At 41.0% G+C, this 69,423-nt stretch overlaps 4 protein-coding genes and 7 long non-coding RNA genes across 13 annotated transcripts; 8 read left to right on the forward strand and 3 right to left on the reverse strand.

Moving 5' to 3' along the window:
• Nucleotides 1–443: 443 nt before the first annotated feature.
• On the reverse strand, nt 444–4,737 carry hepacama (hepatic and glial cell adhesion molecule a). 2 transcript variants are annotated; one of them, XM_072463089.1, is made up of 8 exons: nt 4,446–4,735; nt 2,898–3,245; nt 2,273–2,554; nt 1,763–1,853; nt 1,304–1,371; nt 1,161–1,231; nt 1,010–1,078; nt 444–914 (listed from the first exon to the last, which is right to left on the reverse strand). In XM_072463089.1, exons 1-8 carry the CDS (start codon nt 4,543–4,545, stop codon nt 606–608), a joined length of 1,338 nt encoding a protein of 445 aa, XP_072319190.1. In that variant the 5' UTR covers nt 4,546–4,735; the 3' UTR covers nt 444–605. The 2 variants fall into 2 exon arrangements, with proteins under 2 accessions (XP_072319190.1, XP_072319199.1); XM_072463098.1 differs by lacking the exon at nt 1,010–1,078 and having other exon boundaries at nt 4,446–4,737.
• Nucleotides 4,738–14,375: 9,638 nt separating this feature from the next.
• On the reverse strand, nt 14,376–14,771 carry LOC140370932 (uncharacterized). Its single transcript, XR_011928416.1, has 3 exons — nt 14,728–14,771; nt 14,590–14,640; nt 14,376–14,482 (listed from the first exon to the last, which is right to left on the reverse strand). It is a non-coding gene; the product is annotated as an uncharacterized lncRNA (long non-coding RNA).
• Nucleotides 14,772–15,077: 306 nt separating this feature from the next.
• On the reverse strand, nt 15,078–15,995 carry LOC140370941 (uncharacterized). The gene is made up of 4 exons (XR_011928417.1): nt 15,930–15,995; nt 15,500–15,799; nt 15,376–15,420; nt 15,078–15,302 (listed from the first exon to the last, which is right to left on the reverse strand). It is a non-coding gene; the product is annotated as an uncharacterized lncRNA (long non-coding RNA).
• Nucleotides 15,996–17,928: 1,933 nt separating this feature from the next.
• On the forward strand, nt 17,929–19,325 carry LOC140370947 (uncharacterized). The gene is made up of 3 exons (XR_011928418.1): nt 17,929–18,025; nt 18,925–19,116; nt 19,218–19,325. It is a non-coding gene; the product is annotated as an uncharacterized lncRNA (long non-coding RNA).
• A 3,009-nt stretch (nt 19,326–22,334) lies between these two features.
• On the forward strand, nt 22,335–23,955 carry LOC140370953 (uncharacterized). Its single transcript, XR_011928419.1, has 6 exons — nt 22,335–22,455; nt 22,534–22,716; nt 22,811–23,005; nt 23,087–23,476; nt 23,562–23,696; nt 23,806–23,955. It is a non-coding gene; the product is annotated as an uncharacterized lncRNA (long non-coding RNA).
• A 5,220-nt stretch (nt 23,956–29,175) lies between these two features.
• Nucleotides 29,176–29,770, forward strand: LOC140377641 (uncharacterized). The gene is made up of 3 exons (XR_011930118.1): nt 29,176–29,263; nt 29,332–29,476; nt 29,567–29,770. It is a non-coding gene; the product is annotated as an uncharacterized lncRNA (long non-coding RNA).
• A 4,620-nt stretch (nt 29,771–34,390) lies between these two features.
• On the forward strand, nt 34,391–35,162 carry LOC140377627 (uncharacterized). Its single transcript, XR_011930114.1, has 3 exons — nt 34,391–34,562; nt 34,680–34,898; nt 35,014–35,162. It is a non-coding gene; the product is annotated as an uncharacterized lncRNA (long non-coding RNA).
• A 233-nt stretch (nt 35,163–35,395) lies between these two features.
• LOC140377633 (uncharacterized) lies at nt 35,396–36,708 on the forward strand. The gene is made up of 3 exons (XR_011930115.1): nt 35,396–35,527; nt 35,857–36,072; nt 36,535–36,708. It is a non-coding gene; the product is annotated as an uncharacterized lncRNA (long non-coding RNA).
• A 1,071-nt stretch (nt 36,709–37,779) lies between these two features.
• Nucleotides 37,780–39,536, forward strand: LOC140369515 (uncharacterized). Its single transcript, XM_072456885.1, has 7 exons — nt 37,780–37,914; nt 37,988–38,209; nt 38,290–38,469; nt 38,545–38,736; nt 38,894–39,043; nt 39,120–39,223; nt 39,330–39,536. Exons 2-7 carry the CDS (start codon nt 38,191–38,193, stop codon nt 39,534–39,536), a joined length of 852 nt encoding a protein of 283 aa, XP_072312986.1. The 5' UTR covers nt 37,780–37,914; nt 37,988–38,190.
• Nucleotides 39,537–39,680: 144 nt separating this feature from the next.
• Nucleotides 39,681–48,848, forward strand: LOC140377605 (uncharacterized). The gene is made up of 31 exons (XM_072463075.1): nt 39,681–39,892; nt 40,024–40,170; nt 40,318–40,476; nt 40,551–40,702; nt 40,790–40,958; nt 41,063–41,171; nt 41,471–41,601; nt 41,680–41,805; nt 41,948–42,127; nt 42,309–42,533; nt 42,626–42,752; nt 42,867–43,066; nt 43,158–43,370; nt 43,448–43,593; nt 43,862–43,989; nt 44,068–44,212; nt 44,495–44,627; nt 44,692–44,847; nt 44,942–45,068; nt 45,137–45,348; nt 45,418–45,580; nt 45,656–45,741; nt 46,215–46,375; nt 46,468–46,582; nt 46,664–46,824; nt 46,902–46,947; nt 47,014–47,539; nt 47,684–47,778; nt 47,861–47,964; nt 48,053–48,132; nt 48,767–48,848. The coding sequence occupies exons 4-27, from the start codon at nt 40,562–40,564 to the stop codon at nt 47,220–47,222; spliced, it is 3,609 nt and encodes a 1,202-aa protein (XP_072319176.1). The 5' UTR covers nt 39,681–39,892; nt 40,024–40,170; nt 40,318–40,476; nt 40,551–40,561; the 3' UTR covers nt 47,223–47,539; nt 47,684–47,778; nt 47,861–47,964; nt 48,053–48,132; nt 48,767–48,848.
• A 5,742-nt stretch (nt 48,849–54,590) lies between these two features.
• scn3b (sodium channel, voltage-gated, type III, beta) lies at nt 54,591–62,305 on the forward strand. Of its 2 annotated transcripts, XM_072463127.1 has the most exons (6): nt 54,591–54,820; nt 55,816–55,982; nt 56,059–56,287; nt 58,787–58,925; nt 60,501–60,569; nt 61,522–62,305. In XM_072463127.1, the coding sequence occupies exons 1-5, from the start codon at nt 54,778–54,780 to the stop codon at nt 60,562–60,564; spliced, it is 642 nt and encodes a 213-aa protein (XP_072319228.1). In that variant the 5' UTR covers nt 54,591–54,777; the 3' UTR covers nt 60,565–60,569; nt 61,522–62,305. The 2 variants fall into 2 exon arrangements, with proteins under 2 accessions (XP_072319228.1, XP_072319236.1); XM_072463135.1 differs by lacking the exon at nt 60,501–60,569.
• Nucleotides 62,306–69,423: the final 7,118 nt, after the last annotated feature.

Consider the following 69,423-nt stretch of genomic DNA (forward strand, 5'->3'; position numbering starts at 1 on the left):
TTACTTGCTAAAAGATAGAAAACAGCCAGGCTTGGCCTCTCAGACGCTACTAGTTTGTCAAAGATTAGTAAGAAAGATATTGACACCTTGTGGTTAGGATAAGAAGTGCATACTATTGCGCAGATCGAGCACAATTGAGAGATGAAAGTCTGTATAATAATCACTGTGTACTTCATTATACTAAACTGAATATTATAGCCTGTAGGGGTGTCCAAACTATGGTACTACAGTACTTTATACAGCAAATTGAATATTCTTCCACTTAAATCTAAATACCAAACATACAAAATAAATATTCCAAGCATGAGTAAAGGTGATTCTTAAAAGCTATATCGATTGCACCCATCTACAAAGTTTACTATATTCAGCCCTCCACTTCAAATATGTTTTAACCCTCAGTGAAAAAACGTTTAAATGCTTTAAATAAGTGGAAACATTGAAATAGTTGGTGGTCAATGTAATGTTATTTATTCAAACACTACAAATATACAGTGCATAGAGAATAGATGAAAAATATACCATATTACTTGTGGACAGAACCCAAACAAATTTCTAAATAGTGCATAATATCTAATAAACTATACATCTTTTGTGTACATCTATGGTCATTGCTGTAGAGCACTGTGTGACAGCTCATAGTGCCCTGGGCCCTCAGGCTCCACCGGCAGCATGCTGGTGGGGATGCCCACAGGAGGCCGGCCTTTTCTGATTGGACAAAAGCCACGCTGGGGCGAGCCAGGTGAGTGAGGGGGCAGTGGTTGTGCCAAGGGAGAGGGGCTGCGTGGGAACCGGCGGGGAGGGGTCCATATGGGCCCACTTCTGTTGGAGGGAGGTAGCACTGGAACAACTGTAGCAGGGAGACCTTCTGATTGGCCAACATCCCCAGGACGCTCTTCTAAGCACTCCAGAGGTTCCTGCAATTGTTCACAAACATGCATTGTCTCTGTGCCAGACAGTGTCATGTGACAAAAGCAATGAAGAAACCTGTGTAGTAATAAACATAGCTTACATCTTCTGTTAGAACACATAAAGGCTTCGGACTCCTTCGCCCAAGTGTGCTTGGTTTAGGTATAACGTCCTATAGATACGAAGGATTTAGATAATGCACATTTAGGAATCATTTGAATCACTAAAAGAAAACAAAACCCAGAGTCACTTACGTCTTCACTGAGCACATATAAAGGCATGGGACTCCTTCTGCCAAGGGTGCTGGGCTTAGGCACTATGTCAACTGAAAATGGAATGCTTGAGAAAATGTGTCGTTTCTGTTGATAAGTGTTAATACTGTAATGTTAATACTCACCATCGTGACCAATTTCACTCTGCTCCACATAGATAGGAGCTCTTTGGGGGACGGGTCGATGCTTCTTTCTGAAACAAATAAATATACTGAGTGTGAGTGAGTGACATATATGAAATATTCGTGGCCTCTTGGAAGATTAGACTTTATACTTTTACTGGTTAAATAAAGGTCAAACATTAAAGTGACTAATCAATTTACTCATGTATTTGTATTTATTTATATGTCCAGTTACATAATGCCTAAGGGCAAAGAAGCTCATTCCAGGTTATAGATATGAAAGCTAATTTCCATCTGCCTTTTGTCATTTTCATCCAGCACTTTCAATTTAAGTTCACAAAACTGATGAGATAGTAAAGTGAACTACTTAAGATTCTATTCATGTAGCCAGGCGCTACCTCACAGAAAACCAGAAAGAGGGTGAATAAGAAGGGTGTGTGGAGAGAATAGACTGTTTTTTACTTGGATGGCTTCCAGCAGGCGCACACTGTCACCAGGGTGATTAGGAGGAATATACCTCCAGTGGACAGAATGATGTATAGCGAGCTTCGTCCTACACCAGAGGGAAAAAGAAAAGAAAAAAGAAGAAAGGAAATAGAGAACAAGGAGAATTGTGTGTTAATAACAAGGTTTTCAGAGCTCATATTGATTTTATATGTTCAGAAATCACTTTGCATAGGTTTACTTTCACAAATCCTAATGGAACACCATAGTAGCTCTCAAATCTTTCAAGTGTGCTTGCTCCAACTCCAAGCTTTCTGTTCTCTGGTCTAGTAAAGCGATACTGAATTCAAGATTATTTGGTTCTGCTGAAGAAAACCCTCCTTTTTTAAAATTAGCTCTCTCTTTAACAGATGCACATTCTGTCTCTGACATGTAACAACAACTTGGAGCTGGCTTAGATGGACTCTTCCATTGGATGTTGGATGCAGATGGGAGTGTGGTTTGCTGAATGGGTTGCATGTCCCTTACTATAGACTGTGAGCTTGACAGGAGTGCTCTTCATGCTGCTGATGAGGTTCTCCACTGTGCAGATGTACACATCATCATCTGACATGAGGACGCGAGAGATGGTCAGCACCTTCTGGTCATGTGACAGTATCAGTCGAGAGTCATTGGCCAACTCTTTGCCCCCTTTGACCCAGCCGTAGATGGGCTTTGTGCCATTATCGTGAGAACAGTGAAGGTGAAAGTACTCGCTGTACTCCAGCACAGAAGAAGCCATCATCTGGATGTAAGGTCTGGACACTGGAACTGACGACACAGGATGGAAAAGTGTGGTTACCTCAAGATGTTTTCATTTATTACAAAAAAAAAAAAATACTGACAACACATTCATTTTCTGTATAATTTGCAATTGTATGTAATAGTTTTGTGGCAGTTCTAGCGCTGTACCATTGAAGCATAGGTTATGGGCAGTATTTCTAGATGCTGTGTTATATAAGCATAATAGGTTTATTGCTGAAAGTAATGTTAAATTACTCATTCTTGAATGTTTTCCCAAACTAAACTGCATTACTTGAACTATGGGGTTATTGCGCTGATGGCCCCACACCCCCTCAGTGCTTGATTACTCATAGGTGTATAAATGCAGTACCATCCACAGTGAGCTGAATGTAGTGCTCCCCAGTGAACGTGTCGTCTGTGATGGATATCTCCACCTCGTAGGTGCCTTCGTCAGACAGCTGCAGGTTATGGAGTAGCAGAGAGCCATTCTCATACACTCGGATACGGTTTCTGTACTCTGGCCTCAGGTTTCCAATTATGTCAGTGCCAATAGACTGGACAACCGTGATGGGCTTCTCCTTGTCTCTTTTTAGCTGCCACTTTATAACAGGTTTGTCGTTGCTGCTGCTGGAGTAGCTGACGGACAGCAGGGCCTCTCTGCCCACTGTGCCTCTCACTACCTGAGACTGGCTGGTCACATTCACACTGGACACCTCGCCTGCAAACACATAACAAGAACAAGCAGGTTTATGGAAAACGGGACTCAGATACTGTACATAAGGACTTGACAACATATATTTTGAATTCTGTTTAAACTTGTTTTTTTACATACAGTATCTAATTACATATTTACAAGATATAAATAATTCCCCACGTATTGGTTTATCCTGTAAAGGTAAATCGAGGAAAGGGTTCATTTGACTTTCCTTGTATATTTGCTCTTCAGTTGCACCAGCGTGAGCCGACAAACTTACTCCACTTTACCAAACTTTCTCCAGTTTCTCAAGTTAAAGTGAACTACTGTAATTTGCTAAGTGTGATTTGTGGTCCTTCACCTCCTACTGTTCGCCTATTGGTAAAGTGAATTGGACTTCATGTCATTCTTTTTACCGAGCTTGTCTTGGAAACCAAACTCAGCAAAGCTATTATGTTCACAGAGGCGTTCCTATAAATCAGTGTGGCCGGACACATGGAGGCCAAAACACTGGGCCGGAGTCGGGATCCTACTGTTTGCAGGAATGTAGTAGAAAGTACAACACAGGACGGAGGGAGAGACTCTGCTCACTATTCTCTGCAGAGAGGCAGTTTAGCACGGCATCGCCTCGTCACTATGGCAACCATTTGGTCCGCCTGACCAGGGTTGTCAAGGCAATGAGACAAAGGGCATGATTGTTGGAGCTACTTTCCTCTGCTGAAAAGAGGGAGAGGGAGAAAGAGGGAGAAAGTGTGTGTGTGTGTGTGTGTGTGTGAGTGTGTGTGTGTGTGTGTGTGTGTGTGTGAGTGAGAGAGGTCTTTGTCACTGGTGAAGTTGGGGATAGACACAGAACCCAGTGATTCCACAAAAACAGCTTCCAACTGTTTTTCAAAAAATCACACTTGCGAAACTAAAACATTTGTTTTCTGTAACTTTTTATCAAATTCTTCATCTAACTCTTCACCCGCCCTTGTGCACTTTTAATGAGCACTCCAAGCTCAAATGAAGTAGTTGGGCATACCTATTGTGAAGCAGTGCCCCCTAAATAATCTATTATGTTGCTACTTGTGGGAAGATAATCTCTGCGGCCAGTAACAAAACAGATTTAACTTCACACTTTTAAACTCCACAAGACACCAAAACCATGACAAAATGATATAGATAAGTGATTATTACAGTATTGCGTTAAAATATCTGAATTCAGCTGCTATATTCAATTCTTACCTGACAGAAGAAGCAGGAACAGACCCAGCAGTGTCAGAAATGCAGCTATGTCCGTGAGGGTTTCTGTGGCTGTGGAGGTGGTCTTCCTCTTCACCTTCATCTTGTGTCCCAGGCAGAGTCCCTTCCCCTCTTAGTGAACATGGTTTATCCACCTCGGGCACGTTCCTCCGGCCACTGCCTGCTCTGGCCTCTGCTTAGCCACACTGAGCCCCACTCTGAAGCTCACTCAGCAGCACCCCAGTCACAGCAGCCAACTGTGTGTGCACTGTGTGTGGACCCCTGTCCCACTCATGTTTGCCATAACTTTGCCCACAAGCTTGTACTCTAGTTTGTATTTGTTTGTCTCTTTATGTGGAAAATTTGAATTGGTGAGCTTATTCATGTTACATTCTCAGTGATAGTCTACTTGTTTTTTAAATTTATGTTTTGTTTGTTTTTGAAGTGACTTTAAAGCACATTTAAATGAACTCACATCCATTGAGTGTTCCAAATACCTCTACAGCTTAATTACCTATGCTCCAATTACTGCAAGGGAAAGACTAATGGGATGGATGTAGTGTTATTTAAAAAGCATGCAGTAGGTGGCGTAGAAGCCTTGTCACCAGTGTATGTTCTTTTGTTTCAGAAGTCCCGGTAATCCGTGGGCATGTTCTAAATTATGTTATTTTACTTTTTACATTGGAGCAATTAGAGGCCTAAATACTGTGACATAATGAAGTTATGTATAGTTGTATTATGTCTCAAAGTATAGTGCCAGTCAAAGTAGAGTTATTGACAAGTAAAGCCTGGCTTTGTTTTAAATATTGAAGCCGCTCTGTTTTGACCAGTGAGACTTAATGTGTCATGCCACCCACTTGGATAAATCAGTCTTTTGTTTTGGAATTTATTAAAAGCATGTTTTGCTGATTACAAAGAAAGACTTTCACTGCAGAGGCGGAAAATTCAGCGAGCCTTAACAAAGAGAGCAGGAGCAGGCAGCTGCTGTCTGTCACTGCACCCACCACTGTGAAGCTGACCATCAAAGACTCGCCCTCTCACCTCTGCCCCGGGTAAAAGCGCTGGCATCCTCTTCCTCTCATCTCCCAGCTCTCTATAATCAGGGGGACACTTTTCAGTCAATGGAAGAAGAAAGTGGGGGCTCAAAGGGGCCTTGTGGCTGGATATGACTCACACAGAAACATGACCTTGTGGAAAAGGCATAATAATGAGGTATTTGCAGAAAATTTAAAATCATTGATCATTATCACTTCCCAATGAGAATGCAGGGGGTCCCAACGAGAATGCAGGGGGTCCCCAGAGCATTGTCTGTTCATAGGGTCAGTCATCAAACCTTTTTACTGCTCCAAATAAATGGGAAAAAGTCCCACCCTTATAGGAATAGAAAACACTCCAAATACTGTATCTGAAATAAAATGTGTGTTATGAATCATCTTTATCATGTGATGCATTAAAGAAGGGCACAATGAGGCCTTGGAAGCCCGAAAGGCTCTAGAGCAGGAGTGTCTAAACCTTTTTTCACAGAAGGCCGCATATTGAAACTTATACTGAGCAGAGGGCCACAAACAACAACTTGACAATGTCGAATTTGAAAGTGAATCCTTCAAAATTTTGCATTGTTTCGATGAGCTTCCACACCTTTAATAATACTTGGAACATTAATAATAGGTTGTTATAACATCCAAATGCTTGAATTACTACTTTTTGTTGTTTGGACCAACTTAGCAGGAAGCCGGAGCGCCAACAAAAATGTACTGAGGACCGTATTTGACCCCCGGGCCGTAGTTTGGACCTGCCTGCTCTAGAGCATTTAGGGGGGTCTTCAAGGAACCGCTGACTTAGAAAAATAGAAACCACTCCAATGTAATGAACTGCACTCCTGCTGTTCTGTCCATCATATGCATATATAATTATTACAAAAAGGGAGGATAATCATCTTCATGTTAAAATTGTCTTAAAATGAAAATAATTAAACTTATCAGGCATAATTCCCTCAAGCGACATGAACTAAAGCGTAAGACATTTTTGGTTTAGAGTTACTGTTCTCCTTCACATTCTGAAATGTATTTTCAGCTCCAGGTCGGTGTGTGCTATGTTTGGAGCTGTGCAGGAACTTATTGATTGTTCACCCACAATTATCAAAGAGACAGGAGTTTGTGGCCACGGCCCTTCTGGGACTGAGTAGGAGAAAAGAGAATCTCAAAACCTACCGGGGGATGTTGAGGAGGAGGAATGTCAGCGCGGAGAAGAAACGGCGCTGCGGTGAGAAGAGACCACAGTGGCACGATGCAGCCGGCAGGGTGTGTGCACCTGCAGAGATGTGTGTTTGTGTGTGACAGTCACATATTCACGAGTAGTTTCCTGTATGAATTTGAAACCGTGTGCACCGTCTGAGTGAGTGCACGGTGCACGGTGCATGGCTCAGATGTGCGTGGGTGAGCTGAGTGGGAGCGCTGGAAGACTGAAGACGCTCAAGCCATAAAGTAAGCAAGACTGGCTCAGCAAATGAAGAGAAGGCCATTTTGGCAGCGCTATTTTGTTAAGTGATGACTTTACAAAACTAGAAAAACACATTCAAGTCTGTCATGTTTGTTTATGTGCAAAATAATGATGGATTTATTTGTAATTTAAAAATAAGTTGTCTGTCTATCCGTTTATCCATCTATCAGGGCTCGGATACGGCACCAAAAAAAAGAGAATAATGATTACTTTCCTCATATTGATCTCGATTCCTGCGAACATTTTACAATAAATAAATAAATATGATTTTCAGTAGTGATTTCATGAACAGAAAGACTGAACACATCTCTGAACACAAAATACAAACGTAAAGAGGTGGTTGACATTTGAGGTGTATTTATTATTGTGTAATGCCATGATTCTACAGCCAACTTCAGCAAGGTATAATTCATTTGACTTTGCAAGCTCTGCAAATTCTAGCAATGCAACTGATACACCCGATTTAACATAAATCAAACAAGGCAAACCCATCAACACAACATTAGCAGGGTATATATAACCTATGTCTAGTAGTAGAGTTATAAAGTATGAAATGTTACTGGGACTGAAATGACGGCATGCTTACTGCTCTGGAAGATCTGATTTATAGAAAAATGCCTGAAGAGAATTGATGAAAAGGTAATCAATGCATATGATACATACATATGATCTAAAACTTTGATTAGACATAACATTTTGACATAATGATAAGCAGGTTAAATACCCAAATGACAGGTCCAAATACAAGCAGCAGCGAAAACCCCCCAAAACAAAACAAGAACCAACTAATACAAGCCACAAATTACAACTTGTTCAATGTTGATGCACAAAAGGTCTACACACAGATGGTCCGACCCATCCAAAAAAAGCCCTGTTTAGCATTTAGAGGACATTCATTTTCACATTCACAGATCAGCTAAAAACTAGCACACTACCAGAAGTTTCACAAGTACATGCAGTGAGTTGTGAATTCCGGGTCAAAGAAATCCCTAATGATAAGAGTGTTGAAGAAGCAGAGGAGTGGTAAAGTTCACAAAATGCACCCTCGAAAACTGTTCTACAGCTAATTTGAGTTGAAAACAAATGAATCCTTGGAACGAGGGTGTAAGGGTATGTGTCTGAAAGCCAGCCCAGCAGGCTTACGTCATGGGTCATCTCTCTCTACCTTGTGTTCTCTCTCTTCTTCAGCCAGGTCAGTTCTGGAGGGTCACTGCTCTGGCACAGATGTGTCGTTGCTTCCTACTGGCCTCGATCCTCCTGTCTCTAAAAAAAGAAAGACCGACTGTGAGGCTGTGATGTGTTCACAGCCTCACAGATTAACCACTCATGTGGGTGGAAAAGTTTATGATATTATCTTATTAAATAGGATGTAATTTACTTTAAAAACATCTCCTTATCTCTGTTATGTCTCATTTTTGGAAAAAAAAGGGGTCTACCCCAGTGGGAGGTGCTTGAGCTGTTGGGTTTGTATCCAACAGCTCCATTAATTCTGCCTGGCCTCTTTGAGGCATCTACTGTGCCTGATGCACCTGGAGTTATAAATACCTTTCCTACAAAGGAACTGCAACTGGGTTAAGGAAAAAGTCTGTTATGTAGATTCCTTTTGTCACCCACATCCCTAAAACAGACCTACCCATTTTTCATGAAAAAGGCTATCTACTCTTACAGTGAAGCAACTTACGTTCATTATAAGCCAATAGTCCTGTTTAGTGGAATATGGCGGAGATGTTCTCTTTTTAGTGAAAAAGTGATTGCTAAGTTGCATGTTTTCCAATGGGACCTGTGTCGGTCTGGGGTGGAACAGAAGAGATTTAAAGAACCCTGTCTTGGAAACAAGAAAAAGGGTTTTGAAGTGAAAAATGACAAACAACATAAATACACAACAATTTTAAATAAAAACTAAGGGCAACAAATCCTCAACAACAGTACGTATGTAGCAAATGTCAAACTCGAACATTAACTTGTACAATGTTTGCACAAATCTACTTAACTATTACTAACTGTTACAACTTCATTACAATTAGATTCATCTCTAATCCTTTAAACAGTACTTCTTAACTTTTTCCAGTTCCAACGCCCATAATAACAACCGTTGGCATTTGCAACCCCCAAACACACAAAAATACTACCCACAAAAAAAAGTACTGTAGCCTTATTTATACTTACTTTTCTCTACACATTGGCCTTCTCAGAATGTACAGTCTTCTCTACTCATTACATTGACTATACACTTACTTACCCAGTGCCAGTCTGTAGTTACCACACTGTTACGTCCTTATAGTCTCTACCCATGATCTTACCCCACTGACCTGTGCCCCCCCGGCAGCCGTTGGGCACATCCCCAGAACTACTCACCTCCTCCCCCTCTGTTTTATCCTCAGGCTTCATCTTCTTGCGGGTCATGTGGCCACGGAAACCCGCCTGGATCTTAGCAGCTGCCCTGTTGGCCTCGGGGTCATCTAACGGGATGTCCATGATGTCCTCCTCCTCCTGGGGCCGGCTGCACTCTTCCTGCTGTCCAAGTGCAAAGGGCAAAAACATGAGCAGATGTTCCATGTCAACTGTCGATATAGATCAAATGTAATATGCTCTCGTAATTGTTATAAAATATACATAGATATACATACTTATTATTACAATCAACTCAAGTTAATTTAGGGAAGCAATGTATAGGAGACTGTCCCAAAGGAAAAAACAGGGTGGGGCGGAAAATAACGACTGGCTTTATTAAGAATTCACAAAAACCTAAACACACATAAGTAGCATTATTCATCAGCTATTCAAGTGCGTTTAAATCATTTCATGCAAAAACCAGTTCACAAAAAGGCAACAAAACAAGTCTCTCCTGAAGCCCTCCCAGTGGTGGAGTGTGCCCACCCACCTGTTCAGCAGCCATCACCTGTCTGACTGCTCTCACAACCAGCCTTCTATTAGTTAGGACAACACTTCAGAGGACTGCAAAGAGGCTTGATCAAAAATATTGAGAGCTAATGCCTCTATTCCATCACAAACATAACATACATTCTACAGAGGAATAAACAAGGATTTACACTCAGTTACACACTTCTATTTACAGACAAACAGCTTGCATAAAGTTGACCCGAGGCTGTACTTACAATATGACAGTCCATGTCTTACTCGAGGGATGACTTCAGACTGTAAAAGTGAACGGCCGATCTGCCTTTGAGACTATTCTAGAGCAGATTCCTCCTCTGTATCGTGCAGATGCCAACTGCCCTTACTAACAATCACTGTATGTTCAGTAACAGCCGCTCACACACAAAGTGAGAGGGAGAGAGCTGGAGCGAAATGAGAGAGGGACATAGAGGAGAAGAGGAGAGAGAGGGTGGGACCTCCTACAAACATGACAGCATGTGTTCTGTCTTTTCAGCCTCATTAAGGTTATTGGTTTACTGTCATCACATTACTCTAACTGACCTTTATCATTTCATAAACATGACTTAGCTGAGGGAAGCGCAATGCTATAATCTAAGAACTATTAGTGCTAAAACAGATGATATACATACAAAAACTATGTAAGGCATATGGTCATGAAACAATCGCAGACTTTCAAATTCCACTATAGCGTGAAGATAAAGCTGTGTTAGAGTGTTTTACATGGAAGGCGTTAAAACTGTAGAAGCAGAGTGAGCTATCAGCACTCTCCATCCCTCAGATCCCAGCTGGTACGGCCGCCCACACACCTCTGCCAGCTTCAGACACAGGGAGAGAGACACAAACATCCATTTATCTGTCTCTGACATTAACACCCTCCTAATGGTTTTATCAGCCATCCAAATGATGCTCTGAAAAATGGTTTGTGTCTCGGCTAATTTCACTAAGAGCTCACTACATCTACATTTGTATGGACCATTTCAACTTGTTAACTTCATCGAACACATATCAGTTTGAATGTTTGCAAGAATGTTTTTCTTTTATTATTGTAGTTGTAGTGGTAGTTTTGGAGAATTGGTGTGCAACATAATATTAGAGATTGATAGTTTCATAAATGATGCTTATGCTGCAGTTTGGTTGAATCTTACTTTCCAGAACGACCGACAGAACATTTTCAGTTTTGCAGCCGCTCTCAAAACGCTTTAAAAGCAAGTGCGTTACAGACAAAGATGGTGCCTAGCAACTATCAGCATCACTGACTGCTATTAATTCCATGACGACATGAAGAGAAAGCAGGATGGAGAAGAGTTACCATGGTAACATTGTTAGGACTTCTTCCTACACGGCCTCCCTGCTGCATGTTCGCTCTTGGCAAATTGGGTCTAACTTTTAAAGAGCGTTCCGTGCTGCGCAGTGGTCGAGTGGTTAAGGCTGCAGCACATATACCAAACTCCATGTGTCCGACAATTTACTGCATGTCCCTCCCCTCTCGCTCATTTTCTGTTCTCACTAAGCTGTCCCGTCTAATAAAGCCTCAGGGGCAAAAATTAAAAAAAAAAGTGTTCAAAATTGTTGATGTTTTTTGGGCTGGCCTTGTGCGGTTGCTTGGAAACATAATACATAGTAAAATATTCACCTGCATTAACCGTTTATACTCGTGGGCCTGGAGAACGACTCAATCAAAGTTTCCCAGACAAATGTAACGTCGGCTTCATGGACGTGCACGCGCTGTTGAAAACGGGTTGCAAATAGAAAAGCACTTACTGTGTAAAGAAAAAGAATGGAAGAGCGCAGACCTGTTTCGTCCTTGAAGAATGTATTTATAACCCCGCCTGCCAGAAATGGGAGCGTGACTGTGGCCTAACGTGACACTTTTCCCCCTAACTATGTGGACATCTCGCCAGCTCTCGCTAAAATATAGACATGACTTTCAGCAAGTAATGGTACATCTAGAAACATAAAGAAGACAGGAGAAGTTGAGAAAACTTTTAGCAATTCAAATAGTTTACCTCGTCATTTGTCTCTGGATCTGGCATGTCCTGTTGCTCTTCTTGCAGACCGGTGTCCTCTTTGTCTGTCCACTCCTCAAGATCTAGGTTTACATTGTCTTCATCATGTGCTGAATGGCCTTCTTCAACTTCACGATCCGATAACCCTTCATCCACAAGTTCCTCCGCCTCAGACTGCTGGTCTTGGGATAAGGTGAAATATTTTTCCAGAGTTTCTTCCTGATATTGATCGTCCTCCTCGGATAAATCACCGTCACCTTGCTCTACGATTTCGCCGTGTCCTTCCAAGAGTTTCACATTCGAATCGGTGAGTTGTTGCGTTAAATCACCGGCGGCGTCGTCGTCAACCGACTTCCGGAGCTCTCGTTCTCGACGATCTCCCGTTTCACCGTCTTCTGTGACTGCCGTCGCGTCTTCGGTTGCGTGAGGCTTTTCAAAGTTGTCCGTCACGCTTGAGTTTTCCTCATCGTCGACATTATTAGAGTCTTCGTCGAGTAGATTCTCTGCTTTGGACCGATGTTCCGTGTCTGTAACGTCAACGCTTTCCTCCTCAGAACGATCACGATTTGAAACTTTCCCTTCATCGTCGTCGTCTTCCTGCTCATTTGTTATAGTCGCAGTCATTTCCACGATTTCTTTATTCATTCTCAGCTCATTATTCACATTCTGCTGGTTCTCTGGAACATCTTCGAAACTAATCTCGACTAAAGACTTGTCGTCGCTACTCTCCTCATTGTCATCAGATGCGGTCCCGCCCTTTGCATCGTTACCTGCCTGGTCTTCTTGTTCATTTGTCATTTCCATTTGTGAAACTGGGGACTGTGCTCTCATGTCACCGGACTCGGATCCTACTTTTTGCTCCGGCTCTTCCTCCACTGCCGTTTCATCTTCTGAATATGTTGTACATATATTTACATCTCCTGCTTCGTCCTCCCGATCGTCATCTTCACCTCCAGCGTCCGACTCGCTTGCATTTTCAGTCGCCCCCGACAACTCTTCCTCGTGTCCTTCTGACTCAGAGTCGTTCTGGTTTGAAGCTGCGCCGTTATTAATCTCATGTGATTGACCCGGGGCCTTTGTGGAGGCTGTTGTGTCTGGACTTGCAATCGGAGGCCCTTCGGCAGACTCCGCTCGAGCTGGAGCGGGAGACCGTTTCTCTTCTTCGCTCGTGGTTAAGCGTTTGGTGTTTGGTTCTTCTGACTGTCCGGAATCATCTTCAGCCGCGGAGTCCTCTGTGTGTTTGCTAAAAGTGTGACAGTGAATAAATATAATGGACAGTAGATTTAAAAAAAAAATCTTTCTATATCCTCTGTGTACATATATAATAACTCTATCCAGATACGTGTCTGCATACAGTTAAATGGCTACTGATGTTTATACATTTAGAAAATACTTAATTATTTCCCCATTTAATATTTATGCTTCCTTGTACAGTGAAATGGTTTAGGGTGCAGTGCGAAACTCACTTAGAAACAGTCGTCCTTGATGCACGGTTTGAGGTCTGTGGGAGGAAAAAAGTTATTATCATTATAAATTAACAACTCAAACGTGCCAAACCTACCTCAAATGAGTGATTGTTGTAATATCGATCTTCTAATTTGGCAGCCCATTCAATAGGGTCTGTGCCGTTTTCTATAAACAGATTTGGTTATTTTATTTCAACTTTATTTTGTCCCAATTAGACTTAGATATGTCTTACCTTCTCTCTGTTTAAGCAAAGTCTCAAAATATTCCGTGGCATATTTTGGAATATCTTTGGGCTGGTCTCGAAGAATTTCTCTTGTTAAATCTTCCAGTAAAGCTCCGAAACCACGAGGAACTCTCAGGTGCGTGTTGGAGATGGGCATCGCCATGGTGACGGGAGGAGTGGACTTTATAGCGTCCGAAGCTAAATGTTTCTAACCTAAAGTTTTCCTCCTTGAGTTGTTGTAGTTTGTAGATTTATTCTAACTTCTGTGGCTGTTTTATTTCTGCTCTAACACAAGCGTTTGGTTAGTTACAAGTTTTTCCCCCTAAACGACAAAACCATATGCCGGACGTAATGTTGTTGTAGCCGTTACCAGGCAACAGTCTCTACGGAAAGTGACCGAGCTCAAATGTATCAAAAGGCGAATGAGTTTTATGGCTCCATATCTATTATATAAGTCCATGGATGAAAAATACAGTTCCATTGTTAATGCATGGAAGGAGATGCTGCTCTTTTAAAGACAAAACAATCATTACTTTGGGGGAAGAAGACACAATAATTTATTTCAGGAAATATTTGCAGCTCAAGCTCAGGTCCTATGTCTACATAACATTACAAACATTACAAACTCTTTTAAGAGTACGTGATCACGGCGTAGTCTGAGCTCGTGCTCATCTTCCGACTGACGTCACGTGGCTGAGGCACGTGCAGCATGTCCGCTGAGCGCGCGCCTTGCAGGTGAGCACGAGGATGACCGCCCCACCACTGCAATGGAGACACGGGATAAGTAATAAAGTCAAGGAGTTGTTTAAATACGAGTTTGTATGTTACACGTACCTCATGGCGATCAGCAGCATTACAGTAAAGAGCTTGTGACACGTCAGGTGTGCTCGCGCCTCGCACGCTTATGATGATGTCAGCATAGGGCACTTCCGGGTCGCCTTCACTTTCTGTGCAAACGTCATAGTTTTTCATAGATCTAAAACCATCAATGCATTAGCCCCGGGCCCACGGGGCCCCACACAGAGCACCACTATGGCTGGAGAGCAGACTGTACCTGCAGATGGAAGCCTCAGCATCACTCTTTCACTTTGTTTGGAAGTTTGCTCTGGAAATTATTTAATTAAGAAAATAAAAATGATTGAATGAGGATAATGATGATGATCATTTTAAATGTTTTAAAATTGGTTCTCACCATTGTTTAATGGCAGGGTTGTATTGGAAGCCTTAGATGAACTGTTGAAACATTTTTCTTATAATTAATCTTTTAATATCTTAAAAAAATACAATGTGTATACAAATATGTACACACACACGCACACACACACACACACACACACACACACACACACACACACACACACACACACACACACACACACACACACACATACACACACACACACATTATATAAACTCACTTAGACATGATGACCGGGGGCTGGTGAGCTACATTTTTTAAAGCAAATAAGTATTGTTAGAGCAGATAACCAATAAAGACAAATAATGTAACAAACATTGTTGTCACCTTTACCATTAAAGCTTCTTCTTAGAGTGAGGCACAGGTAAACCGCCAAAGCTGCAAGGGATAATGCCACCATAACGACGACTACTGCTAAAACTCTAATTCCCTCTTTCATCTCAGGCTTATCTTTGGTATCTAAACAACAAAAGATGTTAGGTCAACCTGAAAATTGTATGTTGTTGGAACTTTTAGACATTCTGACATACCAATTGCACTTGAAGTGTTGGACTCAGGTTGTAGAGTGACTAATTGGATACATTGCACAAATCATAATGAAGCCCTTTTAAAAGATATGTATTTGGCCTTTTCTCTCCTTACCTTTTGTATTTTCCATTTTGTGTGTTACAGCATGGCTTGTTTGATCTGTAAATACATTAATAAATTATACCTCAACTTATAGGATCAATCTTTTAGATGTGTTGTAAATAGAATCAACAAACACCTTTGAGTTTTAGCAGCACAACACGCTCTGTCTTTGTCTGAATTGGTACGGCATCATGATGTTCAATCTCACAAATGTATTTTTTCAGATCTTTGCTGGAGACATTTTGCACTGGATTAGACACCGTGCAGAGTGTTTCTTGGTTAAGTACTGGTGGCAAACATCCAGTTCCTCCTTCAGAACTCCAACAACCACGAACAAACCCAGATGAACAATTGTAAGTGCAGTTCAATGTTATTGAATCTCCCATCTCAACCAAAACTGTGTCCGTCACCGTTTGGTTTTGACAGCTTACAAAATCTGCAAAAAACATTATTTAACAGCTTAAACAGTTGTATTTACATTACATTACAGTATTTACAGCGTATGCCCCCACTTATAATGACTATTTATATTATTAAATACGTAGATAACTAAACAACAAACTTACCATGAGATGCGCAAAGGCATATCATCAGTGTAAATGTTAAGAACCCCATTTCCCTCTCTCTCTGTCGCTAACTTTCAAAGTGTCTGTAACACAATGAGACACACGAGTGCACAGGTGACAGACAGATTGTGCTCATACAGGATGTGGTAATAATGTATTCGTTGATCTACAACTTACATTTCCATTTGTTGGAAAAAAAATTACATCCGTAAAACACAGTCTGGATTGAACTTAAAGTCATCTTCGTGAAGCTACAATTTTGCAATGGTTATAAAATATGAATTTTACTGTTTATTACTGAACAATCACTTCATAGATTGACTGCATGCACATTTTAATGCATAATGTTGGCTAGCAGTAGCACATATTCATGCATTATAAACATGTTAGGTAGAATTACAGAAGGTCCTTGTCCATCAGAGCTCTTGGGACTCTTGTTACGTGCTCTTGTTTCACTTGCACCGATAAGGGCCCTTTCACTTTCAGTAAATGAGTCATTCTGGACTAGAATAATGCTGTCTCAAAACTGTTTTAAGATGCTGTGTTTTTTACTTCTAACATATCGTGGCAACGCATCAGGTAAGAAACTTCCCATTCTTTGAAAGCATCTCTCTTAAACCAATCAGAATTTTAACTAACCAAGATCCCTTCTGCTTAGAATTAATGGAAGCGAGTGGAGAGCAGGCTGCTGATGAGGCGCTGTATCGGTGCCCAGAAGGAACATATTTCTCTGACCAGACTTGTTTAGAATGTCCATCTGGACATTTGTAAGTCAAGCATGTTTCGCAATAGGAAGTAGCTGTTAACAGTAAGTCATGAATTGATTTAATTTGTAGTTGTCTGGGTGATGTCTATGCCGCACAAAGGTGTCCAGTGGGAACATTCAACCTCTACACCGGGAAAAGTCAGAGCGAGGCCTGCAAAGTAAAGACATTTTCTGATAGAATTAATACTATTCATACTGGTATTTACTACTTCTTATATCTTAAACGTGTTGGTTTCTGCAGCCTTGCTTTCCAGGCCTGGTTAGCTCAGAAGATCGAGTGGATTGTAGGCTGTGTCCCTCAGGGTTCTCTTGTGATGCTGGCAGTGGGACATTGTCCCTGTGTCCCTCAGGTCAACACTCTCCAGAGGGCGTACTAGACTGTCTCTCCTGTCCAGTCGATTCTGTCTGTACCTCGGGATTTCCTTTCAGGGTAATGACTGAACTTCAGCATTTTTGTATCTCATTCTGTAAAATGTTATTACATGTGTGTCCCTGGGTAAGACACTTAACCTCCTCCATGAGTTCTTTGTAAAAACCTCCAAAATCCCTAAATACAACTTTTTTTTATGCGATAACCTTGAAAAAACAAAACAGATCGAAGCAATAAGAAAACATTGTAAAATTACTGTGTAAAAATACTCTTAAAATAGAAATGCCACAGGGAAAGAATGTCACACATGTTTTAATTCATATAAATGACTGTTTGTTTTCCTGAACTGCAGTGTGGCCCTGGATCAGAACCTAACTTCAATCACACACAATGCAATGATTGTCCACCAGGCCTCTACTCCTCAATGTGCACGATTAAGTGTATTCAATGTCCAACAGGTATATCACCAATAGATGAGAAATAACATTCATAATTCTATGTCTGTCATGTCGAATCACATTTGTGTGCTTCAGGTAGTTATTGTCCAGTGGGAGGAATGTCTCAGCCCCTTGCCTGTGCTCCAGGATGGACTTCAACTGCAGGTCAGATAAAATGTCATCTGTGTAATGACACCTCCGCAATGTGTCGGGGAACAACAGCTTCCCGTTGGAGCCAGTCTGTCCTCAGATCCAGTCCTCCCACCAACTGTAGACCAGGGACATTCAGAGATTCACAAGAGGAGACAGACTGTGTTTTGTGTCCGAAGGGTATTTACCATATATTATTCATACTATACTATTCATATACTGTATGCCATAGAACGGGTAATTTAGATGTTTAATGTGGCTCTACTTTCAGGTGTGTACTGTGTGGAAGGTGTAGCTCTGCCCTGTCCTGCAGGCACATATGGTGCTAAAGAAGGCCTTCAAAGAATCAAGGACTGTACAGTCTGTCCTGCAGGTACTCTTACCAAGTTTTCACACAATCACGTTGACAAACCTCTCCATTCCAAATGGACATTTGCAAAGCAGCTCACACGCAAAACTGAGTTTCTGTTTTGGTAAACACAATTTTTGCTCAGCAAAATCAAGTTCAAAGTAATAAATCTCTCTGGTTTCACCAAAACTTAAACATTGGTCAGGCGTTTTTATGTGCTGTTTCAGTCATTCGACACTGCAACTCAGAGGTCTCATCGTGCTCTCAGTGACCAAAGCTCCCACTGGTTTAGTGCAGTCTGCGATCAGGTTCACACTGAACACATGTGACTTTGCGTCTGGAGGTGTTTTTTGTTGAAAATATATAAATAATTAAAATAAATGTATACATTTAGATGTTATTTTATCAAGATATTTTGAGATGTTAGAAAGGCAAATACATCAACACTGCCTGACATATTTATTGTATGTACCGGTGCATGAACCACAGAGAGCCATTGGCTCCTCCGACCACCACCGTTCACACTCACACCACTTTCATTAAAGGATTTTTCTTTGTTTTTTATTTATTCATTAATTCATCAAGAGCCCCATTGTCTTCCACAAGGGGTTGCTATTCTTTCTGGGGTTCATTCAGCATAACTTTAAAATTAAAATAAATATATCTATTTTTTCATTAAGAATAAAACATTATACACAACCAAGGTATCATTTCAATTTCACATAAAGTCAGTGCTATTCAAGTACCTGCAGTAGCTTATTTTTTTCACCAAAACTGTAAACAAATGCTCAAAAAAAGAAAAAAACTAATGCTCTTGGACTTACAGTCCCCCCAGAACTCACAATAACATCACTCATTCAAAAAGCTTTATAATATGTCTTTACCTCTTTGATCTTTGTGACATCTAAACATAATTTCCCCAGGGTTTTACTGTCTAGAGGGCAGCTCACAGAGACCCTCCTCCCAATTCCTCTGCCCACAAGGCTATTATTGTGAAGAGGGCACAGCCACCCCACATGGGTCACCTTGCCCGGCAGGTACAGCAGGCGAGCAACTGGGACAGACAAGTAGAGCAGCCTGCAAAAGATGCAGGGAAGGACGCTTCTGTCCTGCTGGTAAGTATACAGGAAGAGGCAGTTCATTCAAACAAGTATGTAGCATAAATATATTATAAGTACAATTTAATGAACATTTAAATGTTTTCTGTGTTTCCCAGGCTCTTCGGGTCCTGGATTGCCCTGTGCACGAGGAAGATACTGCCCAGCTGGCGTCCTGGAGGAGGTCATTTGTCCTCATGGGACATTTACTCCTCATCAAGGAGCAATAAGTGAGAAACTACATACTAATTTAACACAGAAAAATCTTAAAACGAAGGCATGGTCTGCAAAAACGCATGTTAAGATGCAAAATATGTTATGAAATAATTTATTAGATTTGTTCTCCCAACTTTCCTTAGGTGTAAAAGACTGTCTCAAATGTCCTGCTGGTTTTTACTGTCCAGCGGGCATAAGCGACCCTGTCCCATGTCCATCAGGTACTTTTAACCCACTGGAGGGTCAAAATGAGCTAGCGGACTGTAGGGAATGCTATGCTGGAAAAGCCTGTACACAAGTAGCTCTGAGAGCCCCTGATGTGGATTGTATGCAAGGGTAAATTAATCCGATTTATAAACACTTACATTTGTTAAATGTTATATAAATATAATTGTCCCTTTTGTTCTTGCAGATATGTGTGTCCCCCTGGTTCTTCTAAGCCAAACTCCCAGACAAATGCCTGTCCTCCGGGAACACTAAGCAATCTCACTGACCTGACTGATCGTTCACAGTGTCAGCGCTGTCCAGCCAGATATGCCTGTCTTCGAGGTACTCTGCACAACAAAGAAGATATCATTCATTATTATATATTTGTTTAACAGTTTAATAATTTAATTCCTCACTATATTTAGTATGTAAATAAATGGACAAAAGAAATTTTTCCCCTTGATATTTTTTCTGCTGTTATGTCAGGCACTGGTGGTATCCAGAGACCTCCACTTTCATGCTTTGCTGGACATTACTGTCCCCCAGGGACTATGTTCCCCACACAGTATAAGTGCCCTGTGGGCACGTGGAGTGGACAGAGTGGATTAGAGTTTGAGGGCGAGTGTCAGCTGTGCCCACAGGGTTGGTACTGTCTGGCTGGATCTGGAGCTCCAACTGGCAGATGCAGCTCTGGACATTACTGTCCTGAGGGTATGCATATGGTTGACCAAAAACGTTATTCTTTCTACACTGAACAAAAATGTAAATGCAACGCTATTGTTGCATTTGCTCGAATTTTTCATGTGCTTGATTTAAATATGTTAAACTTTTTCTATATGCAGAGCGCAAAAGAAAAGTATCTCTCAAATATTGTTCACAAATTTATCAAAATCTTACTTATCAATTAATATTAAGATAAGATAAGATAAGATATTCCTTTATTGTCCCACATGGGGAAATTTAATTGGTGCAACGCAGGTAGATACAAAGGTAGATACAGAAGAACAGATCACTTATAGGAAGTAAGTAGTATCAATATTGATATTGATATCGTCTGATCTGAAGGTCGGTGGATCAAATCCCACTCTCGACATAAACATCCTTGATAGAGTGGTCAGATCCGCTGGCCCACAGGTTGGCGCTGTGATTGCAGCTGCCTTTGTTGAATACTGCCATTGTGTCCTTGGGCAAGACACTTAACCTGCCCCGTCCCCATTGGTGTGTACACTAGTGCATGAATGTGTGTGAAAAGGTTGAAAAGAGCTATATAAATGTCACAATTTTTAACATTGCACAGGTGTGCCTGAGACTGGCCTCAATAAAAGGTCACGCTGAAATGTTCGGTTTTACTTTATTGGAAGGGTCTGGCGTGTGACCACCAAAGTTGCTAGATATTGGCGGGAACTGGAACATGCTGTCGTATGCACCGATCCAGAGCATCCCAAACATGCTCAATGCACGACATGTCCACAGCGTGTTCCAGTTCCTGCCAATATCCAGCAATTTCAGCGGCCATTTTGGTGGTCACATCAGACAGATTTTTGGACCCCCCAGAACCCCGTAATAAATCAACACTGAACAAGTGGCCTTTTATTGTGGCCAGCCCAAGGCACACCTGTGCAATATTCATTTCGTCTCGTCAGCATCTTGATATGCCACACCTGTGAGGTGGGATGGATTATTAATATGAATATCAAGAGCTAAAACAAACTTTGACACGTTTATGAATAATATTTGAGAGATACTTTTCTTTCATATATAAGGAAAGGATTGCATATCTTAGAGCACAGTTCATGAAAAATGGGAGCTGAACAAAAGTGTTGCATTTATATTTTTGTTCTGAGTATTTGAAGCCTTTCATCATGAATGCAGTAACATTTTAAGTATTTGTTTGATTTAACACCAGGGACTGCATATGGTACGCAGTATGCATGCCCGGCTGGAACATACAGCATTCAAATGGGCAATAGACATAGAGATGACTGCCTGATCTGTCCTGAAGGCTTTTTCTGTCCAGAGGGCACCTCCAAACCGTCTCCCTGCCCACGGTGAAGAAAAATAAAATACAATAAAAAGAATAGGCATCTTCTGGAGCTCTTGTTTTGAAATGTATTTTGTATAATTAGTCTTCTATCTTTCTAGAGCTACCTTTCATTCACATAAAGGTGGTAAAAAACTGGATGACTGCTTAGTCTGTCCTGCTGGCTATTTTTGTCCTCACTCAGCCACCGTCAACCCCAGAGTGTGCGGAGTTGGCAGTTACTCTGTAAGTGTACTTACATACCCTCCATCTCACACTCATTTTGTGTTCAAATTAACTTACTTACTTACTTACTCTAACATACAGGATATGCACAGGCAAGACAAATTAGTTGTGTAGGTGGCCAATCAGCATCGAAAATATTCTCCAATAATAAATATGAAATCAATAGTATCATCTGGACCTGTCCTCTGTGTCCCTTCTTCATATTTACGGATATCTTTAACTTCAACTCTCTGAATCTTGTTTCATTTTGCCTTGTGTGTAGGATGAGGGCTCTGTGGAGTGCTCCGCTTGCCTCAGAGGCCACTATTGCAGTAATGAGACCACTAGTGAGGAGGCCATGTTGAAAGTCATGGTTTGTCCTCCGGGCTTCCTCTGCTCTCAAGGTTTGACCAGAGACCCGCAGCGTTCAGCCACGCTATGTCCTCGAGGCTTCTATTGCCCCGGAGGAGGGATTGTGAGTCAAACTCTACAAGTTATGTACAATTGAGAAGAAATGAATCAATTTGCAATAATCTTTTATTACATTTTAGGATCCCAACCCTATTCCTTGTCCAAATGGTACATACAGTACTTTTCCTGGACTGCGTGATGTAAGGGACTGTCAACAGTGTCCTGAAGGGAAATACTGCTACTCTTTACATCCACAAGAAGAGCCTATTACATCCCCTGTAAGTCAGTAATCAAATACAAGTGCAAATAATCTGAGTTGTGCAATTGTTTTATGGCAGTTGCTGGTATCTTTTCAGACAGGTCCTTGTCCCGATGGCCATTTTTGCCCTTCTGGAACTGGATACCCTTATACCTACCCCTGTCTACCTGGCCAATACAGAAATAATACACTAGGCCATGATGGAAAGATATGTGTTCTCTGTCCCGCCAGACATTACTGTGAAAGACAAGGAACTGGCACACCTTTGGTTTGTCCTCTGGTAAATATATTGCGTTACCATGAGCTGTGTTCAGTGTTCGTCTTTAATTGCTTTTAGAATATATTTCAATCACCCTTTGGTTTTCATGTTTTAGGGCTTTTTCTGCGCAGTGGGCACATCTTTTCCTGAGCCTTGTCCTGATGGGACCTACAGCTCCCGCTCAGCTCTCAGTGACAGGTCTGAGTGCTCCCCTTGTGGTGGAGGAGAGTTTTGCAATGGCGTGGGCCTCAAAGAACCCACAGGGCAATGTAAAGAGCGCTACTATTGTCAAGAAGGAGCCAAGTCTGCTGTAGGGGAAAACTACATTTACATTTATATTGTGAAGTTGTTAAAAAAAAAGGGAAAAAAAAGTTAATGCATTTTTTATTAGACTCCTGTGGATGGGACGACAGGAGGATTGTGTCCTGCTGGAAGTTACTGTCCTTTTGCAACATCAGCTCCCCTGCCGTGTCCCCCTGGCACCTACAGCAACAGCACAGGCCTTAGCAACCAAGAAGAATGTGCACACTGTCTACCAGGGTACTGTTATCATAATGTTATTCAAAAGGCAGTTTTCTGTATATATTCCTGACAGATTTGTTTCCTCTACAGTTACTATTGTTTGGGTTTTAATAACACTTCACCATCAGGCCCTTGTTACCCTGGACACTACTGCACTCATGGATCGACTTCACCTGTTCAGCATGAAGCGGAGGAGGGGCATTATACATTAGAAGGAGCTGCCAGGCCAGAACCATGTCCTCCTGGCACTTTTCAACCTGTATGTACAGTGAAGTGACAGAAAAGACCCTTAATAAATCTCTTTAAATTAATTCTGAATAATTTGTTTAATGACTCTTCCTCAGAGTCGAGGTGCACAGTCCTGTATGGAGTGTCCTGGTGGTAGATTGTGTAATCAGACAGGCATGTCACAGCCACTACTTTGTCCCACTGGTCACTATTGTCCTCCTGGATCCATTGTAGCTCGCCCTTGTCCTACAGTGAGTCTTCTATTTTTTATGTACTATTTATTTGTATATACATTAATAGCATCTCATCTGCAGGATTTTATAAGGTACAATATCGTTGCTTACTTTAATTATTATGTAGGGATTTTTCTCTGACCAGTCTGGGGGGGAAACATTAAAACATTGTCGGCCGTGTGACCCAGGCAAGTTCTGTGGTCGAGTTGGTCTTTCTAAACCTCAAGGGCTTTGTGCCTCTGGGCATTACTGCACCTCTGGAGCCTCCACTGCATTTCCAGTAAGGCAATTGAACATTCATCTTTTTAGCAGCAATGATTTAATATCAAACCACCTACTTGCAATTGAAGCAATAATGTTACAACAGAAATGCTACTTCCTTTTATTATAATGACATTGCTATGACTTATTCATAGGTAGCTGTGACCTCTGGTGGTGTGTGTCCTATGGGCTTCTTCTGCCCCAGAGGTACTAGACACCCTCGGCAGCACCCATGCTTGGCTGGGACCTGGAGTGACGCAGTTGGTGCTCAGAACCTATCCTCCTGCCGTCCCTGTCCCCCTGGCTCCTACTGTAATAGGACAGGTCTCAGTCAGCCCTCTGGAATGTGTCATGCAGGTACTAGAAAAGTTCTAAAAAGAGCATCACATACCAGATATAATAGAATCATATACAGTCTTTTTAAATATATTTATTTATGTATCTAATCTGGCTTGTTGTTACTATTTTAGGGTATTACTGTTTAGGTGGAGCAATACATCCTGGGCCAACAGACAGTGTAACAGGAGACATTTGTCCAGTTGGACACCATTGCCCCTTTGGTTCATCCTCGCCCCTCCTCTGCCCTGATGGGACCTTTTCCAATTCAACAGGTATAGCAAAGTCACTATGATATGCAATAAAATACATACTCATATAAAGAAGACGGACTGAGTTCTGTGATTCCATTCATGTCCTGATGAAGGAGCAGGAGAGTGTGATGACTGTCCTATGGGGACCTACTGCCTCTCAGGGGATGGGGTACAGCCCTGTCCTGCTGGACACTATTGTCTTGGAGGTGGTGTTGAAGGAATCCTGCCTTGCCCTCCCGGTACATACAATCCTCAGTTTGGCCTCAGCCAAGTAGAGCAGTGCCTCATTTGTCCAGCAGGTGAGAGCATTGTTTCATGGTCTTGATGTACGGGTCAGAAAATGTTGATAATAGCAGAATGAGGGATAGAATCTGACGTGTTTGTATTTAGACATACATGCAAAGTGAGAATAGTTTTATACAAGGTGTTTTTCTTGCAGGATTGTTTTGTGAAGAATGGGGTATTTTTGAACCCACTGGACCCTGTCAGGCTGGTTACTATTGCATAGCAGGTAGAATAAGTTCTATCCCGCATATAATTTGTGAAATTGATAATGAACAAAAGATCCAGGTCATGGTTATTTTCTCTAGGTGTGAATTTTCCAAATCCAGACGGTAACTTCAGCACAGGTGTGGGAGGAGCTTGTCCACAAGGACATTACTGCCCTGAAGGAACCAGTGTCCCCCTGCCCTGTCCTCCAGGGACCTACTCTAAGAGGTAAATAGTAGAAGTTTATATATTATTATGTACAAGCAAACCTTTCCTAAATATTTTTATGTGTGGTCATACAGTCTTCACCTGGCAGACCGCTCTAGTTGTAGTCCATGTCCGCCGGGTCATTTTTGTGGAAGTGGAGGTCTAACTCATCCATCAGGCTTTTGCAGGGCAGGATTCTACTGCCCGGGAGGTGACGCAGCACCAACAGGTCATTTATGTTCACAATGACTAACGTGCTTGTTTACATGTATAATTAACATTAAGACTGGAATTAGCGAAGGATCAATCAAGTAATTCGTAATGTGGCTAAGAATAAAATACTTGTATATGTTTTTTAGGTGATTTTTATTAATCATAAACTGATTACACTGTATTTAAAAATTTAAGCTGAACAAAGATCATATAAATCAGGCTTCCTTTGTACACGTCTTAAGTCTGGAGAGATTCAGGGCTGAACAAACAGGAGGAGGAGATATTTTCAGTATTTTTTCTTGAGCTGGTCCTCAGAGTCTGATTTTGTTTCAGGTTTAGACTAACTTCAGGACAAACCTATGTCCCACATGAATACATGTCTATTGCGTAAGAGAAGAGGAGATTTGATTATTAAGAGAACATTATAACAAGACTGATCACAGTAAGGACAATAAGGACTAATCTACATTTGGTACGACCCTATACGTAATTGTTTTGTAGGTTCAGAAGGAGGCCCCTGTCCAGAAGCTCATTTTTGCTCCGAAGGAAGTGCTAGTCCTGAACCCTGCCCAGCTGGAAGCTATTCCAACCTCACAGGCCGCTCCGTGTGCTCTCGCTGTCCAGCTGGTTACTACTGTCCAGAGAGAACAGCCAACTTCACACAGTTTCCCTGCCCACCAGGATTTTACTGCCCTGATGGTAAATTATTTTCACAAATATTTAGAAAGCACGAATGAATTTGTCACAAACCCAGACAAAACAAACAGGGCAGTTCTTATTATAAAACAGAACAATGCTTCTTTTGTGTCTCCAAAGGCACCAGACATGCTACCCAGTTCCCCTGTCCCCGTGGATACTACAATCCAGAGCCAATGACTCAGACTTTGGACAGTTGCTTGCCCTGCCCTCCAGGACACTACTGTGAGAAGGAGAGACTGACCAAAGTGTCTGGAAGATGCGAGGCTGGTCCGTGACACTCCCATTAACTGTCTTCTATGTTGGTTTAGTTCTCTGGAAAGAAGTACAAGTGAAATGTTGTCAGGAACATACTGGTAGTGCACAAATTGTAACTTACAGAGAAAACCGCAAGCTTTAAAGCTTTTGCACCAGCAAGACTATGTACAAGACATTGCTTTGCTCATATTTAATACATTTCATTGTGAATAGAGTTCTTTGTTTCAATACTTTCATTTCATCCTGCTATGGTGGCCGGCTTGAATTTAAACACTGTAAAAAATGATTACATCTTTATTCATTTTCCTTTCCTTCCACACAGGCTGGTTCTGTGTGTCGGCAGCTTGGACCTCACAGCCCTTTGATCTGGACAACTACACAAATGCCAACTGTCTATGTCCAGCCACTGCCACAGGAGGCCGCTGCCAGCCAGGCTTTTACTGCCCATTAGGAAGCTCTGAGCCTCTGCCCTGTCCGCCGGGATCATTCTGCAATATCTCAGGTATTCACAGCAGTTAATTGTGCTATAAACTATTACATACAAATGTATACTTGTAGCTGATGTGTTTGCATATTTATGGATGTGTCACATGTTTATAGATATGTGCTATGTTTATAATTGTTAGCAACCACCTCCAGTCTCTCTCTCTAAAACCCGTAACCAAGGTAAAAAATGTAGGAGTAATTATGGACTCAGACATGAATTTCAACCGCTACATCAACTCAATAACATCAGTAGCTTTCTTCCATCTAAAAAACATTGCCAAAATTAAAAACATAATGTCCCAACCAGACTTGGAGCGACTTATCCACGCATTTGTCTCCAGTAGACTAGACTACTGTAACGGCCTGCTCACTGGCCTTTCCAAACAAGCTGTAAAACAGCTGCAGTACATCCAGAACGCTGCTGCTCGGGTCCTGACCAGAACCAGGAAGTATGAGCACATTAGTCCTGTTCTCAGGTCTCTGGACTGGCTTCCTGCGGCTCAGAGAATAGACTTCAAAACAGCTCTAATTGTGTATAAGTCTCTCCATGGCATAACACCAAAATACATCTCAGACTTGTGTGTGTCATACGAACCACCTCGGACTCTAAGGACCTCAGGGACTGGCCTCCTGCTGGTTCCCAGAGCCAAAACCATACACGGAGAATCTGCGTTCCAGGTCTATGGGGCAAAGGTCTGGAATAGCCTCCCCGAAGTCGTGAGACAGGCCCCCACCCCGGCTGTGTTTAAATCCAAACTAAAAACTGTTTTGTTTAGCCGTGCCTATGACTGATTTTAACTGTTTTTTAATATTTTAAAATACTACTTTTATTCTTTACTTTACTCTGATGTACATTGTTTTTACGTTTTTATAAACTGCACTGTGTTTTTAATTTATTACTTGTTTTAAATTGTGTTTTAAACACTGTAAAGCACTTTGAATTGCAGTTTGTATGAATTGTGCTTTATAAATAAATTTGATTTGATAATAGGTTTGCCTTTACCAATGGGTCCTTGTTCCCCTGGGTATTACTGTTTGGGAGAAGCGGCAGAGGCAAAACCATTAGATGGAGAAACAGGCAATATTTGTCCACCTGGGACATACTGTGGTAGGTTTTTCTTCTTTCAGGTAGTGGTGGCGGCATAAACTAAATGTTATCTTAATGTAAATCTTTTTTATACAATAAGATATGCTACATCCACATAATGAAGTCTACTGAAGTGTAGTCTAGTTTATGTTCATATGTGCCGGTATGTATTCTCAGTTGAAGGATCTGGGCAGCCTGAGCTGTGCCCAAATGGGACTTTCTCCCCAATTCCAGGTCTAAGTGACAGACAGGACTGTCTGCCCTGTCCACGGGGCTCCTATTGCTCTGGGATGGGGTTAAGCGTTCCCACGGGACCATGCACTTCAGGTAAGCCTTTATGCAGTTATGTATTCTTGATTTCATCAGAGTAAATGTATATCTGTTTACATTTACTAAGTAGTAGATCATTTCAGCCATTGCATTGTCTCAAACCATAATTTTAGGTTACTGGTGTCCCCCCGGTCAGATTTTGGGTACTGCTCAGCCATGTCTTCTGGGTCACTTTTGTCCCCTGGGCAGTTCATTCCCCATGCCCTGCCCTGCAGGCACCTACCAGGATAAAGAAACACAAGCCTCTTGTATGGTTTGTAAGCCAGGTACTAGCTTCTATATTAATTCAATATTAATGCAAATGTAATGCAAATGTTTTGAAATATACAAACACGAGACATTAGATGAATATTTATGAAAAGAAGAAGTATTCATTTATGAATGTGTTTTCTTTTTCCAGGGTACTATTGTGTTGAGAGTTTTGGTTTTTCAAACACTTCTTGGCCACAACCTTGTCCTAAAGGACATTACTGCCCAGAAGGAACATCTTTGCCCAACCAGCACCCATGTCCTGTGGGCACTTTTAATCAAAGAAATCATGCAGACAGTCGGCTGAGCTGTATGCCATGTCCTCCAGGCCAATATTGTCCTTCTCTGGGACTAACTGAGCCAGCAGGTTTGAGAGACAAACCCATCTTATTATTGTCCTCGTTGAGAATGAGAAAGTGGAAACGGATTGTTTGTTCAAAAACAATGTCCCGATGACGACAATTGAATCTTTTTCTACACCTATTGAACTATTTGATTGTTTTAATAAGGACCAGCTATGTTAGAATATTTTTTCATTGTTTCTTTTAATTTAATTGATCATGCAGCATTTTGGAAATATGGTACACAAATAAAGTTGATTGAAATACCAACAGGTCCCTGTGAAGCTGGTTACTGGTGTAGAGAGGGTGCACCCTCTCCAACCCCTCAGGATAATCTCACAGGCTTCTTGTGTCCTCCTGGTCAATACTGTCTCTCAGGTATTGCATCTGAGTATGACTCTTTTCTTGTACATAGTCTAAAACTGAATAAAGCACTCATTTTGCAGGCACAACTTCACCCATGGCTTGCCCCGATGGAACCTGGTCCAACAGTTCTGGTTTGAGGAGCCAGACAGACTGTAAAATGTGCATAGCTGGGCATTACTGTGACGGTACAGGCCTGATTAAACCAACAGGACCATGTCGCGGGGGGTACAGTGCTTTATTTATTTAAATATTTATTAACACTGCAAAATATATTCCTATAACTACCGTGCATCAGAAAAATATTGTTTTGTACAGCTATTATTGTTCAGAGGGAGCAGTCACAGCCACCCCCACTGACGAAGTTACAGGAGGAGCATGTCCAGAGAGTTACTATTGCCCTGAAGGAAGCGTTCAGCCACTGCTCTGTTCTCCGGGAACATATGTATCCGTCACACAGGCCACACATTGCATGCCCTGTTTGCCTGGCTGGTACTGTGTCTCTGGGTCTCTTTATCTTTGTCCAGCAGGTGTGTAGTTGATGCATCAACATATTTTCAAGTAATTATAACAAGGAATACATTTTTATTGCAACTTGCAGGTTTTTACTGCCCAGAGGGTACCGGGCTGGACATGAAAGGCTGTCCAGAGGGAACTTACAGTCCTGACCTGGGCTACTGGTCCATCTCCCAGTGCAAGCAGTGTGATGGCGGCCATTACTGCGCTTCCATAAATGGGACTACTGTCACTGGACCATGTCAGGAAGGATACTACTGTTCATCTGGAAACACCTCTCCAAAACCAATCTCACAGCTTTCTGGTACAATTTGAACTATCATATAAAATGATCATAAATTGCAATACAGTACTTTGTTACTTTACACCACTCAACAGCAGAATTTTTGATGTCATGTTTCCATAGACAGCTTTGTTTTGTGTCTTTACCAGGACAGGGAGGTCCGTGTCCTGCTGGACATTATTGTCCTATGGCCACTGTCCATCCTTCACCCTGTCCACTTGGAACATTTTCAAACCTTACTAAATTAGTCTCTCAGGTTGGTAATTACTCATTGCTAAACTATTGTTAAATCCTTAAGATTTGTTCTTCAGTGATTAATTTTTATGAAATACTTTGTTTTACACCGAATGATTTATTTATGTTCTTTATCTCACACCCAACTTACACCGTACAGATAAGCCTCAGATTGTCAATTTCCCTCCCCGTTTCACTTATTGCTCTCTCAGGAGGATTGTCAGCTCTGTCTTCCTGGTCACTACTGTCATGCTGTGGGGCTCACTGCACCTACAGGGGAATGCTGGGAGGGTTTTTTTTGCCTGGAGGGAGCATATCGCCCCGACCCTATTCTGAAAGACAAACACGGAGGACCTTGCCCAAAAGGTCATCAATAAAATACATTTATTTTCTTAGAGTGAACCTTGTGGTTCTGTTGGAGTGTATTGTTAACATAAAAGAATGATTGCATTACATGTTTATTTCAAATACACAGCCATAAACAGCTGCTGTGTTGACTGTGAATACCAAACCAGTCCCTTGTGTGTTCTTTTTGTTCTACAAGTCTGTGTTTGTATGCGCATCAATGTCTTGAACCTTGTCTGCAAATAAGCAGGTTATTACTGCTCAGAGGGCTCAGCGGCTCCACAGCGGTGCCCCTTGGGAACTATCAGTGCAGTCGATGGTTTGCCCAGCTGCAGCATCTGCCCCCAGGGGTAAGCCTGTTTCCAAGAGCTACACCGTGAACCTTCCTTTGAGTAATTGTGTAGTCTTTGCTGTATACTCTTCTCACACATTTAATCTCAAATATGTTTATGAACCATTTTCCTCTGAGCTCTTGGTGGACTCATTATTGTGCTCTTTGTCTTCAGGTTTTATTGTCCCATCAGTAGTAATGGGAGTGAAAATGGAAGTTATGAGTGTCCCATGGGCCATTATTGCCCGTCGGGGACATGGTTCAAACATCAGTATCCATGTCCAGCTGGATTATTTAACCCACATTTTCGAATGGCAAAACCCCAAGACTGCTTGCCCTGCCCTCCAGGTTATATAAAATAATTTTAACATTTAAAAATGCATCCGATGCGAGTGTGAGTAATAACAAAAACATGATTGTTATGGTAAAAATACACCACCTTCTTATTTCACCAGGGTCATTCTGTGCCTTCCCAGGAAAGAGTAATGCATCAGGGTTATGTAGTGCTGGATACTATTGCCTTTCTGGAGCATGGTCACCCACCCCAACCGATGGAGGACAGACTGGTGACCGGTGTCCTGAAGGTCACTACTGTTCCCAGGGCTCCTCTGCACCGATACCTTGTCCTTCTGGATATTACAGCAACAGCACGGGGAATGCAGATATATCCAGCTGTCTGCCCTGCCTACCAGGTACTGTATGTTGTGTAAGTGTACAAGTATACCATGTTTATTATTTTTTGTTATTAATACATTTGCAAAGAATTCAAACAACCTTCTTCTGGGGTATTGTTTGTAGAATTTTGAGGCAAATAATAAATTGAATCCATTTTGGAATAAGGCGGAAACATAACAAAATGGGGGAAATGGGAAATGTGAATACTTTCCCAATATATAATTACCAGTATGTTACTTTTTGATAGTGCAGTAGGCTGCGCTAGTTATTTTCAAAAAACACACAATTGAGGTTTACCTTAGAATCAGCTGTTTTTGCTGACACGTTTTCAGATATTCTATGTATGTTTTTCAATGCATAGTTTCCTGTGTATCTATACATACAAACATTATAATCGTACAATAAAAAGTTGGATATATGTAGCATGCACCTCTACTTATTTATATATTTACTTATCCGAACTTAAATGTACACCTTGTTATAAGCTGTTTTGTTTTTGTAGGATTTCTTTGTGCCACTAGAGGGCTCTCTTTCCCTACCCAAGTCTGCCCCGCTGGCTCTTACTGTCCCAGAGTAGTTAACAGCAGTCTTCACTCTTCAGCACCCTGCTCCCCGGGAAATATGTGCCCCCCTGGATCTAAAGCACAGCTTCCCTGTTTGCCAGGCAGCTATCAGAGCTTACCTGGGCAGGTACATTTATTCAATATCAAACTTTTTGATCATGAAAAATGACCATATTTTGGCTTTTATAGGTTGAGTGTGTTGAATGCCCAGCTGGATTTTACTGTGCTGGTTCATTAGACAATGTCACTGGAAATGTGTCTGGAACGCAAACTCCTATGTTATGTCCCAGAGGATATTACTGTCCACCAGGTATAAGTGAAGTGTTAAGAGTGAGGTTATAATATATATATTGTCCTAATAAATAAACTAGTATGATATGCATTTTTTTTTTTTTTTCCTACAGGAACAAAGTCCGGTCTAGCAATGCCATGCCCGGTCGGATCCTTCAGCAACCAGATGGGTTTGTCCAATAAGTCGATGTGTGACCTCTGCCCTCCAGGGCGATACTGTAGCTCTTCTGGACTGTCTGCTCCTACTGGACTATGCTCACCTGGGTAATTTACATCCATTGTTCATTGGGTTAATTGAACTCCATTTTTTGTCTTCCCCACTGTCTTTCTCATCCATCATACCCTGCAGCCCTATCTTCATCCCATATATTCATCATTTCTCCCCATAGTTACATCTGTATCCAAGGCTCTGTTTCTGCCCAGCCTGAAGATGGCTTGACAGGAGGTCGGTGCTCTGCAGGGTCCTACTGCCCTCAGGGTACCAACTACATGGTCCCTTGCCCCACTGGAACTTTCAACTCCCAAGAGGGTGAGAAGATTACTCAAAGCTCTTTTAAAACCATGGTCCATGTATCGTATGAAAATGCTTTGCAGAACTATGCTTAATGAATGTAGATTAAAGTAGCTAAAACAAAATGTATAATTATTGTACTTTCAGGAGGAACTTCCTCTCAAGCATGTCAGCCATGTTTATCTGGCTATTACTGCGCTGAGGTTGGCTTGTCAGCTCCATCTGGACTTTGCCATGCAGGTTTTTACTGTAAAAAGGGATCTAGAACTGCAACACCTAGGGGTAATATTGATATTTGCGTTTTACTTTTATACAGTTTGTTTTTCAGACATTTTTTAATTACACTGCTCTTTTTGAAGAAAACTTATACTAAAACGTTTTTAAATTGTATAATTTGTGTTACAGGAAACAGCTCTTCTCCTTTACCACGCCCTGCTTCTCCAACTCTTGAGCAGATCTATAATGATTTATGTCCTGCAGGCCATTATTGTCCTAAAGGCAGTCAAAGGCCCATCCCATGTCCACCAGGTACTCAGAAGCACAGAGAACATTTTACTTAAGTGACATTGTTCCTATTGTTGCAATCGTGCCAAAAAGCCCCTGAGGTACAGTAAAGACCGTTCAAAGAAAATAAGAAGCCATATATCATTATGGTCAGCAAGCTAGTAATCATCTACAAGATGTTCACAATTGATTTCCATGTGTTTAGTGTGTGAGGGAAAGAAAGGAATAATGTCAAGGTTAATTTGATATATAATTTGTCTTCACACACACACACAGGAAGTTTCTCAATGAGGTCTGGAGCAGAGTCTGAGGTGGACTGTGAGACTTGTCACCCAGGATATTACTGTTCCTCCTGGGCACAGACTCGTGCTGACCCCCTCTGTCCTCCAGGGTGGTTCTGTCCACCAGGATCAGTATCTGGACATCAGCCAGGTACATCATCAAGGGTCAAGCTCTGGAGTGGGCCATGAAGTCTTTGTAATTTAACATGGTGTTATATTGTGATCTTTACACTTATTCTGTTTACTAGGAGATTTACATGAAGACTGGTCTATTTGGTTTATCTTTAGAGCTTTTAATCATATTACTGTTCTGGCGAAGGTGGCAATTATAGATATTGATATTACAGACACTAGAGAAGCATAGTTTTGTAAATAGCACATCAGTTTTTTGATTGTGTCTTAGAGTTCCTGTGTCCAGCTGGTCACGCTTGCCCGGCTGGTAGTGCCGCCCCCTCCATCTGTAGCCCTGGTCATTTTCAGTCTTCATCAGGACAGCCCATCTGTGACATTTGCCCAGCAGGTAATCTCAAATGAAGCAGAAACCACCTTGTGTATGCATTTATCCTAAACTAAGTGAAGCATGATATTATTATATTATGTATTGCACACCTTGCCCAGGTTCTTACTGTTTGGAAGGGTCAGTGGCACCATCTTCTTGTCCAGTGGGAACTGTCAGCCCATCAGCAGGGAGGAGATTCCTAAATGAGTGTCTGCCTTGTCCCCCAGGCTTCTTCTGTAACATCAGTGGTCTGTCAGAGCCATCTGGGCCCTGCAGCCCAGGTCTCACAAACCCCTACCTGAGACAGAAATAACGACTTTTCAAAAATGTCCTCTCCTTTTATTGATGTTCATACCTCATGGATATTGCAGTATTCTAATGTCAGATGTCTGTCACAGGACACTTTTGTTCCCGGGGATCTACTGAATCAGCTCCTGTACTTCAACCTTATGGAGATGTGTGTCCCATTGGACATTTTTGTCCCGAAGGTAGTGGGTCACCAAAGCCCTGTCGAAGTGGAAACTTTCTTTCAGAGCCTGGAGCTTCGTCCTCCTCTGAGTGCCTCCTCTGCCCTCCTGGGAAATACTGTCTAAGTCCTGGAGCCTCACAGCCAACGGGTTAGAAACTGCTAAATTAATTAGGACATTGATATATGACAGTTTAGAAAATGCAGTGCCTAATGGTGTTTTCCAATATAGTTAGGAGTAACTGCTAGTTCTTATGTGTGATTAGGTCTGTGCTCGCCTGGTTTCTTCTGTGTAAGTGGCTCTGATACCCCTGCACCAAGGGCAAACCCCTCCTTGTCCGGCTGTCTTCACCAAATACTACATCTTTATGCAAATTCAGATGACATATTGCAAATGTACAATCAGACTTTCACCAGTAACTCCAGTAGTTCAGGTATTGTGTATTATTTTCATTTGCTTTTTTAAAGATCCATGTGTTGATGGACTGACTATTCCATAAGTTTGCGATTGGCTCCTATTGACCTATTGATTCCATGGCTATGACAAAATTGTGATCAAAATTGTTTAAATAAAAATATTAAAAGAGTTCCTTTTCTTTTTTCCATGTAAAATATTACAGAGGTTTGTGCCCTCTTCTATTACAGCCAGAGACGACAGCTGGATTGAAGTAGTAGCAGACCCTGAGGCAGTTTTAGACAATATTGTGACTCACAGAGCACCATGTGTCAGGAGACCACATTATGCATGTACCAGCTACAAAGGAGACATATGTCCGGAGGGTAGGTAAATCCTCACACTGAACTTGTGCACTCAATCTGATACTTAGTTCATCCCCCAGGCTCAAGTGCTGTCTCCTTGTTCATGACATGGTAGTCCTACTTACTGTTATTGCTGTGACATATTACAGCCTTCATCAGATCTTTTCGCACTGTCCATCATTAGTGCCTCCCTTTATTAATGAGAATCATAAAACATGTACAGTGGGACATAAAAGTTCCAACATGAATGCTTCCAGAAGACTCATGGATTGAATCATTTGAATTAATCTGAACAAAAAATATAGTTGAATATCTACTCTTCTCAAAACAATTTTGTATCTATTTGACAGGATTCTTTTGTGCACTGGGGGCACCGTATCCTCTCCTGTGTCAGGCTGGATTTTACTGTAATCAAACCGGTCTAGATGCCCCAGCTGGACCCTGTGTTCCGGGTTTCCTCTGTCCTAAAGGTTCTATTGACACCTATGCTACTCCTTGCCCTGAAGGACACTATTGCCCTGTTGCCACCCCCATACCTCTGCCATGTCCAGTTGGAACAATTAAAGGTAATTATTTTTGGATTGTCAAATCTTAATCTATAGAAATGCAGCTTGTAGTAGGTTTAAATGAATGCAATTTTCATCAAGCCATGATGCTTCATCCATGAATCGAAATTGATATATTTAATACGGCAATTCACTTATTTTAGACCTATAATTGATTTTCCCCACATCAGGATTTTATGGAAACCCCGCTTTTTTGTTGAGTGTCTATGAATAATTGAATTCTAAAGGTTTTAAATTGTGTTATTGTTTTGTCTTGGGGCAGAATGTGAATCCTATACATATAATCCTATCCTATACAATTAATCATGTCTTATGGTAAAGTTACTACCTAAATCAAAAGGTATTTACTAAAAATTGTGTCAAATTAGTCCAGTAATAGATTACCCACTGCCTTGAGAGGGGCTGGACTGAAATATTTGTTTTCCAAAAGAAAAATACCTTCACTTCCCTGTGTCTTTTCAGACTTTAATGGTGGGGCCACAGTTGAGACGTGTCGACCATGTCCACCGGGTCATTACTGCCACTCAAGAGGTCAATCAGAACCAAGTGGCCTGTGTGCAGAAGGCCACTATTGTCCTGGAGGTCAAACATCACCATTGCCTCTGCAACATGTCTGTTCAGTGGGACATTTTTGTAAAATGGTCTGTATCACAAAAATGTTAGCATTTTCATGAATCCTGACCACTGTATTGCATCATTTTGTCTAATGCTACATAACAGACTTATTTGTTCTCGCATACATTCATTTTAATCTCCTCTGCAGGGGAGTTTCATAGAGTCTCCGTGCCCTCTAGGAAGCTATCAGTCCAGACAAGGGCAAGGCCGCTGTGAACCTTGCCCTGCCGGTTTTTATTGTCACGATCAAGGTAAAAACTAAATAATGGATAAATGGCTAAACATTTGGTGTGTGAAATCTCAATGTTCGAAACAGAGCTGTTTCTCTACCTCCCCAGAATCAATAATGTTTTTTATCTGCATTTTAGGAGTGATTTTCCCACACCTGTGTAAAAGAGGTTTTTATTGTCCAAATGGGTCAATAAATCCAAGTCCTTGCCCATCAGGGACCTATGGAAACATGTCGGGCCTCACAGAGGAAATACAGTGCTTACTTTGTGATCCTGGAATGTACTGCAAAGGAACTGGTAAACAAAAGATTCATTTTCAGTATTTTAGAATTTACTATCTGTGTTTATGTACATACTTTCAAGCAATATCATATTCATGTATAGGACAAATGAAATATTGTTATTGCTCCAAACTAGGAAGAACTGATCCCAGTGGTCCTTGTGCTGAAGGATTTGTTTGTAATAAGGGATCCTCTGAGCCATCACCAGCAGATGGCCTGATGGGAAAACCCTGTCCTCCTGGATTCTACTGCTCTGTTGGCACATCTACCCCACAACCCTGCCCAAAGGGAACATACAGGTTGACATGGAATGATGTTTCACCCTAAAATGCATTCACATGTTGATAGTTGTATTGTTCTATATAGTAACAAAGGTGGACTTGTGGAAGTATCTCAGTGTAAAAGCTGCATACCAGGCTTTTACTGTTCAGAGCGTGGTCTCTCCATTGTGTCGGGCCCTTGTTTGCCTGGTAAGGGTTTTATTTGAACTATCTTTGTGTCTTTTAGCCCTGTCTTTATTGTCTTTATGTTGGTGCCAGGCTTTTACTGTCTAGAGGGATCATCCACCGCTACTCCATCAGGTATTTCTGGGGATGTTTGTCCAGAAGGCCATTACTGTTTAGAAGGAAGTAGTGTGCCCATAGCATGTTCACCTGGCTCTTACCAGAATCTTACTGGTGGAGTAAGTAAAGATGATTGCAAGCCTTGCCCATTTGGTAAGTAAAATGTCCTTCATATAATTATGCAAAAGTATTATTTCCTTGTCCTAGCTCAGTCCTGTTTTCCCAGGCCAGTTTCAAGACCTCTTTGGCCAAAAAGAGTGTAGTCCTTGTCCTGCTGGCTTTCACTGTCAAGCCCTAAGTCCCAGTCCCTCTAGAGGGAGCTCAAATGGAGTTTCCAACCCAGAGCCATGTCCTGCTGGATACACATGCCCCAAAGAGAGTCCTGACAGGCAGCCTATTCCCTGTCCTAAAGGCACCTATAGCCAAAATATGGGTTTATCCATCTCAGGTGGCTCACACTTTCACACATTCATCTGAATTCCTTGTGCTAGTATAATTGGTTTGTTAAAGTTGCTTTTAATTTTATAGGTGAATGCTTAGTGTGTCCTGCAGGACAGTTCTGTGGATCTGATGGTTTGATTAGGCCCTCAGGCCCTTGTGATTCAGGTTTTCTTTGTGTAATCGGAGCCATGGTTCCTAATCCTATGGACAACAGGACGGGATCTCTTTGTCCACCAGGGTATTACTGCAAACAAGGGCTTAGAGCAGGTAGACATACTATAAATGTAGATTATTTTGACAGATAGAATTTTAAGTGATTAATATGTACTTTTGTGTTTTCAGGTGTTTGCTTGGCAGGATACTTTTGTGACTGGGGGTCGAGCAAAGGTGACGAAGCTCTTTGTCCAGCAGGTTTTTTTTGTCCCAGAGGGACACCAGCCCCCCTACCATGTCCTCCTGGAACCTTCAGCTCTGCCACTGGCATCGCACACCAATACAACTGCACCACCTGTTTACCTGGATACTACTGTCAAGGTTAAAATTTGTATCTACTAAATGTTCAATTTTTATTTTATATGTGGACATATTTATATGTGGACATATTTTCAGTTGCAGTTGTCTTATTTCTGTTAAATGCATTTGTTTGAAAGGTATTCTCACAAACTTGCATGTTACAAATGTGTTCGATCAGGTGAAGGGACAGTACAGCCTAATCTATGCCCTGCTGGACATTACTGTCCTCCTGGACTTACTCTGGGGACAGAGTTCCCATGCCCACCTGGTACTGTGCAGAAAAGGCTTGGGGCTATGAGCCCTCATAATTGCATGGCATGCCCTCCCGGTAAATAACAAAAAGTAGAAGTAGTCACCAGTTACATCCTATGAACAGTTAATCTAATGTAAATCTTATGTCATAGGAATGTTCTGCTCTGAATATGGGTTATCAGAGCCTTCTGGTCTCTGTGACCCTGGATACTTCTGTCCATCTGGATCAATCAGCTTTAACTCTAGTGAACTCCAGGTTGGCCTTAACTGAAATGATGGTCTTTGTAAAACAATCATCTCTTGTAGTTTCACATTTATAATGTTCATATTAACAGATTAGATATTTGTATTTCTCTTAACAGGCCAATTCCACTGAAAACCACATTTGCCCTGCCGGTCATTTCTGCCCCTCTGGCACTGGTCATCCTCATCCCTGTCCTGCAGGCTCTCTCTCTATGTCTCTTGGAGTCACTGCAGTTGACGGATGTCATCCTTGCCCCCCTGGACTGTTCTGTAACAGACCTGCTTTAGCAGATATCATGGATGCACTGCCATGTCACGCTGGGTAAACATGTTTGTTTGTCTACTTCTGATGTTCCAAATCCAACCTTAAGACATCACATCAGACTCCTAAAATAAAGAATGTTGATATTCATTCATGATTATTATTATTAATGCAAAGGTTTGTGTGTTTATGTCTGTAGGTATGTTTGCATTGGAGGTAGTTACAGCCCGAACCCAGCTGATGGTAACCATGGTTATATATGCCCCGCGGGTCATAGATGCCCTCTTGGCTCTGCCACAGAACTGGCTTGTGAGCCTGGCACTTACAGTGCAACCCCCGGAGCAGCACAGTGTTTAGTATGCCCTAATGGGACAGCATGTGCCGCCTTTGCCACCAAGGAGCCCACTGTCTGCCATCGAGGTTAGCTTTACATTTGTAACCATCTAGCATAAGCTGCTTCTCTCAAAATTAACCATACCACATTTGTTTGTTGGATCATGTTCCTGATGTTGTGAATGTGACGGGTTAATCTTTAATAAATCTAATCTTAGGGCATTTCTGTCCTGCTGGGACAGCCCGGCCCCAGCCCTGCCCTCTGGGGACTCTTAGCAACCAGACAGGAGCACACTCCATCTCTGTCTGTACTGCATGTCCCTCTGGGTACTACTGTAACTCATATGGAGCTTCCACACCAACCGGTAGGTCAAGGTTTCACAAAAAGAAAAGAGAAGAATATTAAGACCCTTCTTCACTATATTTTAAATACCAGAATTTTCAATCAAGTACATGAAGAAAGGCTGAGTTGTGTTTATAGTGCATTTATCTGTGTCTTACTCTTCATATAGGTTTTTGTTTAGATGGGTACTTCTGTGAAAGTGGGGCCACAGAGCCAGCACCACAGAGCTCAGACACTTTAAATGGGCTGTGCCCTGTAGGCCACTATTGTCCTGCTGGCTGCTCTATTCCAGTCCCATGCCCTCTTGGAAGCATACGCAACTCCACAGGTATATTAGACTACTGCACAAACGTTATATATCTTAAGAAAAGCATACATGATAAAGTGTTGGTCTTATTGCAGGAGGAGTGTCCATGGACAGCTGCTCAGATTGTCCTGCCGGGTACCACTGTTCCAGTGAGGGGATGTCAAGCCCAAGTGGCCCCTGTGCCGCTGGCTTTTACTGCCCTTTTGACTTTTCTTCTACTACTCCATTTGCTTTCCTCTGTCCAAAGGTGTGTATAATAAAAATGTTGATTTTCTCTATCTGTGAAAATCATTGTGCCTATTAGTAAGATAAAAAATACATATGTGCACAATAGGGACACTATTGTCCGGAGGGGTCTCCACTGGCTCTGCCATGTCCCACAGGAGAGTACCAGCCAAATCCTGGCTCAGAAAGATGCATACCATGTCGTCCCGGCTTCTACTGTGAAGAGGCTATTGTGGGTGACCCATGGCCCTGTCCACCACACTCATTCTGTCCTGCAGGTACACTAATATTTGTCATTGCAAGAATGTATAGTACAGTACAGTACAAGACATCAGAACAGGATAAAACAGAAAAACATTTTCCCACGTGTGTCTTCTTATAGGGACCATGGTTCCCCACCCCTGCCCTAATGGGACCTATACATATTCTAACCAAACTGGGCTCCAGGAAGAACAGGAGTGTTTGCCCTGCCCCTCAGGAAATGTCTGCAGGTAAGAAACCGATACTACAGGATAAGTGAGAAAAGAGACGTGAACAGACCTATAAGAAGGCATATGAAACCTCTAAATACCAGTATATTGTTTTCATAAATGCTTAAAAGCAAACCATAATATTTTAAGCTCTAATTTCATAAAAGAGTACAATTGTGTATTACATTCTGAGATGATAGAGTTCAGCTGCTTAATTAGCACCACATTAATGTCAGGAATGACATAATTGCTCGGCCATTTCTCTAATATAGCATTCCTGTCTTGCCTCTATTGTTGTTATTTTTTTCTTTTTTTTTCAGAGCTGGTAGAATTCAGGGTTTGTGCGCTGCTGGATATCTTTGTCTTTTTGGTAGTGCAGAATTTACCCCTCAAGATTTTAATTCAACCCAGTGTCAGTGGGGTATTCACTGTGCAGGGCCGTGTCCATCTGGTACAATTCATTACTTAGTATCACTACTTTAAAGACATGTTCAGAATGGTAGCTTTAAAACATGATTACTTTTTTCAGGTTATTACTGTCCGGAAGGCACAGATACAGCTAGATCTTGTCCTGCTAACACCATCCGGAGCAATGCAGGAGGTGCCAGCATCCACGACTGTTTACCATGCCCACCTCAATATTGGTGTAAATCTGGTATGGCTTGAAAATGGAATTTGTGTTTACTCTTGCTTATGATAAAAAAAATAAAATCAGTGCAAGCTAAAGCAGAAAATTATAGTAAACACAAAATAACTTAATAAATAAATAAATGAGTAAGTAAATCATCTATTTTTAGGAGACCCTGTGCTTTATCCTTGTCCTGCCGGTCATTACTGTGATGGCTTACCTGGGAGTGACTATCATGGAGGAACAGGGCCCAGGCCTTGTCCTCGGTACACCTATCGAACCTCTCCCGGAGCAGGCAGCAAGGGTGACTGCCTTCCCTGCCCCGCTGGTTCACACTGCAACAGCACAGGTTAAGCTCCATACAGTGTATTCTGTGTGTGCGTGCGTGCGTGTGTGCGTGTGTGCGTGTGTGTGTGTGTGTGTGCGTGTGCGTGCGTGTGTGTGTGTATTACAAAATGTAGACGCATATTTTATAATTTTGAAAGTAGTACTTTTGAATTGTGTAAAAAAATAAGACAGTGTTTTTCTAGGGCTTATCGATATCTCCACAAAACTCTGCCCACCTGGTTACTGGTGCAGTGGTTATGGGCCCCCCATCTTGTGCCCAGCAGGAACCAAAAGATCCGCTCCTGGAGCTGCTGCACTTGACCAGTGTGAACCTTGTGTTGGGGGCACGTTCTGCCCAAATCCTCGCACAACAGGGCACCCTAATGTGGAAGGCATTCCCTGTAGAGCTGGTTACCAGTGCCCGTTGGGTAGGATTAGTTACAAATAGCATATCATTTTACCTTTGTGTGGCTTTGGAAATAGGCTGAATAGTGTCTATACATTTCCAATGATAATCCAGGAGCCGCCGTGGAAAAGTTGTGCCGAGCTGGATCATACTGTGGTCCTCAGACTGCTGAGCCTCAAATCTGTCCTCCCGGTTATTTCTGTCCTGTGGGATCTCATTCATATAGCGCTCCAAAACAACTGTGAGTCTTGTGGTCTACTCCACTTTGTCTAAATTTGGAATGCATTCTGCAAACATTTGTTTTGGGAGTTGGTTAATGGTCTAAAATTAACCTTGTTGTGGATATGCCCCGCAGCTGTTTGTTTCCTTACTACTGCCCCGCCAACAGCACGTCTCTTACATCATGTGAAGGGGGTTCCACGCCTGTCAACATCAGTGGGCTGAGAGGCTCTCAAAGCAGCTGCTGCACTTTGTGTGGGGGGGGAACTTACCGTCGGTACCTCTCAAGCAGTCTTGTCTGCCTGCCGTGCCCGCCAGGTTACTTCTGCCCACAAGGTACTTGGCATTCTGCAGCAGGACAAAACTAATTACACACAACAGTTCAAAGCCTGTAGAGTCCTCCTTAATGTTGACTGATTCTTACCAGGAACCGAGAGCTACAAGACTTACCCTTGCCCTCGTGGATATGTCTGTCCCGTGGGGTCATCTCAGCCAAAAGCCTGCCCTCCTGGCTCCTTTGGTAAACTCACAAACGCTGTGAAAAATAGTGACTGCCATCTATGTCCAGCTGGCACTTTCAACCACTTGGAAGGACAGAAGTCCTGCTTTCCCTGTGGTAGTTCATCCACTTCATCACCAGGTTAAACAATGTCACTGAAAACACAGGTCAAAACCTTTACTTTCTTATATTCATCTTATTGATCTCCACTGTTTCAGGGTCTTCTTCTTGTGCATGTATTGGAAAGAACCGGGCGTTCCAGCCTTCTGATGGCTCCTGTTTGTGCAGAACAGCTTTTGTATATTATGATGAGCAGGATTTTAGGAGTTCATCATCTGACAGTGTTTCTGACTGTCAGCCTGAGGTTAGTACCATTATTATACTACCAACAAATGTTCTCACATTCTATTATTGTGTTTTAACATCTTCTCTTCCAAAACAATTTCATCACAGTCACAAAATGATTACAAAAGTTGGCACACCTTGGGGGAAAATATAGCAACTTCATATTAAATGAAAATATTCTAAAAACAACAATGTCTGTTTTTATGGGTGTTTTTTGTCACACACTGGTAACATTTAGGAAAGTATATTTCAAATCATATAACAAATAACATGTACTCGTTACCTAGGTGAACCGGCGGTGTGGAAAAGGAGAAGTGCGTATCGCAGCATCGAGAGCGTGCGTGTCTCCTGCTCTTTACTCCTGTAATATCACCTGCGGGCCACAGGGAGGGACTCTGGATGTTGAGATGGGCATGTAAATGTTCTAAATTAATATAAAAATGTAAGGAAACCGTGAATTGTGATCCATATTGTCTGTGTGCTTCACTTTCAGATGTCAGTGTGAGCAATACGTGTCTGCTGAAGAGCTCTGCAACATGTCCTGTCTCTCACGTCTGCCTCATCTGGACGCTCAGCTCTTATCAGACGGACAACTCCTGCTCAGCCTCAAAGAGAGAAAAAGCTTGATCTGGACCAGGGTGAGGAGAACGCAGCAAGCACACTTAACCTCAGCTAAAACACTGTAACTATGATCAACAGCTTTGTCATATTAAAAAGTATAGAGATATTTTGGATTTAGAATCAATTAAAAAATAATTATTGAAATATATTTAAAAACTACCTAAAGTACTGAACGATTAGCAACCAGTAGTTAATATTGTGTAGCCGAGTGCATATGCTCAGCAGAGATTAATACTTTTGATCACTGTGATAAACACTGGTGTACTAAGCATTTTTACTAGAGTCATGTTTCTCTCTAGTCTGTTGCAGATATTTTAGGACCTGATATCCGCGCAAACAATATTGGAAAAATTAATTTAGTGGAGTTTAGCTCTGAAGGAGTTTTTGGATGGATTCCCATGGAGAAGGAGCTTATTCAACATTTTCTAACAGGTGATTATTTATTTATGTCATGGTTAATGTAGACAAGGAACTGTTCAGTTTTTTCTCTTTTCAGGGCCTGTGGAAGTTTTACACACTCGTCACAAATATAGAAGAGACACTAGAGATGAAAACAAAGATGATGTGGCTGTACTTCCTCGTATTCCTAACCCCATTGCTTGTATCTCGTCCGGAGACATGCTATTGTTCCAGCTCACCATCAACCACACTGGTACTCTTGTTTCTTTATTACAGATTTATTTCCCTGGAGAATTATTGTATTGTATTCTTTAAATGTTTTTTTTAATATATTTATATACATATAGATCGCCACTATAGCCATTTCCCAGTGTATCAGAAAGACCACCTGTTTAACAGCAACCCCAGCTGGGACTTTGGTGCCTTCAGGCAACTGCAGATGCTCATGAGAAAGACAAACTTAAACTCCACAAGGTAGAACACCGTCAGTGACACTACACTGCATGTCTCTTGCAGTTCCCAATGTCGTCTTGCCGTTGCAGGTTTGCACATGTGTTTTTGGAACCTGGAAAGTATGCCTTTGTGGACAGTGCTGTCCCAGAGTGGACACTGGTTGTGGTGGTCAAAGAGCAAGGAACAGAATGTAATCCACGAGCAGCAGTTTTCCAGCCAATGACTCCAGCTCAGCTCGTCAAGTTTGGCATTGTCAAACAACACCAGCTCAACTTTTTGCCCGACTGGGGAGTTATCGCTGGTGTGTAGTGTAAATCTATTTACCTATGTTAGTTTATATCAGTCACACTGCCATTCTACCTGTATACAGGGATCCTGAGTGTATTTCTGACGCTGGTAGTGGTTTTGACCTCTACAGTGCTAGTTTTGCGCCCCGGCAAATCCAGGCTCATAGCACACTGGAAGAACAGGCCAAAGTGGAGGAATGTTGGAGAACCTTTCTGTCCTTTGGAGTGCCATTGCACTAAAGACAGGTGAACGTGAATATAACTCAGATGATACAATATTAAATATAAATGAACCTCTACATTTCTGTATTTCTCTTTCAGCTCAGCTTCTCCAAGCCTGGGTTTAGTTTTAGGTGGACGGGGAGTGGGAGAAGGGGCCGAGGCTGAGGAGCCTGCTATTTCTAAAGGTAGTAAGAAAACACTGCTATATTATTTACGTATCTTGTGCTTTAAAACTGTATGGAAACACATGCTGAAATATTGTGGACCCTATGCATTTTGTATATGTAACTAATTTACATGACAAAGGTTCTTCTAAGACAAACACATAATTAACTTCCATTACCCATAATAATGATCCCTGTCAAATGTCACACCATAGTCTGTCATAACAGTTTTTTCATCAGGGTGAAGCAGGGTGGACCACCCCTTGCACAGCCAATCAGCTTTCTTTTCCTTTTAGTGATGCACATGGCTCTTTCATAGAAGTTTGCAATAATCAAAAAGTTTTCTAATTAGGTGAAGTTGGTCTGATTACTGATTTTACGTGACATTTTCTTGGGTGGGAAAACTGGATACTTCAGCTTTAACTAAACAAAATGTTGCATGTAATATTATATCAATGTCTCACTCATGTCCCGACATTCATATCTGGATATAGGAAGTGTTTTGGGGCGCTGTGATCTGGAGGAGTTCAATGTAAAGACATTGTATGACAAACTGGAGGATCAGAACCTCCACATTGCATCCCAGCTGGCTCGGCATCGCAAAGACGCACAGGAGTTCTACAGGAATATGTGCCAACAGGCAGAAACACTCATTGTTAGTCATTTCAAATACCATAGAGCATAACGGTCATTGTAAAGTTCCTTCTTATGGACATGACTAAAACTGTTTTTGTGGATTTGTTACAGAATATTTTAGGCACCATGGATAATAAAAAGCTTCTACTTCTAAAAGAGTTGTTGATCCACTGTGCCGCAAACGATAAAGTACATAATAGAGGAGCAGAGGAGAGAGACGCTCAAGGTGGTTTTAAATTATCAGCAGAAAGTGTCATGGAAAAGTAAATTATAACTTTATTAATTTTGTTCTTATTGCTTACTCCAGATGAGGCTTTTGCAGTGTTACTGGGAGCTGTCCTCAATTCAGTTGAAGCTCTCTTACACAGAATGAGCCTTGGAGAGGCATGGCACCATCAGTATGTAGTCCATCAAGATGACAGCGAGTGTGAGCCTCAGCATGGTGACGCCAACATCAGCTTTACACAGGTAGAGAAGGTGTTCTTCCGACATATTTCATGTTAAGTGGTAAAATAACTGCCATTTTTACATTACATCCTGCCTAGTTTTCATCAGCACATCTTGCCAAAGAGGAATTCTTAAGCGAGCCAGGTAAGACATTTTATGAATAAGAATATCTAATATTCCTCATTGTTGCATAAATCTATCTCTCAACAGTTCCTTGTTTGAGTGACCACAACCTGTCCAAGTTGGTCAGCATTTCTCCTTTATTCCAAACCTTGCAAGACATTCAGCAGTCCTTACATAATCTCACTGTGGGTGAACGCTGTCTACCTGGCATCAGCACAGAGACAAGTAAGAAGTGCTTTCAAAATTATCTCAATGACTCTTGTGCAGTAACAGAAGTCTCTTATTTTTACAGCTGATATAGAAAGTGGTTTAGAAAATGGTGATCTCATTCCCACTGCTCTGGACGGCCTCTCGCCTCAGCACTCAGCTGTCTACCTGTTTGGATGCCAGGTGATGCAACTGCTCTCTGCCTGCCCCTTGTTCCCCCCTGTGCTTCTTCTGCTGGCCAAGTCTGTCCCAACACCTTCAACTTCAGCCAAGCTTCTGACACAGTGCTCAAAGCATTTTTATTTTGATGCAACAAATCAAATCCTTTACATATCAGAGAATGAGCTACATCACGCGGGACATTTCATCTCCACTCTTCTCCAGTCCATGGCCCACGTCGTGACAAGTGATAAGCAAGGTAGTTATTGAGATGACAGTATATCTCAGGTGAAAGTTGACTGCATATTACAGTTATCTTGCTTCTTTGGATTTAAAAAAAATTACCACCAATTATTTTAGTTCTTTAATACCGGTAAAAATCTTTGTACAGGGTCCAAACCACAGATGTTTATGGAAGCGCTCCACGAAGCAATTTCAGTTCTAGGCCTTCAACTGCTGAAGCTTTCACTCAAATGGAACGTCGGGGTGTGTGTACTTATGTTTAAGCATTACAACTCGCCCTCGTTTTGTATGGATACACATGGCTTATTTTGTCTGTCTCTCTCAGTCGAAACAAGTGTCAGAGGAGCAACAGAGCTCATTACTTACTGAGTTTCTCAACATCAGGGTTCCTGCCGAAGCACACTTCACCGAACATCTATTAGCTAGCAGGTGGGAGAAAATAAATAAGTAAGATCAAAGTATCCACTTCAAACTAAATTATGCAATGCAATAACATCCTCCCTGTCGTCCAATTTAGACTTGAGAAATACAAATATTTGAAGGCAGAGCAGCTCATCTCGAAGCTCAAACAGAGTTCAACGGAAGACAGCGACAGAGGTACAGCTGTACATTTAGAGACGAGTTTATATTCAAATCTTTACTTTGAAGCTACAGATTGTTCAAATTGTATCCGTTGAATCATAATTGAGTTCATTATTTAAATAAATTAAGTGCAATTCAACTGAAAGTGTACACAGTTTTTTAATAATTCAATGTTCAATTCTTACCATAGCTTTAAAACATCAAAGTATTATGTTTAAGACAACCTTTATCACACTTATTTAATTGTTCCTGTTGATCACTGACAATATGGCATGCAGCTGTTTTCAGACTGAGATGTTATGTATTGATATCTTTATCAATTCAATGCAATTTGTCAATTCACATTTGTGTCAAATTTCTTTCAGTCAAATGTGTAACAGCACAAGGGAGTCCAGTTCAGGTAAATGTGTGCGAGTGAACAGCTTGATGTCTTTTATATCTGAAGCATTATTGAATTGAATATATTACATTAAACTCTGTGTGTACCGGAAGTGGTTCATTAAGGCCCATAAATACATCAGTGTTATAGCCTATTGTAAGCCATTTCTTCAATGTATTACTATCGAGTTACAGATTGGGTTAAAATTATTATATTAGAATGTTAAACTTCTACAAATGTCCTAATGTCCTCATTCCTTGATTCTGTTAGATGTCCTGCATAGAAGAAGAAATTGACAAACTGAATGAGTCCTTCATACAGTTGAGCATGCGGTTACAAACCAGTGCTCAAGTGAGAAGAGATGCTGGGGAGAGCTGTGCTGGGAGCCGTGCAAGGGTAATCATTTATCTCTCTAAAACATAATTGTGTCTGTCATAAGACTACAGACCTAGTTAACCGAATTAGTGTAATTATGAAATGATTTACTGCATTCTGTAGAAATATTATTTTCACAAACATTCACATTATCCTTTTATTCCAGGCACATACATGATTCTATACACATTTATGTGGATGATTGTTAAAAATCCTTTTGAAGTGTTATAGTCTTGTAGCATGATGCCTAATGTGACTGATTCAACCTTAAACCAATATGACGTTAGTGTTCATGAGTGGCACTTGCCTGCACTTGCATCTGTGTCTTTTACATGTTTATCAAAAATCCTATGGCACCAATAATCACCTCTTGCATTTCAGAGTGCTTCACCATCATCCATCTCAGGCCTGAGTCGTAATGGAACAATCCTGCTGGAACTGAAGAGGCGCTATGTATCCCAGCGCCTCAATGAGCTCCAAATCACATTAGAGCACATCAGATGCAGCCAGCAGCATGACAGCAATTCACAAGATGGGACGAAGAGCCTTACACAACCAGACAGCAGCAGCACTCAGCTGGGGCAGAGCCAGCACTCTCCTGGCATGGGCCCTCCCAGTGCCTCTGAAGCCAGCCACAGTCAGTGGGAGCAGGAAGCAGAAGCAGCCGAAAGAGCAGATCAACTAGATAATCAGACGTCTTACCCTCTTACAACAATGGAGGCTCAGCGGTCTCAGAGTCAACTCCAAATGACATAAACAGCCTGCCTCATGGACTTCATTCATGTGATAGTCAATATGAATAGTAGTGAAAATACATAGCTAACATGCGTATTCAGAATACTAATTTTGAGCAATTGTATCCTGGTACAGTTATTCTTTCTTTTTCTTTATTATTCCGTACAGTTACTTTTCTAAAACATGGTTTTATTGGAAAACAAAATTTATTTAAGGTTGCACTGAATTAGTTAGAAAAAAAATGGAAAACGCAACTTTATAGTGAGCGCATGAGCAAATTTTCCTTTTCTAATTTGTGCTAAAGGTTCTCTTATCGTATATGTACATCCATACAACTAGAACTGTCAGTATGTGGTTTTCCCACAGGCTTTCATTAAAGTATTACGTTAAAACGAGAAAATTTTCATGTGAACAAGAAAAGGTTTTAGCTACCTTATTTTGTCGTTTTAATGTTAACTAAATTTCCATCATATATTGTTGAAAAGGGGAAACAGGAGCGTGATCTGTTTGCAATCTGCAGAGGAAAAGTTATAGGCGCTTTTCTTTTTGCTTGTGTTTAGAACCAGAATCAGAATCAGAAAAGGTTTAAAACAAGGAACAATAATAAAACAACCTATGTAAAATCAAAAAGGGCATGCATTAAAGAAAAACAATTTAAATCTGCTATAGGATAAAATTAAAATTAGGCTTACTGTGTACACAAACTCAGAGTTGAATTAAACTGGCTTTAAGTTGAGCTGTCCCTTATGTTTATGTGTATTTATTTTCATGTTTTTTGTTTCTGCTTGTATCTGTAAATGTGTACAGCACTCTGGACAGCTGTAGTTGTGTAAATGTGTACAGCACTCTGGACAGCTGTAGTTGTGTAAATGTGTACAGCACTCTGGACAGCTGTAGTTGTGTAAATGTGTACAGCACTCAGGACAGCTGTAGTTGTGTAAATGTGTACAGCACTCTGGACAGCTGTAGTTGTATAAATGTGTACAGCACTCAGGACAGCTGTAGTTGTATAAATGTGTACAGCACTCTGGACAGCTGTAGTTGTGTAAATGTGTACAGCACTCTGGACAGCTGTAGTTGTGTAAATGTGTACAGCACTCTGGACAGCTGTAGTTGTGTAAATGTGTACAGCACTCTGGACAGCTGTAGTTGTGTAAATGTGTACAGCACTCTGGACAGCTGTAGTTGTGTAAATGTGTACAGCACTCTGGACAGCTGTAGTTGTGTAAATGTGTACAGCACTCTGGACAGCTGTAGTTGTGTAAATGTGTACAGCACTCTGGACAGCTGTAGTTGTGTAAATGTGTACAGCACTCTGGACAGCTGTAGTTGTGTAAATGTGTACAGCACTCTGGACAGCTGTAGTTATGTAAATGTGTACAGCACTCTGGACAGCTGTAGTTGTGTAAATGTGTACAGCACTCTGGACAGCTGTAGTTGTGTAAATGTGTACAGCACTCTGGACAGCTGTAGTTGTGTAAATGTGTACAGCACTCTGGACAGCTGTAGTTGTGTAAATGTGCTGTATGTGGAGGCCTTGTATAGGTATATACAAAAAAGGAGTTATTATTACCAATAAATAAAACCAAGACACTACCATTATAACCTCCTAACTGAAATGTTCATTAAGGCATATAAATCAGCACTTTAGAGGGGAATAATATCTAAAATATATAAATGCATCAATAATCTGGACAGCCACTAAATAAATTAAAATGTAATGGGGAAAAAGAAGGCAATTTTGTTTTGACGGACAAACAATGGGAAAATATATGTACTTCACAACAGAGGACCACAAACTCGCATGTTTGGAAAGAGTTGGAAGAATGTGACCAATTTTTTCATAACACATGTTATAGGCTGATGAAGAGGTTGTGGTTGCCTGGAGGCCCACCATTATCATGTGTTCTGGGACTGTCCTGTTCCACAGAAATATTGGACAGATAATCATCTGTCTGTTTAATTTCAGAACTATGCCATGGACACAATAAATGTATATCTTTGGAATATATTTCTGGTAACTGGGAAAAAGGCCATACCCAAAATAGGGATGACACAAATTGCGCTGAGGCTGAATAACTGACATCATGACATTTGGACTCTACTTGAAAATTAACAACTTAGACAAATACAGGACTAAATGGGACTTTTATTTTGTACTTTGTGTGTCTTAATGTTCTTTTCTTTGAATGCCTCACTCCATAAAAATAAAGTCAAAAAAAGAAAAATATGCCGCCACACTGACAGTTCTATGTTTCCGTACATAATAAAAAGCAGTTTTAATCCTGTCATGTTTTCACCTTATAATATAATGTAACTCAATATGAAAATATTCTAAGATTTTGTAATACAGTAATGGAACAAGACATGGAACTTGATACGAAATTGACTTTAATGCAGGTATTCATTATTCTGTAACCAAGTATTATTCTCAACACTGGTATTTATGGATCACTATTGAGGGAGGGGCAGCTAACTACTTACTAATGACAGTGACTCTTCCCTCAGCTTTCTGCTTCTAGTCCAGAAAGTATTTTAATTAGCTCACAAAATGACACAGTAATCTTCTCTGTTTTGTGCTGTGTTGGTTCCTGCTGGTCAGACTCAGTGCTGGGTCAGAACGATGTCAGGAACACATCCTCCCTGTTGTTTTCACAATGTCGTCCCTTTTCAGAGGTGATGACCTCGTCTTCATGAATAATTCAGTTGCCTCTGTAATTATTGTACATGTTGATAACTATTGTGCAGTTGTATTAATACTATATTCAGCTCTGCCAAGACCAGTTTAAAGATAAATAAATCTAGTTTTAGGGAGACGTTTCCTTTTTAATTTTGCGCTTATTGATGTGGTACATTGGCTTCTGTGTCTTATAATAGAAACTGAGTATTCCTACAGGTGGCTTAGAGCCAATCCAGAAGGTCAGATGGAACAAGTCTTCACTTACTATCAGTGTTAGCTCCTAGCTCTGTGCCAGGTCCCCAAGCTGCTCCTGTCGTGGCCTGTGCTTGTGTGGGCTGCATTTGTGAAGAGTGAGGTGTGGTTCAGTGGCTCAGTGGCTCGAGATTATGTGCCTTATCAATTAGATTAGCTGCCCTCCCACACTGATCTGGCAAGTGTCCCTCTCAGTGTGGGCCTCAGACCGCCATGCTCAGTTGCAGTTGAACAAAAAGCACACTGCACATACATGAGTTAATATTAACATGTGGAGTACAGCAGTAGTTCACATTCTTATTTAGATAAACTTGTTGTTTTCAGATTCAAGAACGTGATGATGTCATAGGGCCAGATGGGGGACAAGAGACAGATATTTTGATCAGATCATATTGACATTGTATTTTGCCATGGAATAACAAAAAATGTAATTCACTAATGTTAAACCTGATCATTTCTATGAATGACTATGAATGACCCCAAACCACCCTATATTACAATCACTATCTATAAAATCATTAATTTTAGTTGCCCACCATCTGTATTGAATATTACTGGACAATAGAATGTTTTAATCTGAAATCATGCAATGCAGTTTACATAGTAGTTCTACTGTTAAGAGGTTTGCATCTCTGTTTGATCCATTGTGACCAGTAATCATGTCATAATCTTGAAATCCTTCCAAATCCTTTGAAATCTGCTCCATATAGTGCATTGTCAAGAGCCAAGAACACACATACAGATCCTATATATTTGTCTTTTTATCCCTTTTTTAATATCTTATATTTTATGACAAACTGAAACCTTAAACACATGTTGTTCATTCAGACTTTTGTACAAACGCATGAATGTCCCTCAGACACAGCAGGGATGCAGCATCCTGTTGTCTTGTACCGGCACAGTGTCACTGAGCAAGCCTCCCGGTCGTCATGACAGTGCATTACTGTTGCTATGGTTTCTTTATCTGCGGGAAGTGGTTCAGCCAGACCTGCCATATTTAGTTTTCTTCTGACTTAGGACTAATGCTGAAATGCAAAGCAGAGATTTAGCAAAGTCTTTTCCTCTTAAGGCCAGTTTGAAGATACCTCCCTCTTAAATCTCTGCATTAGATGCTCCAAAAACCCAAAAGGACTGTAGATTTTACAGCTATCTTAACACAGTCAGAAGACCAAACCCATTTTATTTTCACAGGTCTCTGTTAAGCATGGATAAAAAATAGAAATTACAAAATATTTTGCTAAAACAAAATAGCAAATGTACGAGTTTTTAAACATGCAAATTAGCTTTTTTTTGTCTTATATGTCATGTTTCCTCCAGTAAGTGCCATCCAAAACAATCAACTTCCTCCAATCCATATACACAGCAAATCTGACATTTTCAAGCAAATATGCACGTTTAAAAACTTTAAATTTGCTATCTTATTTATTTATTCCATCTAAAAGTGGCCACAGACTGTTGACTCCAGCAGTGATTTTCCTTTTTAAGTTTGTCAGACCCAGTGCGTCTGGCCAGGCGCTCGTGTGGAAGGGAGCAGCTCACGCATGCGTACCAATGCCTCGTTTATTTCTGCCAGGGCTAAGTGAAAGCTGCAAAACAAAGACAGTGAAGCGCGAACGGGAAATGTTCTCAGTCATTGTTGATGGAGAGAAACAGACGCCTGACAATCGATAGTCATAGTGTTTTCTGAGGGGCGTGAGAGGAAGCCGCGCGCTCTTCGTGAGTGGACAACACTTGAGATTTGGCTGCGGTTTCTATTGGCTTTTGTGACTCCACAGGTTCTTTTACCTTTTCTCTTTTTGTGCATTCTTCAAGTGGATGTTTAACTGCGGAGTTTGAGGGAAACAAGCGCTCCTGCAGAAAGTGCGCTGCACCTATTGTTTGGCCGTTTCCTACGCACGAGGCGATACTGTTTTGAATAGATTGTTCGAGAATGACGACAAAGGGCTTTCCGGAAGTCGGGGACGCGTAGATTACCTCATAAACTGCTGACGTTTGTGGAGAACTTCTAATAACACAGTTAACAATCCGACTTTTTTAGTTTTTTCAATTTTTTTTGTATTTTTTTCTCAGATTCTTTTGTAAAGTTTGCTGCGCGTTTGTCCACCTGAGAGCGGCGCTGTCCGTGGTGCTGAAGTTGTTTCCGACCCCTCCATCTGGATTTAAGTTAAAAGAGATAACTGGACAAATTAGCCTCAAATCTGCTAAGTACAAACACCAACAGCTCCACAAAGGGCTGAATATGCTAACCCATCTGCTCACAACCACATGTATGCTTTATTTTGGTAAGTACAACATTTGACTACTATAAAAAGCCTATATTATCATTTTTTTGTAGAGACAGATCACCCTTTAACAGTAATTGAGTGTGTGGATGTGGCCAAATCTAACTGCCACGTTTTGTGCCCATCTTCCTCTGCACTCTTTCCACGTGTCAGTGAAAAAAAGCACAAGTTGAAATCAATGGCACTGTCACTGCCTGCCCAGGGGCCTGTGGGGCGTTACATAAGAGTGCTAGACCCGACAAGGCAGTAGTCACAAACAAAGACATCAAATATTCCATTACTGTCTAAAAGATTGCTTATCCAGTTTACCAAAATACTTGTTTTCCATAATTCCCCTCCCTTGTATTCCCTGAAATACACATCGATAATTATGTTTTATGTGGTCTTCATGACTTCCCCGTCTGCCTCCCACATCTACTACTTCTGTTCGACATGCACTCAATGCTCTTGCCGTCTAATGGACCAGTGGGCATCAATAAAGCTCTGGATGAGGCTTTTAGCAAATGCATCTCTCATCTGTAGGCTGTTAAGATCTGATATTTCTAAAAAACAAAATCTATATCAGTGTATATTAATTGGGTATTGTTTTTTGTATCTGTAGCGAGAGGTGGGTAATACATATCACATCTAAATCGAAACCCCAACCCTATGCAGCATTTAAATAATAAATATACTGTAAACAAATGCTACAAAAAGTGATGATTAAACATTTAAATTAAAAAAGTTATGGTGTAAACTCTCAAATAAGGGTGTTAGGTGATATTTCTGCCCTTTTTTGATTAATACTACAGGCTTCTCACATGTGTTTTATACATAAACCTCAACTAAAAAGTGTAAAGCCATGTTTTAATGCATTTCTGTTGCATTTTCGTCATATCATCGACCTATTGTTATCGGAATACAAGTGTTTTTTTTACCAAGTGTTTTTATTTGAGTATTTCTTCACATTTTTACCATTGCGTACAGTAAAAGCTTAACCTGTTTTATTTCTGCAGTGTGTCCGAGCCATCAAGTGTGTGTGGATGTCCCATCAGAGACACAGGCAGTCCTGGGCCTGTCCATGAAATTAACCTGCATCGACTGTATGAAGAGAGAAGAGGTCAAGACCAGAACCCGCGTGGACTGGTACTTCATGCCCAATGAGACCTCGGGCAGAATTCACGTACGGGATTGTTAACACCCAAACATCACTACGTTAATTTTGCTCATTAAACTGTCTCTTTATTCCTCTCCGTTAGATTTACAAGTATCGGGAGGGCACCCCCATTGAGCTGGACAGTCGATTGAAAGGCCGCCTGCTGTGGAATGGGAGTCAGGACTTGCAAGATTTGTCCCTTCGAATCCAAAATGTCTCGTTTGATGACAGCGGATTTTACACGTGCGAAGTGCATCGAGAGTTTGTCTTTGACTACTTCACTCCTACTGCAGCAACTATTAAAAACATCTCTCTGACGGTGATGGAGAAAGGTACGGTTCCTTTTATTACTCTATTTACTATTTTTGAATTCAATCCCAAAATAGTGATTTAATTTAATAGTATTAGTAGTTAGTATAGTATTTTTTTTACTTTTTACTTTTTTCTACAGTAGCTTCAAGAAGTGGTGCAATTATTCAAACCCAAATACATGATAAAAAAGTTAATTTGTGGAGGCAATTCCTAACAAATAATTATAAGGTTCAAGTTTGTATATTTTATTTATTTTAAAAGAATCTCCCATAGAGGTATTTAGCCTTCTATCTGAAGCTATCTAAGTTAAGTTGCATGTCAACGTAACCTATTAGTAGAGCAGGCACCAAACATACTCAATATTATATCCAGCAACTGTAGAGTGTCAGAAAACAATGATGTAATTAAATTGCTTCTTTTGACGTATTCTCTTTTGTTTTGTTGTTGAAGTGCCAAAAGTAGTGATAATATCTATACAGTTTAGTCAGTAGCCCACATACAGGAGCTGTTTGTTTCCTTCTATAGCCTCATCTGAACTGACTAATTTTAGACGAGGCACGCTCCATATCCATCATAGACTGTAGCGGCACAGATTTAGCACAGTGTAACTTATCATACAGCTTAAGTACGGCGCGCAATAATGTATCATGTATTGGACGGAATGACCCAGATGTTATGCTAAATATGATGAGGTCCAGCTGCTCACGTTGTAAGGGAGCGACTCGGCCCAGGGTCAGTCATTTACAACGTCTGCATCCCGGCGACTTGTGTGTACTGAATGTTCCCCCTTTTTTCTTTTCATGCTGTTCTTCAAACTGCTATTTTTTTGCTATTTAATGCGTTTCTAACTGGCTGCAGGCTTCACCAAACGAGTGGGCAGGCAGTGTAGCTCTAATTACAACACTTTTCTCCTCCCACTTGTGTCTGTACTGAGCAAGAATAATTCTGTTTTTGTTTGTTTGCTTCTATTGCCCAGCTATGCTTTCATCTGTTGTCAGTGAGGGCTTAAGTCAAAAGCCACATCATTGCTATCTATTATAACGGGGTAATGTATTCCGCTTCCTGTACGCCTGTCTTGCTGAATGTCTTTAATTCCACTTGGATCGAATATACAGTAACGTGTATATTTGGAGATGGCTCTCCCATGACGCCCGCGTGCATGTGCTAGAACTCATTATAGGCTGTGAGGTGGTCCAGACCTCTTGGATTATAATTGGTTTTCTGCGTTACACTGCGATGTGTGTAATTATTTTGTTTTCTGAAAATGTACTCCAGCACAATGTGGTATCGCATTTCAGAAAGCCTTTGGTGCTCTGTAGCCTGCAGTTGAGCATCATGTTACTGGAAGGACTTCCAGGATGTTCATTGTATTCATACATTTGCATTAGCTTCTTCTTGCACGAGATTGGATTACACAAATTGTTAATTACAAATTGTAAAGAATCACTTACATGGAAGGCTTTGTGGGATTTGGTACATGCATAGTCAAACAGTGGTTTACAGTGGCTCATGATGTCTCACAAATTCATTACATTATTTCCCATAATAACATGTCAAGGATACTTACGTCACTCATGTTTTTGCCACTTAAAGCCCTGGCAACCACTTAACATATTCATTTATCTCTTAAACTATCATCACATTAGTGGTAATTGCTTAGAATGAACCAGCACTTCTGCATTTTCAGTATCACTTGTAAACGCTGCATCTGAGTAAGACTTATTTCTTTGTGAGTTTTTAAAAGTTATTTATAAAAGCACAGTGATAGATACACCTTGGCAAAATCACATCGTTTTAGATTCTTCGTCTGTGTAACTATATTTTGTCCTTGAGAGGGACGGAAACAGTTTTATCAATGTGACAATATCACAGAGTTATGAAACCTTCTCAAGAACTATAGAAGTGTGTTTTGTTTGGTGTCTATAATTCTGAAATGTATAGACTCTATACAGGGATACAAAGCTTTTTAGTTTGCCCTTAAAATACTCCGATAGTTCCAGAAATCAGATAATGATGAGATATTTGGTGTGCATGTAAACATCATTTTAGTTGTGCTACTTTAGAGGCTGATAAAATAATGAGAAGAAGAATTACCGGTATGTGGATATCGAGTGCAAATGCCACTGACCTATAGCATGAACACAGATGGTCATTAAGCTGCTAAATGACTGAGAGCCGACTAACACGGGGTTGTTTGTCCCTTGTCTATCACTAATTGCCATGACTCCATGGGAATGATTTGGAACATTCCATTTGATACTGACTGAATGTGAATGAAAGGAAAGGGAAACGGTGCTAAAACAATGTGAAAAATCCATTTGCCAAGGTGTATCCAAACTGTCCCCCGCAGATATATGATTACACATAGATGCCATGAGTCAGGGCATGCTCAGGCTCCTAAAGTCCTAAACTTTTCAATCAATAATTCCTTAACACTTTTATTCTATGGAATGTTGATGGCGAAGATGTGCCCTACATGATAAATGTTTGCCTGTTGTTGTGTCATTTGTCCCTGGCAGCCCGCGAGGACCTTGCTGCGCTCTATTCAGAGATCATGATGTATGTGCTGCTGGTGTGTCTGACCTTATGGCTGTTGGTGGAGATGGTCTACTGCTACCGGAAGATCTCCAAGTCCGATGAGCAGGCGCAGGACACAGCGTGAGTGTTGCACCCAGATAAATGCACTAACTTGCTGACAGCCACAGCGCAGATAAGCCATAGTGAAAGTTATTGCTTCCCAACTTGTTTGCGATCCGTATCTTACTTTGGTAACTTTAGCATGATTTACAGCCAGGTTGAAAATCAGATCTTCAATCTTTAAATAGTTAAGGATAAACCAATCAATGCTGAAAGTAACATTAGGCCGTGTCTTATTTAAAGCATTCCTAGTTTGCAGCATTAGCGCTGTGCTATATTATTTATAAGCCAGTTAGAAATAGATTTAGCCGACAGACCGAGAGTGACAGAAATAAAAAAGTCAAACAGGAAAGTAGACAAGCCGACACAGAGGTAATTGAGTCTGTACTATGTGGTTTGGTAACCTTCTTGCAACAGTAATCAATCTTTTCACGAAGACGGGGTGACAGTGCTGAGAAACTCTGAACACTGCTGACTACTTTCAACCCCCATGCTGGAGAGGATGACCCAGTTTTGGTGCTTTCCCTGTAAATGAGAACCCCTAAGAGAGCGAGCGGTACTGCCAGCTCCCTCCCCAATCATTATAACATTATTCACTATTCTGGTCAATCGTTAATGGGTTATTTTTCCAAACAAAGGTGCCATTTCTAATTACTACTAAAAGCAATTAAACTAAACAAAGATATCATACAACCTGTCTGTCCCGATTGATACTGTCTCACAGGTAATTGGAGCTAATAAACAGCTACATTTGGTGGATAATTGCAATTGTAAATCAACCTAGCACCAGACTAGTAAGTACCATATAATCTTAGCCATTCCAGCCCATTCTGTGGACAGTGTTAACGTAAGGGTTATTGATCTTTTCAAGAGAGCACATTAAGACTGGACAATATAACTCCCATTGTATATTTTTACTGACTTTGAAAGCATTGGCTTGTAGAAACCACTTTGCCAATTGTTCACTTAATCCATTAATAAAGTGCTTTCATTCACATAGGCAGCAGTAGGATTCTTATTGGAGCATTAGCTAATCGTATCATGTATGTTGTTCAAAAGCAAGAAATAAGATAAAATAATAATACAATAAGATAATGAACGTTATGAGATCTCTTAAGGATCTTTTAGAGCCACATTTTGGATGCAGAAGGCAGTTTGGCTGAAGTCTCTTGTCACATCCAGACAAGGTTCAGTTGCTCTCAGATTGAATAACCGACATCCAGGTAAAACATCTGTTAAGGTTACAGATGAGATTTGTCTTAAATTTTGCAGACAGAGACACAAAGTCATGCAGATGGACATCTTTTGAAACTTGCAGGTTGTAATTCAGGTATGGGGGCTTTTAAAAACATGACATTTGCTATTAAACACAGTATAAAGCTGTCAGTTTGATGGGTCGCCTGTCAGTCCCCTCCAGTCATATTAGTTTGATGGTTTTATATTCATCCTCTTTGGCGCTGTACATAGGGACACCATAAATCACAGACAAAGAGTTTTTCCACAAAGGTCACACACAGTCTTTCATTAAAAGTGAATCGTGGGATGTGTCGGGGGCACCTCCGCGTGGCTCTTAGCCCTTCATTTGTTTCTTCTCAGGACAAACTACCTAGCCATTCCATCTGTGCAGAAAGACTCTACAGCTGCTCCTGTTACAGAATAAACATGGTATTTGACTTCAGCCTCTCCTATGACTAGTTCATCCACTCTTTCCTCAGTGTCCCTGAAGGGATCCCTGTGTATCTTTGTGCCATTGTTGCTTCTGTCCTCGTTCATGTCAAGACACTCATGAAGTTCCCTGTCAAACCTCCATACAATACATATTCATCCACTGTGTCAATAGTTTCATATTCTGTGTATGGCAACATATCAAGGTTTTTCAAATTATAGATAATTTAAACTACAAGTGCATCTTAAAAGTATATAATGTAAAAGTGAATGTACTGTTGTTATACCATATTGAAGATGAACGTCTATCGGATTTCTTTGTGATGCTGTTGTCCCAGGACTTTCTCCATTAACCAGCCACCTTTTACTGATGTGGAGGGAAATAGCTTGAGCTGCCATTTTCAAACCGCTTAGACACAAATCTAGTATTGATTATCCATTAGTAACTAGTATAGCTCAAAAGGGCAAGCACATGTTTTTGTTTGGGTGAGCTGCTCTCCACTGTTCCTTTTGCTGTATGGTTCAACCATTAGCCCTTACATGGATCCAATTAATACAGAGTTTTTCACCATCTAAAAATGCTCCATTGTCTTCAGGGACATTTTTCTATAGAAATATGCAATGAAAATATGTCAACCCTCACTCTACATGTTGTCTCTCTATATATGGGATATATGTCCGAGGACAATCATGCACAAGCTGTCACATTCCATAATGTTTTACAAAATGTTTTAAGGTGCACCTGACTTTTAAATGAATAAGGTAAACATTTATAAATTGTTATATTTTACATCTGATATGCTTGTGTATGTGCTTAAGTTATGTATTAACATAGACATTTCTAACAAATACACAAATGATTAGCAACCACTCATCATCTAAATGCCAACATGTCACGGCATTTGTATGCATGCAAATAAGAATATAATTTCCTTTATCTTTTCTTCCTTAGGTACTGAGCAAACAGAGCCTAGATGTGACTTAAAAGTCAAAGATCACATGGCCTCATCTCCACCACAGCGAGGCTTTCATTTCCACCCTGAGTGGTTTGAGCCGTGCCAGCCATCCTCCCTTGTGTACGCACGTCTTGTGAAGAGCCAGTCAGACATGTCCAAGTACTCCATTTCTCTCCTGCTCATCCTTTAACTTTATACCTTCATGCCAGGAATTTAAAATCAAGTGCTTTCTCCAAATACCTCCAGCTTAAGGGGGAGAACTGTGGATGTAATGCATTTAATATCAGAATAGCTCTAGCCAAGTTACCTTTTCAGATCCGCTAGTGCTTAGTACTTATCAGTACATTAGTGTGCCTCAATAAGCATAACCTGCTGAATATCATAACACAAATTGTACAAGGTTGGTTGTGTAATGCAGTCAAGGTGGTTAAACTTGACTCTCACTCCTTTTATATATTATAGTATGTATTCTTACATTTTATATTTGTCCTGTTTAGTACATTTTTCTTTTTAAAAAGTCGATGAAAGAATAAGGACGTAGATTTTATTCTACTGTATGGATGGTCATTTCTTCAATTGAACTTTACTGTATCAATACAATTAAAAGCCAAGTTGATGACAATCAATACATTTCTTTTTTAACTTTCCTAAATCTTTTGCTATTTCCTAATATGTGCCAAAATATGTACCCACTGTAGAAAAGTATGTAGTGTCCTGCTGTTGTTTATTGTACCCTGCGCGAGTGACCTTGTATAAACCTATTAAACAAAGTGCATTCCACGTTAGAGCTCCTGTCTTCAGTGAAAACACGCTTCTCGGGGAACCGCCAGGGCACGGCTTTAACCCAGGACCTCTTTTCGGATGTTGCCAGGATGTAGCGAGAAAATACAATCGATCTCAAGCTGGATTGATATCAATAGTTGTTCTGTGTCGCGTTATCTGCAAAACAAGGAAACAGTGGACAACAACAAGGAATCAGAGAGGTGCCGGCTCCGTTTAACCAATCGCCTCCAAGTAAGGAAGCTTGTTTTTAAAGTCCATTTACCGCTATGTATTTTTTTTGTTAACATAGTGCTGCACATCAGATTGCAAATGGATTTACTGGTAATAATGAACACAAGTGAGTCCATGTGTAGTCAGCTGGAGTTTTATGAGTTTGATTCCAGCTTGAATAATTTGCTGAATGTCCATCCTTCTCTCATCCTATAATTTCACACTCCACAAAAAAAAAAAAAAATACCATGAGGACATTCAATATAGTTATTGCATATTGAATGTGTTTCTGATATGTAGAGCTCTGAGCATGGATGAAGCTGTGAGAGAGAGGCTTGTGGGAGGAGATGAGGCTGAGAGATACAGGGGCTGGCACTGGTGGTGGGGAGTGGGAGAAAGGGAGCAGGGAAGAGAGTGGCAGTTAGTGAGATGTGATGTATGCTGCTCTTTTAGCTAGCCGTGACCCACAGCAGTGACAGATATAGCAGCAGCTGTTGTTATAGCAACGGAGGCATGTCTGTAGCACGGCAGATTGCCTGGCAAATATATTACGGGCACATTTAGGTTCAAATGGGTTCTATCAGCCTTAACAAATTGTGGTCCGTGCTAACCATACCAAGGTCATGTGCCATAGGAAAGGTCACGGAGGTTACGTAACTAGAAACCCTTTATCCATCCATCACCTTGTATAAATTGCTTATTGATTGCACGACACGTCCTATAAACTCTGCGACAATATGGCATTATACTTTTTGTGATTCATGGGCAGAGCCCTTATCTGCGCTGACGACACCCCCTTACTCCCTCCAGCTTCCTCTTTCCAGTTTAACATTGTGCTTCCCTGAGGAAACAACCTAGTAATATGTCCCACATTCTGCTAAAATACATTTCAATGAAACCACCTGCCGTGTTCGCAGCAGGCGCACTTTTGGTGCTAAGCATTCACATCAGTCTACCACGCTCCCATCTGGGAGTGAAAGACATTTTATGCTTTTCCCCCCCAGGTTTTTAGTATGAAATTATGATATCATTGTGTGTGATTATACATTTAGTTTAATGATAAACTGTAACTGATCTATTTTGGCTTCATGAGACTTGTCTTATCATCTGACTTTTAATATTGCATAAGTTGTGTTGTCGTCTGTGTTTCTTATTTAGATAGAATATATTTTATTGATTTATTGCTATCTTATGCTTTTGTTCTAGTAAGATAGTAAAATTAACCGTTCATTTACTCCTTTTTATAGTTTATCATGATTATGATTAATATTGTGTGTGTTTATAAATGAAGTGGATTGTAAGGATCAAAGAAAACTAAAGGACTCTCTAAAGAATAGACCATAGAAGGCAACAGATTGTTTTTATGGAATATGGTATTTAAGTACAGAGCAGTGGGCGTTGATGGAAACTGACACTCAACCCTTGACTGCAGAACAATGAATGAATGATTATTCAAACACGCATGGATCGATCACAAATGTTATGCTGAGGCAACACTGTTATACCTCATCGACCTTTAGCTCATAAAAGTCAATTTGACATCATACGTCTCATTTAAACACATGCAGACATAATTTGGCTTTCAGGGCTGTCCTTCTGACATTTGGCAGAAGTGGATCTGGACGTTCGGGGCCACATCAACTCCCCTTAAGTTTTTTTTAATGTCTTCTCTGGAGCCCAGTCGGATAGTGCACCTATTTTTCATCTTGACATCTCTTTATACGACCTTAAATCATTAATCATGCACTCCCCCATAGCCTTGACAATGGCCTGCTCACTCATGAAGGGTCTCTGTCTCCCTCTAGTGTAAAGCATCTTTTATCATCACAAATGACAAGCAATTAATAGATTTACCTCACACAACTTCTAGAAACTTTACTTTTTAAGTGGATGATATTTGTGTAACTGGCTTGAAAATCCATAAAACTGATGCTAAATGTTTACTATATGGTGTTCACATAATGTATGTTTGTCATTGTGTTTTTGAGGCAGGCAGATTATGAACTCAAAAAGCTGTTGACTGAAGCGTTCATAATATTGACTGAAGATCAATACTTGCTTTGCCTGTGTTGAGTTGTATCTGTTTTAGCATTAAAGACTTGTGATAGGCAGGAAGATATCGATGCAGCACAAAGTGAATAATTGTGATGATTTTCCTCTTTGGCTGCCTAGTTTCCTCTCCTTTATTTGTCCCCTCTTATCTCGACCTCTCCTTCCGTCCGCGCCGCACACCGTGTTCGAGATGTTTTCGCCGGTGTCATATCAAACCAAGCCAGAGCTGAGAGGAAAGTATTGCCAGTTATTCTCCTGATTTACATTTTCTTTTATTGGTCGGAGATGAATGGACCTATTTCAAACAAAGCCACGAGGATTCAATGTCTTTTCTTTTCTAAACCTTTCTAAAACCACTTACCACATACTCATGCATTTTAAATCCTAGAGTATACAAGACTCAAAGGAGGACTGTAGATGTGGCAACGTCAAACAGTTCCATAAGGTGCTGTGAGAATAGACGAGGCGACAATAGCGACACCTGACAACGTGAGAGAGGGAAAAGAGAACACGTAAGAAGATTATTTTCTGCAGTTGAGGTACTTTGGAGACTAAACTAACTCCATTAACTGTTAAGGTGACTCAAAAGACAACTGCAACCGTGTGAAATGCACTTTTTTGTGGTTGCAGGAGATGAGTTTCCTCTGGTCTCTCCCATCAACATCAAAACATGTACATTGCTCTAAAGATTCATGTTTGTCTTGTTTAGTCTTGGTTTGAGCCCAGTTTAACTCTGATGTGTACTAGATTTGGTCCTGATTTAGTCCTTGTCTATGTTAAAGTGGTGTTTGTGAATGGACCCTTATTCAAGCTTCCAAGATTTCCAGGTTTTAAGCCCTGATAGATGTTGATAAAGTTGGTTTGATCCTGTTCTAGTCCAAGTTTTGGAATTGAATGGACTGGATTTGCCCACTTCTTTAGCATTTATTATGTAGCTGTCCTTCCTAAGTAATTAATCTCAACTTGGAAGAGCACAACAAGTTTACTAGCTTGTGCTTTCTTTCAGACTGGAGCCACAAATTCACCATGAAGTCACATTAAAGTATTCTCTAAATCCCCCCTGAAGAACAATTAATTACAAATACAGAGCTGTTTGTTCAGAAAAACAAGACTTAAAGGGATTTGCACTCCTCTTTCTCCTTCTCTCACGAGGCAATGTTTCTGCAGACTCAGCACACATGTAGTATTTAAGAGCCGAGTTCATTTTTATTGTCAGACTTCTTCTTTGGTCAATATTTGATTTGGGATTTCGCCTTGGCCCTTTCACTCCTCTGTGGTGCCCCGGCAAAGACAAGAGTTTTTGCAGAAAGTTGCCGGCACAAACACATCTCTCAAAAATGGGGCTATATTTGTCTGGCTTCACTCCACATTTCTACTTGAGTTTCGGACACTGTACACGCAGTCGCCATGTATTGTTCCAGGCGGCCTGTATTATCGTGTCAACCTTGCCATAAAAGAGCTGTTACCGTCCCCCCCTTGTGGTGTCAGTGGCATAAAGATGAGCAAAAAGACGAGTTGTTTTACAAATACAAAGTAGTTGCTCAATATTCCACCAGGATATTACGTTCTTGTCTGTATTCGCTTGGTGTCATGTCATCCATCAATGTTCAGTTTGAACTAGAGGTGTCTGTCTGGGAACTTATCCTCATTTGGTCCCTGTGGTTCTCATTTAGCATCTTTTTCATGTTTACTTAATTCTGACACATAAACCTTCTGGCTATATCTACACCGGACTGAACAAAATCCATGAGACTGGTGCAGACCAAATCAAGTTAATAAATGAATGACTTACCCCTCCTATTAAAAAGTGAACTCAAAAAGAACATATTTAAAGTCTGATATAGACAAACTTGACTTTTATTATTAACATTTCTGTACCAGATCTCTACGCCACATCATTGCTTTATCTTTCTATTCTATACAAGGACTATAGTCTGTGTGTGGACTGACTTTCAATGAACAAACGACCAACAGCAACACCAAAGAGTTGATGTCGATTTGCCATACAGGCAGAGAATTCTATTATAATAATCACAGAATGGCCGTGCATTACATTATATAAGACATTACGGCTTAAGGAGAACAGATGGTGAAAGCAAGCACCGAACGCTGTTGATCAGAGGTAAGTTATAATGTTTATCTGAATGATACAGGTGTCATCTAACTCAATATTGCAGCTAATGGTGACAATGGTATGTTTAAAAAAATAGGTTAATTGATCTGGCCTTTTGTACCATCTCCACAATGTGAATTTAGTTGTGTTAAACTGATATGGAGTGTTATATCTGTGTTAACAAATAAATCACTGCACACAATCTCTGTAGTGCCTTTGTAACTTGACACTATGTTTCCTATCTTCTAACCTCCATCTTTTAGAACCTCTAATCAAACCTGAACCCATGAATAAACAAGAACCCTCTTGTGGACTGCTTTCACCTTTCCTCACAGCTATCCATCATCCCATCCTCCATTTCCCCAACAAAGACACCTGTGATTAGCCTGACAAATACGATCCTTTAAATAAAAAGAGTATTTACAAGTCCATGCACAGGCCAGGCTCTTGTTTTTTTTGGTCTTATTTGTGTCGAGAGCGCCGCGCAGGCTGTGGAGCCATGACGTCGCAGCGCCATTGTTAGTGAAATGAACACCTGGCTGCCAGAGAAGTGCTAAATCACCAGTGTGTGCTCAGATACACCTAATGCCTGTCAAAGCATTACAACGCACCCACCACATCAATTCTACAGCAACTCTGTGACATTTGTCAGAAAGACTGGCATTAAAATGAGAATCTTCTGTTTTATTGTTGTTTGCTACAATGAAATATAGTCAGACATGAGGACAACGGGGGAAGTTTTGCACTTAAATGGTCAAAGTTGTCTAATTATGCTTTGAAGTCAAAAGGCAAACGGGTTCATAACATTGGAAGACCTCTGACAAGTGCCTTATTACTTTAAATGCAGGCATGGCTGGCTCTTAACCTTTTTGACAGTTCAGAAAATGCTCTTCAAAGCATTATTATGTGAACCTCTCTCTAAACTGTTATCCAAAGGGTGCTCACGTACCGTAAGCCTCAATCAACCACCATCTTCCTCGATAATAGGCTGTGCTACTGACAATCAAACTCCAATTAATGAGGCTCCTGGCAGCTTCAACTTCAATCTGTGGAGGATAAATTTAAGAGTGGTCAGTAGTAACAACGAGCAGCTACTCTCTATCTCATACAAGGTGCGAGGACCCTTATTTCCACAATAAATCCTAAGCCGACACAGTAGCTCCAAGTCTGTGCTGCCTTCCACAAATCCCCTGGGATCAATTAACTTGAGCAGCACTGTGAAAATACAGAGCTTCGTACACATCTTAAATGTTTTCCCCAGCACAGACATTATCTGGACTTCGGTTAGCGTACTATTAACATACTACTTCTTGCTCTTTGATTTAGCCTCGCAACTTCCACTGGCTGAGGTGAGATTGACCCTTTTCTCCGACTTAAACTAATAATTTGCAGAGGTGACTAATGAACCCATGAAATCAATAGTAAAGGCACATAGCGTAGCCACTTACTGTAGGAGCGCGCCCACATCTGTGCTGCTACCGATGGGAACGGATGACCTTATCTGCCAGTGCTCGGGTCAAAGGCCTGCGAGCAGAAGGAGCTGCTGGAGGTACACAAAGTTAGTGCCAGGAAGCCAAGGCAAGGCAATATAATCTAAGGATATGGACATTGTTTTCCACAGATGTTCGTTTATGATGCATGCCTTTAAATGTATCACCAAATGTACTACAATAAAACAAGTAAATAGAGTAAATAGTCTGGGGTGATGAGTAGAGAACATGTAAAGGTGCAAAAACTCACCGTTTAATGCCAGATGCTTCCAGTTATTTAATGAGTAAAATATAAAGTGATGTTTGGAAAAGGTGTAACATCAAAATGTGTCGTGAATGCAGTTAATTTTAATGAAAACGTGTCAGTAACTTAGCACTTCTCTGTTCTTTACCCGACAAAGCTCATTTTCCTGAATTGCACTTTTGAGCTGCCCCTCACGCCAGAGCAGATCAGATTTACTTTAGATTTACTTCCTTTGGTGAATTTGATCTACAGCCCACCACTCACAAATCACTTAAGCAAATTTGATCTAGGTTAGTTTTGATAAGCTCACACGTGCAACAGTGAGCACATGACAAAAGAAAAAAGGCAGTGACTGGAAAACCGGAATCGAGCTTGATGGATGCAAGGCTTTGGCCATAATAGCCTGGACAAATTGCTTCTTGGCAGGTGTCCTGAACCAATTAACCTTTGGATGCTTTCGAACTACAATATAGCACTTTAGCTCAAAACTGAGGCGGACATAAAGGCAACTGTGTAATGACTTAGCACGGGATAGAAAATAACACTCACAATGTGACCGGGAGCCATATCTTATTACACAGCTGGACGGATAAAATACTGAGTCTGCCAGTGCAGTTTGTAGGCAAGCGGGTGATTAATAAGAACGCATTTCCAGGCATCCTCTTTTCAGGCCTCAATCAGCACAGAAACTCACTGTTTTGTTTTGAGTTTCCTGAATGTCCCCTAATGGCACTGATAAGTCTGTCTGATATGTTTGCTCTTTGACTGTGACTGATCGACGAACACACCGGGAGATAAGCCACAAACAATAAGGGACTCTATACTGTGCTTTCAGGTCGGCTCTGGGTAATTCCACTCCATTTTCCTCCATTTTCCTCCAGACACTTTCCATGCTAGTGCCTCTTCTCTTTCTCGAGACACGCACATGCCGCATGACACAAACTTTCCCCACACTAAATTAATTTCCTGAGTAAAGACATTGCATGCGAGATATTTCCTTGTTCCA

This window comes from Eucyclogobius newberryi, unplaced genomic scaffold (genome assembly GCF_026437365.1).
Source record: "Eucyclogobius newberryi isolate DKJ021-1_F unplaced genomic scaffold, fEucNew1.0.hap1 SCAF_10, whole genome shotgun sequence".
NCBI lineage: Eukaryota > Metazoa > Chordata > Actinopteri > Gobiiformes > Gobiidae > Eucyclogobius > Eucyclogobius newberryi.

What these genes read in the sequence shown, in the direction of transcription:
- LOC140377605 (XM_072463075.1), top strand. Translation starts at nt 40,562, where the DNA reads ATGGACAGCTGCTCAGATTGTCCTGCCGGGTACCACTGTTCCAGTGAG. An exon ending in TATTCAACATTTTCTAACAG is followed by an intron (nt 44,628 to 44,691) that starts GTGATTATTTAT and finishes TTCTCTTTTCAG; the next exon opens with GGCCTGTGGAAGTTTTACAC. An exon ending in GGAGCCTGCTATTTCTAAAG is followed by an intron (nt 45,742 to 46,214) that starts GTAGTAAGAAAA and finishes ATCTGGATATAG; the next exon opens with GAAGTGTTTTGGGGCGCTGT.
- LOC140369515 (XM_072456885.1), top strand. An exon ending in CAAACAAGGGCTTAGAGCAG is followed by an intron (nt 38,470 to 38,544) that starts GTAGACATACTA and finishes TTGTGTTTTCAG; the next exon opens with GTGTTTGCTTGGCAGGATAC. An exon ending in TTGCATGGCATGCCCTCCCG is followed by an intron (nt 39,044 to 39,119) that starts GTAAATAACAAA and finishes CTTATGTCATAG; the next exon opens with GAATGTTCTGCTCTGAATAT.
- scn3b (XM_072463127.1), top strand. Translation starts at nt 54,778, where the DNA reads ATGCTAACCCATCTGCTCACAACCACATGTATGCTTTATTTTG. An exon ending in CACATGTATGCTTTATTTTG is followed by an intron (nt 54,821 to 55,815) that starts GTAAGTACAACA and finishes TTATTTCTGCAG; the next exon opens with TGTGTCCGAGCCATCAAGTG. An exon ending in TCTGACGGTGATGGAGAAAG is followed by an intron (nt 56,288 to 58,786) that starts GTACGGTTCCTT and finishes TGTCCCTGGCAG; the next exon opens with CCCGCGAGGACCTTGCTGCG.
- hepacama (XM_072463089.1), bottom strand. Translation starts at nt 4,545, where the DNA reads ATGAAGGTGAAGAGGAAGACCACCTCCACAGCCACAGAAACCCTCACG. An exon ending in GTTCCTGCTTCTTCTGTCAG is followed by an intron (nt 3,246 to 4,445) that starts GTAAGAATTGAA and finishes ATGTGTTTGCAG; the next exon opens with GCGAGGTGTCCAGTGTGAAT. An exon ending in TATATGTGCTCAGTGAAGAC is followed by an intron (nt 1,079 to 1,160) that starts GTAAGTGACTCT and finishes TCGTATCTATAG; the next exon opens with GACGTTATACCTAAACCAAG.